The sequence below is a fragment of the Leucopleurus acutus genome, assembly GCF_964270905.1.
Source record: "Leucopleurus acutus genome assembly, chromosome: 4".
In the NCBI taxonomy this organism is placed as follows: domain Eukaryota; kingdom Metazoa; phylum Chordata; class Mammalia; order Artiodactyla; family Delphinidae; genus Leucopleurus; species Leucopleurus acutus.
Genome location: NC_139146.1, coordinates 26,004,847 through 26,076,935, shown reverse-complemented (window position 1 = coordinate 26,076,935; position 72,089 = coordinate 26,004,847). Strand labels below are relative to the sequence as shown.

At 37.9% G+C, this 72,089-nt stretch overlaps 2 pseudogenes across 2 annotated transcripts; both read left to right on the top strand.

The window, feature by feature from the left end:
* Positions 1 to 53,337: 53,337 nt before the first annotated feature.
* LOC309960711 (pterin-4-alpha-carbinolamine dehydratase-like) lies at positions 53,338 to 53,827 on the top strand (annotated as a pseudogene). The gene has a single exon. The product of its transcript is annotated as a pterin-4-alpha-carbinolamine dehydratase-like (transcript).
* A 2,381-nt stretch (positions 53,828 to 56,208) lies between these two features.
* LOC309960710 (lysosome-associated membrane glycoprotein 1-like) lies at positions 56,209 to 61,503 on the top strand (annotated as a pseudogene). Its single transcript has 2 exons — positions 56,209 to 56,217; positions 60,617 to 61,503. The product of its transcript is annotated as a lysosome-associated membrane glycoprotein 1-like (transcript).
* The last annotated feature ends 10,586 nt before the right edge of the window (positions 61,504 to 72,089 follow it).

Genomic DNA, 72,089 nt, shown 5'->3' with positions numbered 1-72,089 from the left:
TTTTCTCATAGGGAAAATCGAAAGATTGGAATAGACCGTAGCCCCAAGCTGTTTTGAAATGAGCTTATTCTAAATACAATTTTCAAGCACACAAACTACATGCCACATGTATAAGTGAATGCTAGTAGTTGCCTGGGGCAAGGTCAAGGTGTGGTTACTTACTTAGTCTCAATCCCTATCTTTGGAGCTACTGAGCAGGTGTCAATGAATGGATGAATGAGTAGAAGCTAGAATTGATGCCAATTCAGGGCAGCTCCAGTTTTTCATGTTGTGAGTTGCAGATAGGGAGATAAATTTGTAAACCCTTCCTGATTCTGTGAGAGAATGAGAATGATAAGGAGAGGAGTCGGATATCCAAAAACAATATTGCAGTAAAATATGTTCCAAAGAAGGTTTAATTTTACACAAACACACCAAAACATAAAAGTAAAATCGATATATTTTTTAAAATGTGCTGCACTGTTTTAGGCTAAATCTGACTGCCTTTTTCCCCCTCTGCATATTGGACACTGTTCCATTTTTACTGCTCAGGCTATCACTTTCCTAAAGCAGTTGAATAAGCCTGAGAGGACAAAGGTATCACCCTGAAGGGCGTGAGCTTTGCGGTAGGGAAGCTGTTGGAATTCTATTCTGTTGACTCAGTGTCTCCTCAGATCAGATGAGTGAGAGAAGCTGAGCCTGTCAGCAGATTTTCTCCGACTGTGCATGCTCAAGCCACATCAAGCAGGTCAATAGTATCTCCAGCCTTTCCTGTTCACGGACAATATCTCCAACTCGAAGGGTAAAACTGAAGACTGCATCCAGTGATCTGCAGCAAGCCTCTGACTTTTAAGTATGGATTGTTACAGAAGAGTGTGTGTGTGACCTAAGACAACTGTGGGATAGTTAATAGGGTTGATGCTCTGTAAGGGAACACAAAACATCTAACCCCATCATGTAAAAAGAATCATACCTAAGTGCACAATGCCTAAAAATACAAGGCTTTAAGTGTTAATAGACCTTATGCCCTGAAAGTTCTTGAAGCTTCTGTGAAAATGAAACTATGTTCAAATGCTATATCCTGTGAAATAGAAATGGATCTGGTAAGTTTCGGAAGAAATTTCAGCAGTGAAAAAAGGTGACATAACCTTCCATAAGACTTTCTGTTTAACCTTTAGTTAATCAAATAAGTAAATTGACACTGTTTTCCTAGCTTTCAAATTGTATAGGACTTCATTGTACTTTTCAAGTTCAATATTGGGTCTGAGACTGTGTGGAAAGGGTCAATAAAATAAAGAATATAAAGTTGATTGTGGCTGCACCTATTAAGTTGGTCTCTTATAGGGTCACTTCTCCTTTTTAGACAGAATTCATTTAAATGTTTCAAAAAATAGAATTCTATACTTACTAAAAATTTCTAAAGAGGAAGACACCAGGATTTCCTACCATTAATAAATAGTAACTGTTTAAAAGCCTTAATTCACAGGAAAATACTTCATTTTTCTACCTTCACTGGAGTAAAATGAATCATCATTTGTTGCACAATAACCTTTACATCTTTAAGAAACAGTTTCCTATTACCGTTTTTTTCCCCTCAGAGGTCCCCACTTCCATAATGTGTTTTGGGATTTTTTTGAGATATAATTGTTATATAACATTATATTAGTTTCAGGCATATAATATAATGATTTGATATTTGTTTATATTGTGAAATGATCACCACAGTAAGTCTAATTAAAATCCATTACCACACATAGTTACAAATTCTTTTTTCTTGTTATGAGAACTTTTAAGATCTACTCTCAACAACTTTAAAATATATAATACAGAATTATTAACTATAGTCGTGAAGCTGTACATTACTAAGATTTTTTAATAACTGAAAGTTTGTGCATTTTGACCCCCTTTATATACTGGGTGTTTCTTAATCAACTTCTCTGATTATAAGATAAAAAAGACACAACCAGATGTGAAAGCCTGGCTATTTTCCATTCATATTCACTGTCCCGTAATTATTTATTATTCTATGTGCTATATTCACTTCTTGGGTTTTTTCTCCTCACTGAATGGAGTACTTTGAATTTCACCTGTTGGGTTTCATTTCCAATAGGTACTTTAGTTTATTAAAGTAATTTTGAGTTCTGAAATGCTAACTACATTATAATACAACAGAATAAGACTCATGCCAAAAAAGTAGTGTCAAAGCACTGTGAAAATTCAAAGAAGGGAAAGTTAACTTCTATCTATGGGGATCAGGGTAAGCTTCACAGAAGAGTAAAATTTCGGCTAGAAGAGACCGAATTTGTTGGGCAACATAGATGTTGGGAGAAAACACTGTAATAAGAATGCAGGCACATATACAAAGGTATGAGAATGCTGGGTATTTAGAGGAAAAAGTAAATTGTTCAGTTTGCCATAAATATAAAATGCATAGGTTAAAGAGATTGGAATGGAAGATTATTGATATTTTATTATCAGAAATATAAAAATATATTTCCTCCAGTTCTCATTTACATAAAGAAAATATATAAAATACAATCCCTGTTTAGTTTTCTGAGACAAACACTCAGGAAAATTGTATTTGAAATAAGTTCTGATTATTTATAACAGGACAAACATTTTGGCACTACCTCTTTTAGAGTATGAGGAAAATTATGTAGAATTCTTCAGGACACTTAGGAAAGCAATAAAATATTTAACAATCCACTTGTGTTTGGGTACCTACAACATTCATATAACTTGCATCTCTTGCTGATAGTGGTCTATTCAGTTTAGGTATCTAGTTTAAGGATCAGAAGACAATTAACATTTAATAACAAGCTCAAATGGCTTACCTGATATTGCTTCTATGTTATTAGCTGCTTGTTTCAACTACTTTACATTAATACTGCTAAATCAAAACAAAGGTTACTAAACAAGTAAAAATTAGCACAAAGGTGCTTTAAAAAATCTGTAATATGATTTTTCCTTATGCAATTCTTTTCAAGGTTACAAAAGTGAGCAATTTTTCTTAAAATGTAACTGCTCTGTAATGATGTAAATACCTTTTGGATTAAGTCATTTTTAATAAATGTAAAGGGAAACTTCTATTAAGATGTACGGAAACTGTCTACCATATAGAGAAACCTATATCTAAAACCTATTTAGTTAGTTTTTTGTTCTCATTTTTACATGCTGGGATCCACTTTAAAATTAATTTTGTTTTGTAACCTTTTTTGCTCGTTCTAATAATAAGAAACACCCTGATGAATGAAAGACGGTATCAGTATGTTTAAAATAACCTAGAACTTCCTTATCTATGTCCCAAAAATGCCTTTTCTTCCATTTTCCTATGCAAGATTTATTGCCAAAAACAAAAATCAGCTTGCTTTCACTGAATTTTAAATCCCAAAAGGAAGCAAAACACATGCTAACTCGAAAATGAAAATGCCATCATATTAAGGTAGTGGATCTCTTAGACAAAAGGTGTATTCAAGTTCTGTTTCTATTTAAAGATGATGGAAAAAGAGCACATGCCAGCCTGTACTGTATGTGAGAGCTTTTCTATTGAACACCATTACTATTGGGTTGATATTATCTTGAAAATCCAAGAAGTAAAAGATACACTTTACTTGAGTATATGAATTTTGAATATAGCATGAATTAGAGATAATTTTTGCTTAACTAAAGAGATCTGGCCATAAGAGTGTTTTAGCTTGGTATATTGCCAACTTTTCTTCCTAGGTAATATAAAAATTTGAGCCAGCAAAAAGAAGCAGCTGCCTTCCTGAATGATTCTTTGTAATGAATGTTCTACTAAAAAGTAAGTGACCAGTTGTTGTTTTTTTAACATCTTTATTGGAGTATAATTGCTTTACAATGGTGTGTTAGTTTCTGCTTCATAACAAAGTGAATCAATTATACATATACATATGTTCCCATATCTCTTCCCTCTTGCGTCTCCCTCCCTCCCACCCTCCCTATCCCACCCCTCTAGGTAGTCACAAAGCACAGAGCTGATCTCCCTGTACTATGCAGCTGCTTCCCACTAGCTATCTATTATATGTTTGGTAGTGTATATATGTCCATGCCACTCTCTCACTTTCTCCCAGCTTATCCTTCCCCCTCCCCATATCCTCAAGTCCATTCTCTAGTAGGTCTGCGTCTTTATTCCCGTCTTGACCCTAGGTTCTTCATGACCATTTTTTTTAGATTCCATATAGATGTGTTAGCATACGGTATTTATTTTTCTCTTTCTGACTTACTTCACTCTGTATGACAGTCCCTAGGTCCATCCACCTCACTACAAATAACCCAATTTCGTTTCTTTTTATGGCTGAGTGATATTCCATTGTATATATGTGCCATATCTTCTTTATCCATTCATCCATTGATGGACACTTAAGTTGCTTCCATGTCCTGGCTATCGTAAATAGAGCTGCAATGAACATTGTGGTACATGACTCGTTTTGAATTATGGTTTTCTCAGGGTATATGCCCAGTAGTGGGATTGCTGGGTCATATGGTAGTTCTATTTTTAGTTTTTTAAGGAACCTCCATACTGTTCTCCATAGTGGCTGTATGAATTTACATTCCCACCAACAGTGCAAGAGGGTTCCCTTTTCTCCACACCCTATTCAGCATTTATTGTTTCTAGATTTTTGGGTGATGGCCATTCTGACCAGTGTGAGATGATATATCATTGTAGTTTTGATTTGCATTTCTCTAATGATTAATGATGTTGAGCATTCTTTCATGTGTTTGTTGGCAATCTGTATATCTTCTTTGGAGAAATGTCTATTTAGGTCTTCTGCCCATTTTTGGATTGGGTTGTTCGTTTTTTTGATGTTGAGCTGCATGAGCTGCTTGTAAATTTTGGAGATTAATCCTTTGTCAGTTGCTTCATTTGCAAATATTTTCTCCCATTCTGAGGGGTGTCTTTTGGTCTTGTTTATGGTTTCCTTTGCTGTGCAAAAGCTTTGAAGTTTCATTAGGTCCCATTTGTTTATTTTTGTTTTTATATTCATTTCTCTAGGAGGTGGGTCAAAAAGGATCTTGCTGTAATTTATGTCATAGAGTGTTCTGCCTATGTTTTCCTCTAAGAGTCTGATAGTGTCTGGCCTTACATTTAGAAGTGACCAGTTTTGATGCAACAATCTTAAGCAGAAACAGAATAACACCTGCTTCTTATCAAAATGAGAAAATGAAAATCATTATAAAATATCTGAGCCATTCATTTATTTACTTAAAAGTTATTGAACATCTGCTATGTGCCTGGCATTATTCTTAGCCATAAGCCGTGAATTTGAGAACATGACGACTTCGTTACATAATAGAGTAACTACTGTTACATTTTCACTTATAGGATGAAACATTTAAGAAAAGTAGCCTATAAGTAAAAATGGCCAATGATCTATAATCAATTTTCCCTTGAGTAATTACATTTATTAATTTTGTTAATATAGTTACAGTCAAACCATCACTTTCAGGTACATATTTGATCATCTCAAAGTACAAAGAAAGGTTGTTTAATGTCAGAGATACAGTTGTTAAAGTTATCATTAATACAATTCTGTCAACTGAACAATGCCTAAAATCTGACATTTCAGCTCACAGGTCTTACTAACTCTAAAAACATCAGTTATAGCTAATAGATCTAAAGGATAACTTTTCAAAGTTTCACTTTCCTCAGCATATTCAAGTTATCATTAAAAGCAAAATAGCTGTTTGTCTATACAGATGTATCTCTAATTTGTGACAAACAAGACTAGGAGTCACAGTAGTCATTAAAGCCAAATCAGAAGAACAATTATTGATCACCTAATCAAAAACAAGTGTATTTCTTTATAAAAGGATTAATGATGGCCTTTGAAACAAGTTAAATAGGTCTTACATAAATAAATGGTAATAAAGGTAGATGAATGAGTAAATATAATTTCAGAGATCCAATTAGGAGATTGGACTATGGGCAGTTTCAGGTTCGTACCCCAGTGCCTCAACTTAATTGCTGTCTGTCCTTGGAAAAACTATTTACCCCTTTGTACCTGAGTTTTATCAATGCTCTGTCATCCTGGATTTAAGAATTCTGAAGGAGAAAATAGCACTTATATACGGGTTGCTGGTTTAGGGCATATATTGCATCCTGTAGGAGGATATCTGAAATTTATAGGGATTATTCCTCCTCAGATGTCTAATACAGACCTTTTTCCAATATTTTAATCTTGGTTTTTCCATTTTGCTGTCTCCCAACTGGTACAACTGCTGAACATGAGTAGGCTATTCTACCAAATGAAGTAGATTAATACTAGGTATTGGGGAATTTAGTAAGTCTACCAAATTCCATGGGTGTGAGCCCATTGCTACACTTCTTCTGTAAAAGACTGGCTTGTTTATCTGACGTTGCTGAGATACCATGGCAAGTGGATGAGGCTTTCTATAAGTCCACAGATGGTATTGCTGGCAGGAGGACTATCGATGGAGATTGCCTATTGACAGCCAGAATCCATGACCATCTCAGTAAGGCCATTTCTCTGTCCCTTCTGTATTAGAAAAGATCCAGTACAATCAATCATTCACCCGAGGTCTAGCTGGTTCCCCTGGGGTATCGTTTCTGCTGTTTGCAGGCTGAGCACTTAGCCCTGACTACAGCCATATCAGTCTTCATGAACAAGTGTCTATGTTCTTGAGCCCATGAATAGCATATATCTCTGCCACCATAAGCACTTCTTCCCCAAACTTTAGGACTCACTAAGCAATACAAGGGTGGTTGGGGAAAAGGGATTAACATTTACAGGATGATTCATTTTGTCCATTTAATTTGAGATCTTCACACACATGCACTGATCAGAACTCAACTGAAGACTTTTGTGGGTTTCTCGCAGGTCTCGTGGCATGCTTTCTACGTCTATCTACTCTTCCGTCTCCTTCGGCGTGAATTCTAGACCTCTTGCTGCCTCTGCAGTTAGACTCCCAGTTTTATCTCTTAAACTCAGACTGCTGGAGTCTTCTCCTGGTTTCCCACTCTGCAGTATGGAAATTCTCTTCAGGCAGTAACCTAGAGTAATCATAAGGCTTACCTTATTTGTTGCCCCATTGTCAGGAATCAGTGTCCTGAAGTTTCTCATGTTCAATGTCTGAAAAGCATTATTATTTCTTTTAGAAGTTTCAGGTGGTATGGTAAATCCAGTCCCTGTTACTCTTTCTTTGGAAGCAGAAATTTCCCACCTTTCCCCCCACCCCATATTTGCATGTATATCATTGCCATCCTTTTATTTTTAACGCATCTGTCCAGAGTAATTTTTGTGTGTGAATAACAGTTATGTCTGGCACTTTCATTCAGTCTGAGACTCTCTGCTTTATAATTGTATTTAGACCATTTATATTTAATATAATTATTATTAGATTTAAATCTACTATCTGGCTATTGTCTTATTCTTTGCTCCTTTTTTATCTTTGCTTCACTTTTAGATTTAATATATTTTATAGTTCCATTTTATCATTACAAGTGGCTCCCTTTATCTTTTTTATTTTTCAGTGGTTGCTCAATAGCTGACATTATAATGACTGTACATTATCTATTTTCATGTAATATTACTTCACTTAGAAGTGATAAGAACCTCATAATAGTATATTTTTAATTTTCTCCTATATTGTGGTATCATTGTCATACTTTTTATTTCTACAAATGTTATAAAGCGCACAGTAAATTTTTAATATTTAATATTTGTGTGTATGTGTGTGTAGATTCCAGTTTCACTCTGGTAACATTTTCCTATTCCCTAAGTGTTACAGACTGAATTGTGTCCCTCCCTGCTCATTTCATATGTGAAGTCCTAGCCCCCAAAACATCTCAGAATGTGACTGTATTTGTGCACACACAGCGAAAAGGCCATGTTAGAACACAGTGAGAAAGTAACATCTGCAAGCAAAAGGGAGATGCGTCAGGAGAAAACAAACATACTGATACCTTGATCTAGGACTTCCAGCCTCCAAAACTGAAAAAATGAATTTCTGTTGATTAAGCCACCCAGTCTATGGTATTTTGTTATGGCAACCCTAGTAAACTCATATACTAAGGAACTTTCTATAATATGTTGTAGTGCATATGTGCTAGAGGTTAATTCTTACAACTTTTGTTTGTATGAAGAATGTTTTATTTCCACTTCATTTTTTTTTTACATCTTTATTGGAGTATAATTGCTTTACAATGGTGTGTTAGTTTCTGCTTTATAACAAAGTGAATCAGTTATACATATACATATGTTCCCATATCTCTTCCCTCTTGCGTCTCCCTCCCTCCTACCCTCCCTATCCCACCCCTCCAGGCGGTCACAAAGTCCACTTCATTTTTGAAATATATTTTTCTGGTTAAAGAATTCTGGGTGAAAATTTTCTATTTTCTTTTTTTCCTTAAATATTTTAAAATTATTTTTCATTTTCTTTTGGCTTGCATGGTTTTTGATTATCTGTGTTTTCTCTGTATGAAATGATTTTTCCCTCTGGCTGCTTTTAAGAATTTCTGTTCAATACTGGTTTTAAGCAATGTGTGATGGGCCTTGGTGGAGTTTTCTTTGTGTTAATACTACTTGGGGTGTGTTGAACTTCTTGAACCTATGGGTTTATATTTTGTTTCAAATTTAGAAAATTTTGAGCATTATTTCTTCAACTATCTTTCCCATGCATTCCTCCTTTAATAGAACTCCAATTATATTTACATTAGATTACTTGATATTGTCCACATGTCACTGATGCTCTGTTTAATCCCTGAAGTTACATTTTTTTTTCTTGCTTCACTTTGAAATGTTTCTATGCTATATCTTCAACATCATTAATATTTTCTTCTGCATTGTCTAATCTGCTATTAATATCTTCCTACTTTGGATCTTTTTACATCTTCCATTTATCTTCTTATTATAATTCTATTTCCCTTACTTTCTTGAACATATGGTGCATATTTATAACAGCAGCCTTAATATCCTTATGTTTTAATTGTATTGCCTAAGTTTTTATGGGTTTTCCATTGAGTTTTCTTCTCTGCAAGTTATTAATCATATATTCTTTCTTCTTTTAATACCTGTTAATTTTTTATTGGATGAATTACATTGTATATGGTGTGACTCTGCTGTCAGGTGAAAACTCCCAATATCCCCAGTCTGTTGTGCTCCAGAAATTAATTGCCTGTTGCTTCCTGGTGATTCTTTGGTCTTGGGTAGTTTCTTCTTGTGAATAGACAAATCAGTGCTTATGCACAGACTCAAGGAAACCCTTATGCAAAGCTCCAGAGCTCTCTTTGCAAGACGTATAAAATGTGCTTCTGGCCTTCAACAAATTTAGAATGTGGTGGGAGAAAGTTAAGAGATCTACTTGAATAACTATAATACCATGTGTGCAGTGTTTTTTTTATCAGTGTACAAGAAAATCAATTTATTATGTCCACCTAAAATCAATAATCCCTGGATGATAGTAATGATAAACACTAATTTAGTACTTACTCTATGCCAAGAGCTAAGTGTGTCACATTCAACTCCTATTCTTACAAGAATTCTATGATATGTACTGATTTTGCAGAAGAGGAACCTGAGGTCTGTGGGAGGGTAACAACTTGGCCAAGTCACATAGTAAGTGAGAGCCAAGATCTTAAACAGTCTGATTCCAGAGTCAATGTGCTTAATTAATAGTTTGCCTTCAAAGATACTTACTCATACAGACCAAATAGAAGATACAACCTAAGAGCCTTACCTTACTAACTAAAGAATTTGAATTTAAATGTTGTCTTCAAAAATGGCTTGCGGGCTTCCCTGGTGGTGCAGTGGTTGAGAGTCTGCCTGCCAATGCAGGGGATACGGGTTCGTGCCCTGGTCCGGGAGGATCCCACATGCCGCAGAGCAACTGGACCCGTGAGCCACAACTGCTGAGTCTGCGCGTCTGGAGCCTGTGCTCCACAACAAGAGAGGCCATGATAGTGAGAGGCCTGCGCACTGCGATGAAGAGCGGCCCCCCTGCTCGCAGCAACTAGAGAAAACCCTTGCACAGAAACGAAGACCCAACACAGCCAAAAATAAATATACATAAAAGAACAGCTTCTACTGCTTTAAAAAAAAAACAAAAAAACCAAAAAATGGCTTGCAAACTTTATCGTACCATACAGAGTGGTATTGGTATCCATTAAGATTGAGTTCAGTTGACAGTAATAGAAACTCTACCCAGAGTGGCTTAAACCAAAAATAGGATGATTTTTTAACATAACAAAGTCCAGAGGACAAAAGACCAGAGTTGATATTGTGGCTTAAGGATGTTAACAGGAACCCAGGCTCTTTGTGTGTCTCTTTTTAATTTTTGTGATATTTACCCTTGTGGTCTGAAGATAACTCTTGTATCTCAAAGCATGCTTCTGTGTATGCAAGGGAAGAACAACAGAGGGAAACAGACAAAAAATGAGGCCAAGAGAACTGGCTCACTTAACGGCTTTCCCTGCAGCTCCACAGTATGAATTCTGCTTGTATCTCTGCTTAGAAATCTATCACAGTAGACACTTCTAGCTTCAAGGGAAGCAGAGAAGTGCGTCTTTTTCTTTTTCTTTTTACTAGGTGCATTGCTTCCCTATTCAAGTAGGGAAGAAGGAAAGAAAATTGGGAGAAGGCAATTAGTAATACCTCTACACAATGATTCTATATTCAGCAACCTTATCCTGTATTCTTAAGTTTTGCCAAGCATTTTTGAGAGTGTGCAGTTATCTGTACCAGTTGATTGCTTTCTTTTTAAAATTGTGGTCCAAAGTAATACATTTTACTTTGCAACAGTTTGTATTTTATCTCCAAAGAATGAGGCCACTGATTTAATTGAGAGGGTGTGACTAAAGAGAAAATTTAGGTCTTAAACACACTTCACGGGCTTCCCTGGTGACACAGTGGTTGAGAGTCCGCCTGCCGATGCAGGGGACACGGGTTCGTGCCCTGGTCCGGGAAGATCCCACATGCCACGGAGCGGCTGGGCCCGTGAGTCATGGCCACTGAGCCTGCGCGTCTGGATCCTGTGCTCCACAACGGGAGAGGCCACGACAATGAGAGGCCCACGTACAGCAAAAAAAAAAAACCACACTTCACCCTAAGTGTACTTGGATAATCCCATTGGCAGCTAAAAACCAGAGTGGTTAAAAGGAAAAATCTGTTGCATTTGGCAAATTAACACTTAATTGAACATTTGGCTTGAAACTTTTGCATAAAAGAAGCAGTCATAATCATTAGAGCCACACAAGGAGTTAGTTTATCAGTCACTTATTCCCATCTATCCACTGTTAAATCACTTTTCCTGAGATGATGCTCCTGGCCCACCTGCTTTTAATATTTTGACAGCCAGTTTTTCTTCAGCTTTATATCTCCCTGCCCAACACAAGAGTTCATGCAGTGATGAGATTCACTTCAGTGTCATGGAACGAGCCATGTTTCATTACGCCATTTTCAGGAAGCTTATACAGTACTGACATAGTAGAAGGACTTATAGGTGATAGATTAAAGAATATAGTTCTTCACACACACAGTACTGCATATAAGATAGATAACCAACAAGGACCTTCTGTATAGCACAAGGAACTCTACTCAGTACTTTGTGATAACCTATATGAGAAAAGAATCTTAAAAAAAATGAATATATGTACATGTATAACTGCATCACTTTGCTGTACACCTGAAACTAACACAACATTGTAAATCAACTATACTCCAATAAAAAAAAGGAAAAAAAAATTTAGTTCTTGAACTAGTTGTAGATATTTGTTGCAGGTACAGTATTTATATAAGACCTTTTTTCTTAAACTTTGGACCTCATTAGAGAGCAAGGTATTTAAAACATTTTTAAATTCAGCTATAAGACTATTATGTGATTAGCTAATATGTATCAAGTAATTATTGACAGGTGCTGATCTAATTTAGAAGTGCTTTTTTTCATTATTAAAAGTTTAAACATTATTATAGAATGATAGAGTAGAAGTAGAAAGTAAACTTTTTTGTAGGTTGGGTTTTGGTAGTATACTCAATTAGCATGGGCTGATTGTTCCCTTCCCCAAGGTCAACCCTAACAGAATATAAAGACATGTCAAAAACCTATGAAAAATAAAACAGTGAGTAATTGATGCAGAGAGAGTGTACTACTTAAAATGGTATGTGTGTGGAGGGGAATGATAGTAGCTATGGCCTGGGGAAGAAGGAGGCTGCAGCTGGTAATGGGAGGATAATTTAGGAAGAAGAGTTTGAGTTCTGCTTTTGAACATTATATCCACCATGCTACTCGCTACCACCATCCTCATGGTGCCTTGGGCAGTTAAAATGTCTATGCCTCTCCTCAGGACTTAGTGGCAGAGGCTCAGTCATCTGATAACAGGAATACTTAGGGGTAAAATCTGACCAATGACACAGGCCCAGCTGGAGAGAGGAGTCAAAGACAGTGGGTACTGACTAGGCCAGAGCTAACTGTCCCACCTCTCCCCATCCAACTACCCAGCAGTGCTGCATCAAAAATTAAAAGAATGCCTCTGTTAGTGCTGCCTCTCCCTGGGAGCGATTGAAAGAGGCTGGGAGTAAAGCCCTGTCCCAAGGGTTGGTGGTGCATAGGACTGATGAACTGTGGTTTCCTGGTCCTGGGGCTCTCCACCCTGAGTCCTTCCCCCTATTCTCTCCTTCAGCCCATCTGGATTGTCATAGATTTAGGTCTTTCATGTTCCCCAAATATGCATTCTTGGACAGAGTAGCCAATATACCCAGAGGAACATGAGTTGACCATTCAAAATAAAGAGATGTCTAGGGAGTATATTTTTATTTCAAAATTTTAAAACATTAACTTTTTACAGTTATCAACAGAAACAGGTGTTTTTAAATAAAGAATTTTATTTATTTATTAGGCCATGCCCCATGGCTTGTGGGATCTTAGTTCCCTGACCAGGGATGGAACCCAGGCCCCCTGCAGTGGAAGCACAGAGTCCTAACCACTGGACTGCCAGAGAAGTTCCTAAATAGAGAATTTAAAGGAGGTATAATAAACACTCACGGTTTAGGGAGATAACAATATGAAAAGAATAGACACTATTAAGAAAATCAATTGGCAATATTAGATGTGAAAAATATTAGATATACAATATTAGATATGAAATGAAAAACATAGTAGATTTAAAAAAATAGAATGATGCAGACAAAAAAGAAATAAGAAAGCTGGAAGATCAAATTGAGAAATTCTCCCAGAAGACAGTAGATAAGGAGAAAGGAAATGTTAACAAATATGGAACCTATATGGAGAAATATTAATATCCATATAACAGGGATCACAGAAAGGAAAAAAATGGGAGAAGTTAAATTTTTTTTTTTAAATAACGAAGAGAAACTTCTCAGAACTAAAAAAAGATGAAAGGTCTCAGGTTAAAGAGATCCACTGTATACCAAAAGGAAATATAAAGAAAAGCTACATCTAGATATAGTAAAAATTAAGAGTATTGAAAAATTCTAAAGTTTTCTGTAGAAAAAGAGATCACATTTAAAGGAAAAAAAGGAGATGCAAGAAAACAATGGAGTAATACCTTTAAAGTATTAAAGAAAAAGAACTTTCAATCTAGAATTTATATCCAACCAAACTATCACTTGAAAGTGAGGGTACTGTTAAAACCTTGTTAAGCATAAAAGGACTAGGAAGATTTGCCTCACAAAAATTCACATTAAAAACACTTTTGAGGGCTTCCCTGGTGGTGCAGTGGTTGAGAGTCCGCCTGCCAATGCAGGGGACATGGGTTCGTGCCCCGGTCTAGGAAGATCCCACATGCCGTGGAGCGGCTGGGCCCCTGAGCCGTGGCCGCTGAGCCTGCGCGTCCGGAGCCTGTGTTCCGCAACGGGAGAGGCCACAACAGTGAGAAACCCGCATACCGCAAAAAAAAAAAAAAAAAAAAAAAAAAAAAACCACCACTTTTGAGGAAGTACTCAATATGAAGAGAAAAAAGTCTCAGAGATGCTCTAAGAAATATGCTAATTAAAATGATTAAATAGCTAGATAAAATTCATAATTAAAAAAATAAGACCAAAAAAGAGAAACAGTAAACCCATAAGAACTCATAAGAACCCAGAAACAAAATTCTGGACAACCATCAAGATGAGTGTTGGGAAATGAGAGACCAACATAATATAAACATAAACATAAGAGAATGTTTTTGTATTTTTAGAGAGAATATTTAGATTTTTTAATACAAAGAAAGCAGTAAGAAGAGTTTAAAAAGAAATGTAAGGTGTGAGACAAATTATAAACTAAGATTGGCAAAACCAATCTAAATATACCAAAATTCAAACTACATGTTAATAAACTAAACTTGCCAGTTAAAAGACAGTGATCACCCACTGGGAAAACTAATGCAGCTAAATGCAGGGTGTTGGGTTGCCTTGTGTCTTGCCATAACAAACAAAGTCCAAATCTCAGTGGCTTAATATTTTTTTCTTACTGACATTAAAATCCAAAGTAGATCTTTAGAGAGTGGAGGGAGAGTGTTGAGAAAGGAGCAACTGGAGGAAAGTTGTGTCCATACAGTTATTCTGGGCCCAGGTTCCATTCAGTTACGTGGAATTCTCCAGCGACTCTTCTGTTTCCGGCCAGCAGGCAGGCAGAAAACAGACAGCATGCAGGCTACCAAGGGAGATGTTAGGGCAGTTTGTAGTGGCTTACATTCTGCTTGCTCACATTCCATTGTCCTGAATTCATTTTCGCAGCCTTCTAACTTCAGGGGAGACTGAAATATGGTCAGTTTTTATGCTAAGGAGTAAAAGAAAATGTTTGAATTGTTCTCTATGCCTGATCTGCTCTTCTGGTCCTCAAATATGTTTCTCCCTTCCTTCCAGAGAACACCCAAAAAAGAATCCCAGGTTCCTTCCAGTTGCTGCAGCTATCATAAAGTCCGGGATATCTAGATGATAAACAGCTTTCTCCCTCAGATGCACCTGCAGTTCTTCTTGGTTCAGAAGTTATGAACTAAAATAACAGGTTACCTACTGCCACCAAAACACACACCTAATGTGTAGTGAAGAAAAATGGTCAGGAAATCACAATAAAATTCTTATTTGGCAAATGGGAAATATGTCAGACAAATTATCCTGAAAAAGCAGATATGGTTATATTAATATCAAACAAAAAACTAAGACAAAAAGCACCATGAGGAACAGAGACAGTTACTACATTTAGAGAAAATGTATAACATCTCTCACCAATATAACATCTCTAAACAGATATGCATCTAATAAAAATAGTCCCAAAACATATGAGGATTAATGGGTTAAACTAAAGGAAGTAATTGCAAATCTACTTTCATGTTGAAAGATTTCAGATACATCTCAATTATTGATAGGCTACACAGATGAAAACATTAACAAGGATTTAGAAAATCTCAACTACACAATAAGCTTGACCTAATAGACATATATCAAAATTTACATCTAGCAATGAGAATACATGTCCTTCTCGACCACACATGGAAATTTAAAAAAAATCATATACTAAGACATAAAATAAGCCTCAACAATTTTCAATGAATAGATAATGTGCAGACTGCTCTCTTTGACTGCAAAGGCAATTAAGCTAGAATTTAGTGACCAGATAAATTAAAAATCCCATACATTTAGAAATATAGAAACACTTGTAAATGATACATAGGTTAAATATGAAATCATTCTAGAATGAAATCATTCTAGAAACTAGAAAGTAGCTAAAACTGCAACAAAACAGCAAAAGCAGTACATTGAAGAAAATTTACTGGTTTATATTAAGAGAGAAAAGGTGAAAAGTCCAACTTAGGAAATTATAAAAAGAAAAATGTAAAACCAAAAACCTTAGGTGAGCCAGATATGCTTACTTTAGTATAGCTCTATATTATTGGACTATTGAAGTGTGAGAAAGCCATGAAATGCCTTTCAAGAGGCATTAAAGTACAACTAATTAACGTTAATAAATTATAGTTGAATCATTAACCTTGTGAACTGCAAGGTCAGACAATCCTCATGGAATTTCAGGACAAAAACCCTAAAGGGAAAGATTATTTTGTTATGCTGTTATGTAGAAATAAACTATGATAAAAACAAGAGAGAGAAGGGATTTTTCCATCAGATTTTTTTTGGACAGCCAAATAAAGGCATACTCTAAAAATTACCGTTATAAATTTCAACTAATGTTGAAGTTAGAAAAATTCCTGTATAGAGTGACTGCATTAATTCTCTCACTTCATCTTCACAAGTGCTGAGAAAGCAAAGGAAGCATGGACATACCGGATAATTTCTACTATTCCATCAGATCCACTCATTTAAAATTAAGTGGAAATACAGTAAGTCCCCTACATACGAACGAGTTCTGTTCCGAGAGCACATTCCTAAGTCCAATTTGTTCGTAAGTCCAACAAACACAGTCTTTATCGCTTGGCACTTCTTACCAGTACCAGCTACATCACTGTTGCTTTTATGCTTGCTTCCGGACATCCTGGGCTTGAAATAAAGATGCCATACTACTGTACTCTAGACAGTACTGTACAGTAGAGTACACAAAAGCACAACCACTTGTAGAGGATGCACACAGAACACAGCCACTTGTAGAGGGTGCAAGTGACAATGTACACCAAACACATGAACTAACTTGTGTGATTGGACATGTGAATGCACGTTCACATCTTTGAAAGTTCTCAACTTGAAGGTTCATATGTAGGGGACTTACTGTGCCCATATCTGTTATTTCTGTTTTTTTAGTTTTTTCCCCATATTTGTTGTAAATTCTCACTGAGTGATGAAGGATTCAAGAGACAGTGGGAAAAACATGGACACAGGCCACTCTCAAATAGGCTTCAAGTTTGATCCAAGCCCTGATATTTCCCAGACAGGAAACCTTATGCAAGTCATATAACTTTTCTTAGGCTCATATAATCTTACTTTTATAGGCTTCCTTTAAAGTGGATGAAAGTGTAACCTGAATCAGCATTCTCTTGTGAAGGTTAAGTCAATTAATGTTTATTAAAGTTCTATGTTGCAGACAAGATAGCATGCAACGAAATATTGAATATTCTTGGCACGTGGTAGTCATTTTATAAGTAGGAGTTATGAAATGATCATACTATTCTAATAATTCTCTGCATTTTAAGGAAACAATGTAAAGCCATGTTCCTAAGGGAAAAAATTCTAATTTTTTTCTAAATATTATTTGCCAATCCATTAAAATATGAATTTTTTTTACATCTTTATTGGAGTATAATTGCTTTACAATGGTCTGTTAATTTCTGCTTTATAACAAAGTGAATCAGTTATACATATACATATGTTCCCATATCTCTTCCCTCTTGCATCTCCCTCCCTCCCACCCTCCCTATCCCACCCCTCTAGGTGGTCACAAAGCACCGAGTTGATCTCCCTGTGCTATGTATCTGCTTCCCACTAGCTATCTGTTTTACGTTTGGTAGTGTATGTATGTCCATGCCACTCTCTCACTCTGTCACAGCCTACCCCTCCCCCTCCCCATATTCCCAAGTCCACTCTCCAATAGGTCTGTGTCTTTATTCCCGTCCCACCCTAGGTTCTTCATGACATTTTTTTTTCTTAAATTCCATATATATATATGTTAGCATATGGTATTTGTCTTTCTCTTTCTGACTTACTTCACTCTGTATGACAGACTCTAGGTCCATCCACCTCACTACAAATAGCTCAATTTCGTTTCTTTTTATGGCTGAGTGATATTCCATTGTATATATGTGCCACGTCTTCTTTATCCATTCATCCATTGATGGACACTTAGGTTGTTTCCATCTCCTGGCTATTGTAAATAGAGCTGCAATGAACATTGTGGTACATGACTCTTTTTGAATTATGGTTTTCTCAGGGTATATGCCCAGTAGTGGGATTGCTGGGTCATATGGTAGTTCTATTTTTAGGGGTTTTTTGTTTGGTTGGTTGGTTTTTGCCGTACGCGGGCTTCTCACTGCTGTGGCCTCTCCCTCTGCGGAGCCAGGCTCTGGAGGCGCAGGCTCAGTGGCCATGGCTCACGGGCCCAGCCGCTCCGTGGCATGTAGGATCCTCCCAGACATGGGCATGAACCCACGTCCCCTGCACCGGCAGGTGGACTCCCAAGCACTGCGCCACCAGGGAAACCCTATTTTTAGATTTTTAAGGGACCTCCATACTGTTCTCCATAGTGGCTGTACCAATTCACATTCCCACCAGCAGTGCAAGAGTGTTCCCTTTTCTCCACACCCTCTCCAGCATTTATTGTTTCTAGATATTTTGATGATGGCCATTCTGACTGGTGTGAGATGATACCTCATTGTAGTTTTGATTTGCATTTCTCTAATGATTAATGATGTTGAGCATTCTTTCATGTGTTTGTTGGCAATCTGTATATCTTCTTTGGAGAAATGTCTATTTAGGTCTTCTGCCCATTTTTGGATTGGGTTGCTTGTTTTTTTGTTATTGAGCTGCTTGTAAATTTTGGAGATTAATCCTTTGTCAGTTGCTTCATTTGCAAATATTTTCTCCCATTCTGAGGGTTGTCTTTTGGTCTTATTTATGGTTTCCTTTGCTGTGCAAAAAGCTTTGAAGTTTCATTAGGTCCCATTTGTTTATTTTTGTTTTTATTTCCATTCCTCTAGGAGGTGGGTCAAAAAGGATCTTGCTGTGATTTATGTCATAGAGTGTTCTGCCTATGTTTTCCTCTAAGAGTTTGATAGTTTCTGGCCTTACATTTAGGTCTTTAATCCATTTTGAGCTTATTTTTGTGTATGGTGTTAGGGAGTGATCTAATCACATATTTTTACATGTACCTGTCCACTTTTCCCAGCACTACTTATTGAAGAGGCTGTCCTTTCACCACTGTACATTCCTGCCTCCTTTATCAAAGGTAAGGTGGCCATACGAGTGTGGGTTTATATCTGGGCTTTCTATCCTGTCCCATTGATCTATATTTCTGTTTTTGTGCCAATACCATACTGTCTTCATTACTGTAGCTTTGTGGTATAGTCTGAAGTCAGGGAGCCTGATTCCTCCAGCTCCGTTTTTCGTTCTCAAGATTGCTTTGGCTATTCAGGGTCTTTTGTGTTTCCATACAAATTGTGAAATTTTTTTTTCTAGTTCTGTGAAAAATGCCAGTGGTATTTAATAGGGATTGCATTGAATCTGTAGATTGCTTTGGGTAGTAGAGTCATTTTCAAAATGTTGATTCTTCCAATCCAAGAACATGGTATATCTTTCCATCTATTTGTATCATCTTTAATTTCTTTCATCAGTGGCTTATACTTTTCTGCATACAGATCTTTTGTCTCCTTAGGTAGGTTTATTCCTAGGTATTTTATTCTTTTTGTTGCAATGGTAAATGGGAGTGTTTTCTTGTTTCACTTTCAGATTTTTCATCATTAGTGTATAGGGATGCCAGAGATTTCTGTACATTAATTTTGTATCCTGCTACTTTACCAAATTCATTGATTAGCTGTAGTAGTTTTCTGGTAGCATCTTTAGGATTCTCTATGTATAGTATCATGTCATCTGCAAACAGTGACAGGTTTACTTCTTCTTTTCCGATTTAGATTCCTTTTATTTCCTTTTCTTCTCTGATTGCTGTGGCTAAAACTTCCAAAACTATGTTGAATAAGAGTGGTGAGAGTGGGCAACCTTGACTTGTTCTTGATCTTAGTGGAAATGGTTTCAGTTTTTCACCATTGAGGACGATGTTGGCTGTGGGTTTGTCATATATGGCCTTTATTATGTTGAGGTAAGTTCCCTCTATGCCTACTTTCTGGAGGGTTTTTATCATAAATGGGTGTTGAATTTTGTTGAAAGCTTTCTCTGCATCTATTGAGATGATCATATGGTTTTTCTCCTTCAGTTTGTTAATATGGTGTATCACATTGATTGATTTGCATATATTGAAGAATCCTTGCATTCCTGGAATTAACCCCACTTGATGATGGTGTATGATCCTTTTAATGTGTTGTTGGATTCTGTTTGCTAGTATTTTGTTGAGGATTTTTGCATCTATGTTCATCAGTGATAGTGGCCTGTAGTTTTCCTTCTTTGTGACATCCCTGTCTGGTTTTGGTATCAGGGTGATGGTGGCCTCGTAGAATGAGTTTGGGAGTGTTCCTCCCTCTGCTATATTTTGGAAGAGTTTGAGAAGGATAGATGTTAGCTCTTCACTAAATGTTTGATAGAATTCGCCTGTGAAGCCATCTGGTCCTGGGCTTTTGTTTGTTGGAAGATTTCTAATCACAGTTTCAATTTCAGTGCTTGTGATTACTCAGTTCATATTTTCTATTTCTTCCTGATTCAGTCTTGGCAGGTGGTGCTTTTCTAAGAATTTGTCCATTTCTTCCAGGTTGTCCATTTTATTGGCATAGAGTTGCTTGTAGTAATCTCTCATGATCTTTTGTATTTCTGCAGTGTCACTTGTTACTTCTCCTTTTTCATTTCTAATTCTATTGATTTGAATCTTCTCCCTTTTTTTCTTGATGAGTCTGGCTAATGGTTTATCAATTTTGTTTATCTTCTCAAAGAACCAACTTTTAGTTTTATTGATCTTTGTTATTGTTTCCTTCATTTCTTTTTCATTTATTTCTGATCTGATCTTTATGATTTCTTTCATTCTGCTAACGTTGGGGTTTCTTTGTTCTTCTTTCTCTAATTGCTTTAGGTGCAAGGTTAGGTTGTTTATTCAACATGTTTCCTATTTCTTAAGGTAGGATTGTATTGCTGTAAACTTCCCTCTTAGAAGTGCTTTTGCTGCATCCCATAGGTTTTGGGTCGTCGTGTCTCCATTGTCATTTGTTTCTAGGTATTTTTTGATTTCCTCTTTGATTTCTTCAGTGATCACTTCGTTATTAAGTAATGTATTGTTTAGCCTCCATGTGTTTGTATTTTTTACAGAGCTTTTCCTGTAATTGATATCTAGTCTCATAGCATTGTGGTCGGAAAAGATACTTGATGCAATTTCAATTTTCTTAAATTTACCAAGGCTTGATTTGTGACCCAAGATATGATCTATCCTGGAGAATGTTCCATGAGCACTTGAGAAAATTGTGTATTCTGTTGTTTTTGGATGGAATGTCCTATAAGTGTCAATTAAGTCCATCTTTTTTAATGTATCATTTAAAGCTTGTGTTTCCTTATTTATTTTCATTTTGGATGATCTGTCCATTGGAGAAATTGGGGTGTTAAAGTTCCCTACTATGAATGTGTTACTGTCGATTTCCCATTTTATGGCTGTTGGTTTTTGCCCTATGTATTGAGGTGCTCTTATGTTGGGTGCATAAATATTTACAGTTGTTATATCTTCTTCTTGGATCGATCCCTTGATCATTATGTAGTGTCCTTCTTTGTCTCTTCTAATAGTCTTTATTTTAAAGTCTATTTTGTCTGATATGAGAATTGCTACTCCAGCTTTCTTTTGGTTTCCATTTGCATGGAATATCTTTTTCCATCCCCTCACTTTCAGTCTGTATGTGTCTCTAGGTCTGAAGTGGGTCTCTTGTAGACAGCATATATATGGGTCTTGTTTTTGTATCCGTTCAGCCAGTCTGTGTCCTTTGGTGGGAGCATTTAATCCATTTACATTTAAGGTAAGTATTGATATGTATGTTCCTTTTCCCATTTTCTTAATTGTTTTGGGTTTGTTACTATAGGTCTTTTCCTTCTCTTGTGTTTCTTGCCTAGGGAAGATCCTTTAGCATTTGCTGTAAAGCTGGTTTGGTGGTGCTGAACTCTCTCAGCTGTTGCTTGTCTGTAAAGTTTTAATTTCTCCCTCAAATCTGAATGAGATCCTTGCTGGATAGAGTAATCTTGGTTGTAGGTTTTTCTCCTTCATCACTTTAAATACGTTCTGCCAGTCCCTTCTGGCTTGCAGAGTTTCTGCTGAAAGATCAGCTGTTAACCTTATGGGGATTCCCTTGTGTGTTATTTGTTGTTTTTCCCTTGCTGCTTTTAATATGTTTTCTTTGTATTTAATTTTTGACAGTTTGATTAATATGTGTCTTGGCGTATTTCTCCTTGGATTTATCCTGTATGGGACTCTCTGTGCTTCCTGGACTTGATTAACTATTTCCTTTCCCATATTAGGGAAGTTTTCAACTATAATCTCTTCAAATATTTTCTCAGTCCCTTTCTTTTTTTTTTCTTCTTCTTCTGGAACCCCTATAATTTGAATGTTGGTGCGTTTAATGTTGTCCCAGAGGTCTCTGAGACTGTCCTCAGTTCTTTTCATTCTTTTTTCTTTATTCTGCTCTGCAGTAGTTATTTCCACTATTTTTTCTTCCAGGTCACTTATCCGTTTTTCTGCCTCAGTTATTCTGCTATTGCTCCCTTCTAGAGTATTTTTAATTTCATTTATTGTGTTGTTCATCATTGCTTTTTTCATCTTTAGTTCTTCTAGGTCTTTGTTAAATGTTTCTTGCATTTTGTCTAAATCTATTTCCAAGATTTTGGATCATCTTTACTATCATTACTCTGAATTCTTTTTCAGGTAGATTGCCTATTTCCTCTTCATTTGTTAGGTCTGGTGGGTTTTTATCTTGCTCCTTCATCTGCGGTGTGTTTTCCTGTCTTCTCATTTTGCTTATATTACTGTGTTTGGGGTCTTCTTTTTGCAGGCTGCTGGTTCATAGTTCCCGTTGTTTTTGGTGTCTGTCCCCAGTGGCTAAGGTTGGTTCAGTGGGTTGTGTAGGCTTCCTGGTGGAGGGGACTAGTGCCTGTGTTCTGGTGGATGAGGCTGGATCTTGTCTTTCTGGTGGGCAGGTCCACATCTGGTGGTGTGTTTTGGGGTGTCTGTGGACTTATTATGATTTTCGGGCACCTCTCTGCTAATGGGTGGGGTTGTGTTCCTGTCTTGCTAGTTGTTTGGCATAGGGTGTCCAGCACTGTAGCTTGCTGGTCGTTGAGTGAAGCTGGGTGTTGGTGTTGAGATGGAGATCTCTGGGAGATTTTCACCATTTGATATTACGTGGATCTGGGAGGTCTCTTGTGGACCAGTGTCCTGAAGTTGTTTCTCCCACCTCAGAGGCAGAGCAGTGAGTCCTGGCTGCAGCACCAAGAGCCTTTCATCCACACAGCTTTTGCGCTGCCCTAGTCTCGAAGCCCCTGCCTAAAATATGAATATTACCCAATTAGATTGTTATATCAATTATCTAATAAAAACCTAAATAACATATATAACTTGAAATATAAAATCCCAGCCCCATTTTTGTTTAATTAGTATCATATGGGTGATTATTTCTTGAGACACATGAAAGAAAACATTGCCATAATTTTGCCTAAATAACATTACCATGTTAATGCACTTAATTAGGAAATCTGTTATCATTAAAATGCCTAGCACAGAAAGTGGTACATAGTAATTGGTTAATTCTTAGTAGCTATTACCATTCAGGACTAAGCCCTTTCCATGTTGGTACCTCAGTCAGCTGGTTGGTTCTCTGCTTCTACATCCACTTCCATCTTCCTTAACATACCTCTCAGATTACTTTTCCTAAATTTTACTTTCATTTTTTCATTGTCCTGATTCATTTCCTGGAATAATTTACAGATACCTCCTGCCTCAAATTGAGAATTCTGGTCTTTGTTTTCTGGAGCTTCAGCTCTGTGTGGTGGAAGTAGTAAATGATTCAGAGCCAAGAAGAGCTGGCATCCGAATCAGGCTTAGCTGCCTGCTAGTTGTGGGCCCTTGGGGATTCCTAACGTTTCTAAGCATAAACTTCCTCACTTATAAAATAAAATTGAGATAACAATGCATTTCTTATAGTCTACTGTGATGTTTTAATCACAAAGTGCTCTGAGCATAGTAGGTGGTGAAATCCACTACATTCCCATAACGTGGCTCCTCTTTATTCAAACTCTTTATTCAAACTCAAACTTTATTCAAACCTCTTTATGCAAACATAGAATAGATTTGGATCTTCCTGAAACACATTTATGTAAGCATGATTAGGTTATCATGTTGTACTACAAGAGTTTGTGCATCTAACTTATTGGCTGAAAGTTACTCAAAAGGAACTGTATCATTTATCCCATTTTTTAAAGCCTTTGTACCTACCCTAGTGCCTATTAAAAAATCATATGTATCAATACATAAATGTTTGTTGAATGAATGAATGAACAAATTTTGCTTGCTAAAAGCACCATAAATATTTAATTCAACATTCTCATTCTCATTTTACTGAAATTAAAGTACTATACAGGGCTTCCCTGGTGGCGCAGTGTTTGAGAGTTCGCCTGCCGATGCAGGGGATATGGGTTTGTGCCCCGGTCCAGGAAGATCCCACATGCTGCGGAGCGGCTGGGCCCGTGAGCCATGGCCACTGAGCCTGCGCGTCTGAAGCCTGTGCTCCGCAACGGAAGAGGCCACAACAGTGAGAGGCCCGCGTACCACAAAAAAAAAAAAAGAATATATATATATATATATATATATATATATACAGCAATCAGTATCAAGTTGATTAAATTTAGCTTAAATATTTCTTCAATAAATTCTCAAAGTTAGACTATTTTAAGCATAGCTACACTCATTTTTATAGAAGATAAAGGAAAGGAGAAGAGATACGCAATTATTGGCAAATTATTTATCTAGAACTACCATACCTAGTGATTGGCTTTAACTTAGATATAATAAAAGCTTAGGTGATTTATTCTCATTTTTCAAATATTAGTGAATTAGGCCTGACCCATTGGTAAAGTGAAATTTTAATTTCAAAGTTCTTTCTCGGAGTTTTCAGGAGGAGATGTTTCTGTTTTTGACAAGGTACTCGGCTACAGTCTCCCTACTAGTAATGGTATAAACCAGGAAATCTCTTAGGCTGATCTAGAGATAAAATAGGGGATCAAGCTAATCTAGGTGTTAATGTGACTATCTTCATTGTGGTTAGGGAAAATCTTTAAAAATAGTATTACCTGAGAAAAAGTGGTTCTCTTCCTTTCTGAGTATCATAGCTATACCACCTCTGAAAATTAATGTTTGTTCTTAGGAGATGTAGATGTTTGTGTGTGTGTATGTTTGCTTACACCATTGGAAACACCACCAATCCACAAATTTGGATTGTCAACACCACACCTGGCATTTTCTGCCACTGTGAGTACTAAAGATCATCCTAGTGACTAAAAACAGCTATGTCAATATGACTTAGTTGTTTTCTTTGGGGGAAGGATGGGGAAGCAAAGGACAACACTAAACCAATAAATAATTTTACTACTGGCTTTAAGAAATTCCTACCAATTAGTTTATCAGAGATAACACTGCTCACCTGAGTAAAGAATTAGTTTATTAAGCAACAGTTTTACTTATCACTTCAGAACCCTCACCTCCCTGTGTGCAACAACCCTAAACTGTTGTATCACAAATGTTGTTCAGTCCTAATCACTTCCCTGCCTTCAAAGATCTGCCTACGGACTTCTCTGGCTGCCTAGGGACTTCCCTGGCAGTCCAGCAGTTAAGACTTCATGCTTCCACTGCAGGAGGTGTGAGTTCTATCCCTGGTCAGGGAACTAAGATCCTGCATGCCGCACGGTACGGCCAAAAAAAGGATCTGCCTAGACCTCAAACCTTCTAGATTTTCTCCTTCTGAGGTACTGCCAAGAAGACTCTGACTAGCTCACTACACTGAGTTGGAGTAAACTTAGTTTGTCTTTACTAACAGGCTTGTCTGATGGTACTTTTGAGAATTCAACATCAGGCATTTCTTACCCAAGCCCCAGCCAATGCTCTCTTCTTATTTAACCCTATGCATTTCCCTAATAAGGAAAAGCAGAAAAGACCCCAGATGTATCCCGTGTGTGTTGATACTGGTAATTATTTTTCTAAAGTAATAGGAAAATGTATTCTCTGAATATCTGATAAAGGGGTTCTCTCCTTGAGTGGTGGAACAAGATGAGAGCAGGTCTGTGAACTGGTCCGTGATGTCATGCTTTTCCTTGGACTCTGGAAGCAGTCATATTTACAGTTGGATTCTCCTCCCATATCAATTACCCACCTACTCTCTCTAGTAATGCCTGTAACCTCAGATCACAGCTACACATTGGCTTAATGGTGTCGTAGGGAATCAAGGGAGCAGGTAGTAAAGGGTAGCATTGTCTCCCCTACATGCTCTCCACTGAAGCTAAGGCAGCAATAATGCCACTGCTCCAAGGGAGCTGGTCAAAAATGCAGTGATCAGAGGCCCGTGGAGAGCTAACTGGTGTGAGAAGCTGTAGCAGCGTGGATAGGCTCAGAAGAGGACGGCAGAGGATTCCTTCCCCTTTCTCAAATATAGTAGGAGAGCAGTATTTTCACCAAAGGCAGAAATAGAAATTTGGAGTACAGTTATAGAGTGATAATTAGAGCATTTTGTTTGAAGTTTCTTGTTCCTTTTGTCTGGGAGAGAATAAACAGGGGACTACTGCAATCCCTGCTCTTAACCTCTGTCTCCCTGCAGGTCTGTAGATGCCTGGAGGAGACACAGCAGTCACTGCCAAGGTGAAGTTAGGGGAAGAAGGTAGGTGATCAGGGCGGGGATGTCGAAAGGCTGCTGGATCGTTCTAGAGTTGTAACTACTAATAAGAATTCACTAATCAGCTCCTCAGCCAGGGGCACATAGGCAGCTGCTATTTTGATCAAACAATTATTTATCCTGACACAGGTGGAATATGTGGGAAACATCTCAGCAGCAGAATTTATTTTTCTTCTTTTAAAAGCAAGATGATAAATGATCTCAGAGAATTGTTCTCATCTTCTTCTAAGAATATATGTGTATATAAAACTAACATGTTAAATGCAACACTACAGAGTAGACTATTAATGCAACTCTGCCTAACCAGAAAAAACATTGATTTTTAAAAAAATCCATTGGTTAGTGAAGGTATATATAATCTTTGCTACCAAATTAATTATGCATTGTGCAATAATCCTTGTTTCAGTAGTCATCTAAATGTTGATCTCCTATGTGGTGTCTTTTGTCACTAACATTGGAAATGCAGTAGACCTCAGGAAAAGTTGTATTTCCCCTCATTTTTCAGTTACAAGGTTAACTATATATTTTAAACAAGAGAGCTGCCTATGATACCATGAAGAGAGTGCCAGTCAAAGTTCCTGCCCTTTCTCAGAAATAAATTGTCATGACCTTGGGAAAATCATTTAACTTCTGTGAACAACAGTTCACATTTTGTAACACTCAGAGGTCTGATCTAGATCGGGGTTGGCAAACTTTTTCTATGCAATTAATATTTCAGGCTTTGTAGGCTATCTGGTTTCTATTGCAGGTTTTTACTCTGCTGTCGTAGTGCAAAAGCAGCCACAGACAAAATGTCAGAATGGCCATGGCTAGATTCCACTAGCACTTTATTTATGGACACTGAAATTTGAATTTCATACAGTTTTCATATGTCATGACTATTATTTTCTTTTGACTTCCTTTCCAACCATTTAAAGATATAAAAACTATTCCTAGCTCATGAGCTGTACAAAAACAGGATATGAACGGAATTCGACCCAAAGGCCCTGGTTTACTGACCCCTGAACCACATCCCTCTTGAGAACAAAATTCCCTTTGGCTTTCTTGGGGCTGAAATGGAAAAGGAGCAGGCCAGTCCTGAGGTAAAGAGTTAAAATGAGAATCAAGAAGCTTTTAGAGAAGTCGCAGAAGACAGCATAATGGAGTGATGTTTTTGGAAGGGGGCAACAAGCAACTAGCTGAGGAAAGGGATGACACAGAGAAAAGGAGTAACTCAAAAGAGTAGACTTGCCTGACTGATGGCTAGGATGTGTAAGTAAAATATCTCTGGCTTGAATTGAAACAGAAATAAAACTAGAAAAAAAAATAGGGATAGGTAGAGATGACAATAGATAGGATATTATGTTTTTGTGCATGTATGTTTGCATGTGTTGGCAATAATTAATACACAGAGCTACACAGAAAACATTGTGAGTGAGTGTGGGGAAGGTCAGACATGCCTAATATGTGCAAGAAAAGAGGAGCAAGGATGTGAACACAGGATGAATAAAAATCAAAACATTTTGAGTGAGCTTATAAATGAGTTGCCTTATTGTACTGCAGTTTAACTTGCTTGAGAAACAAGTTATATGGCAATAAGGCGTGTGCTAAGAGCAGGTTGGCATATTGGATAATGATTTCTGTATATGTCAACAAGAGGCAAGAATAAATATTAGTTAAACGGTTAATATCAAAGCAGACATTAATTTCATCTACTGGCTATAAAGGAGTTGACTCCTATTATCCCCATCTGGGCAATGTGCTAGGTTATGCTTTCAATATGTTTATTTTTAATAAACACTAGAGAGTCTTGGGTCTGTGACGTGCCTTATTCATTCTGGCCAATGACTTCAAGGGTTTCAGCTTGATAAGCATAGATATGGATAGATATTTATCAATTTTTCTATCCAGCAGCAATTATTTTTCCTTCTAAAAATTTTTTTTATTGGAGTATTATTGCTTTACAATGTGGTGTTAGTTTCTGCTGTACAATGAAGTGAATCAGCTACATGTATACATATATCCCTCCCTCTTGGACCTCCCTCCCACCCCCCATCCCACCCATCTAGGTCATCACAGAGCACCGAGCTGAGCTTCCTGTGCTTTATAGCATGTTCCCATTAGCTATCTATTTTATGCATGGTAGTCTATATATTTCAATCCTAATCTCCCAATTCATCCCACCCTCCCCTTCCCCCGCTGTGTCCACATGTCTGTTCTCTTCGTCTGTGTCTCTATTCCTGCCCTGGTAATAAGGACATTCCAAAGAGATGTCCTGCTCTGGCCACATATGAAGATAAATTATGTTGCAAAGGAGTGAAATAGTTCCTAACTGATTCAGGAAAACTGTATTCACTATGACATTATATTAAGGATGAAGAAAATGTAGACACAATGGAAATGTTCTTACAAATGTATTTCATAAATAAAAGTAATAAAGAGCACTAGAACGTGTACCCTGAAGGAAGTTGTTTAAAGTAATAAATAAGTAGGATTTTGCCAAGTGCTGATTCAATGAAGAAATAGTAGCAACCTTTGTAAGAATCATAAACATTAATTTAACTCCCTCTTTACTCATCAAATATACTCAGATGTGTAATAAGAGTTAATAAGATGTCATTAAGAAAAAAATTTTTACAACTTCACAGGGAAAAATTCCTGACAATAGATTTGTCTTAATGTAGGAATTCTTTTAATGTACTCTTAAAAGTATTCATCAAGGAGAAGAATTATCAACTAGACAATAACAGGTATTATATTAAATAAATGCATTTATTTTCCCATTTTAGAACTCTGCTAATGAGATTTAGTGGTATGATATACTGGGTCTCTAACTCATTCATATCTCAGCCTTATCTAGATTTAAAATGGATGCGAGCTCAATAATGGGAATGTTTGCCAAGGTACACCTTTGTTTTTTAGCATCTGCTGAGTGAAGGAGCACCTATTAGGTTGTTGAGTCGTTAATGTTCTTGGAATCCTATTACTATGTTAAGTTATGGTGTGTAATGAAATCATTTCGTTCTCTGCCTATGGTTTGTGTTACAACAACGCGACCATCCCTAGAATTCTTGCTTCCCTACAACTTAGTGTTAGTTATGTATGACTAACAGACAGAAACTTGTATTTCTCCTCTAAATTTTTCCTCATCCAGTGCATTAGGAATACCTACTCCTGGTATTGATCATTCCTGAGATATTTGATGAAAAATATTTCATAGGAGAATGATTTATAACATTCTAGTCCTTAAAACATTTGAATATTATAATGTGGTAAAGCTGGAAGTCACATTCTTCACCCTTCTCAGGGTACGTTTTCATTGTTTGCTGGGGGTTGTAGTTGGTTGCTTAATGACTTTTCTAAATTATTTTTGTAAAATATTTTTTGTAAACTAGCTTTTGTCATGTGTGGTGTCTGAAGTCTCTGTTCCTTAAGCTTGGGATCAGCTAGTGTTTTGACAGAAATTTCCTTGAATACTTGGGTTCCCACCCACCACCCCCATAAAAAAAGAAGGAAAGAACAAAAAGAAAGAAAAGGGGGAAAAAAGCAAAACAATTGCACCATTCTCTGCAGATTGGCTCTATGTTGTGGCACCCCCTCAGCGTTTGGCCAGACTATTTACAACTGCGCCTTAGCGTTAGTTCTTGCTTGCGCACACGGGGCAGCCAGAGGTAGAAGCTTAGGGTCTTGGAGTTTTCCAAGCGAGCATCTTACCGTGGGTATGTGTGTGGCTCTCTAAATTCCTCGTATATGCAAGTGCTTTTCAGTGCCCTCATTTCCAAAAGAAATTCTCTTCCCAGCTTTCCCTCCCATGCACGCCTATTGTTTGCCTCAACTATAATCTTTTGTCCCATGCAGCAGAAGCAGTGAGTTGTTCATTTGCCTTGCAATGTTTTCTAGGACTGCCTTCTCTGACACTTTTCTGCCCGGAGACAAGTCTGTGTTGGGAGAAACAAAGATAGGTGCCGTGCATCATTCCTTCAGTTAGCCCCAAGGCAGGTAGAAATAAAACACTGTTCTTTGAGAATAAGGTCTGCTCTGATCACTCCAGAGCCAGGGACAAAGGTCCCACACTGGGAACATAGGCTGTTATACTTAAGACTGCTAGTGAGCTGAGGAACAAGTGGGGCAAGGCCAAGGAAGAATGCCCAGAGCTTTCCTGCTATCTTAAAGTTGCCTTTTCTTGATCAACATTTGTTTTGTTGCTGTAAAACCCTTTACTATTTCCCAGAGTTCTTCCCTTTGATTCTGGAAGTTTTCACTAGTTTTTCAGTGTTTTTGTGGAGGAAAACTCAGAGCTACCATCTCTGGCATGTTTGCTGATGCCACTCTGTTTACACTGATTTTTTAAATTTTCTATCTTATATAATCATTTAAGGCTACAAATTTCCCTTTAAGCATTTCTTTCACTACACCCCACAAAATTTGTTGCATTGTATTTTCCTTGTCAATCAATTGGAAATGTTTTCTAATTTCTCTTGTGACTTATTATTTGACCCTTAGGTTATTTAGAAGTATGTTGTATAATTTCAATATATTTGGTGCTTTTCCAGAAATCTTTTTGTTATTGATTTTTCACTTAATAACTTTAGGGGTATGGGAACGTGCTATCTAAGGTTTCAGCCTTTTGAAATTTACTGAGATTAATTTACTAGCTTATTGCCTATATTGGTGAACATTTCATGTAGAAGCCAAAACGAATATGTATTTTTTTAAATCACATGCATATTTAATCAAGAAACTAAAAATGAAATATTACCCAAATAAAAAGTAAGCGCATGCTCAATTATCACGTTCCATATTTCAGAGAAGAGGCATTAAGACTTTATGCCATAAGTTTCTTTACAAGCATATCTAGTATGTTGAGTTCAGGAGTTTGATCTTTTTTTTGCAAAGAGATTGCACTTCTTAAAATGCCCCTCTCCATAACTGTTACATGGATTATAGAACGACATTCTATAAATTTTAGTTAGATCAAATTGATTGCTAATGTTGATCACATCTTCTATAACCTTATTCATAGTTTGTTTATTTATTCTATCAATCACTGAGAGAAGGGAGTTGAATTCTCCACATAAGTTTATGAGTTTGCACAGTTCTCCCTTTATCTCTGTCAGTTTTGGTTTCATGTATGTGTTTAAAGTTCTGGTATGATGGCTATTATATCTTTCTAACGAATTGGCCTTTTTTATCATTATGAAATGTCCTACTTTATCTCTGGTATCACTCTGTGTCCTACAGCCTACTCTTTTTGATGTTAATATGTCCACACCATCATCTTTATGAACAATGTTTATACTGGTATATCTTTTTCCAACCTTTTTACTTTTGAGGTGTCTATGTTTTCATAGGTAAACTGTATCTCTTGCACATAGCATATAGTGGGCTCTTACTTTCTTATCTAGTCTCTCCATCTGCCTTATATTTGGAGGTTTAAATCTTATACCCTAATGCATTTGTCAATAGTTGGTAAGAGCTTCCTGCTGGTTTTGCACAGCTGTGGCTGACTTGCCTCCCAGGTGTCTTCTGTGTCTGCCAGTCCTTGTTCCTTCCTTTTCTTTGAAGGTTATTGATCCCTAATAAATACCTTATACCTTCATCTGTATCACAATGTGTGCCATATAAAACTTTCTAGTCTTGTTTTAATGCCCCCTTAATTACTGTATCCACAGACTAAAAGTGATGGTATATGTTTTTCTTCTTTAAAATCTGAATGCATAAAGCAAGATGTGATCAAATGAAACTAGTATTTACTAAATATCTATTAATTTTAACTTGTAATTTTTGGATTTGTTCCTTAAGGAAGTTGGATTTGTTCCTTAAGGAAGCTTTCTTTTGAACTTTACTTCGACCATTTTTTAGATTACATACTGGGAAACATATCATACAAAAGTAAGTTCGAGTAAACGGTTGAGTGTTATGCATTATAATAGACCAAGCTTATTTTAAATGCAGATATTGCTTTAATGGAGTTGATTATTTTAAGCTGAAGAGAGTTTGAGAAAATGGCAGAAACAGGAAGAACACTCTGACCTTCTCCTGCCCTTCTCCCTGAAACAGGTTATAAGACACTCAAGGTAGAGTTGCCCTCCCTACACTCAGAGGAAAGGAGCATCCTTATCTCCAAGATGGAGGGATACCAAGAAGAATCAGAATAAACAGGCCTTGCTAAGCTTCCCCCAGTTTCCTTAGCGCTTACTCTTGGTCCTATCATATTTTTCCATGACTTTCCACCATCTGTCAAAACTAGCATAAAAACACTCATGCTTAACCATTTCTTTAGGACTTCATTTTCTTATGAAGACTCCTCCCGTGTCATGTAAAACTTATTAAATGAATTTGTATGCCTTTCTCCTGTTAATATGTCTTTATCAGTTTAACTTTCAGACCTAGGCAGGGACGCTACAAGGGTCTTGGAAAACTTATTTTCTCTCCTACAGCTTATTAGAGAACAGATGATGTAACAGAGACCACCTGAAATCTATTCTCACCTATGCATTTATCCTTTCTGATCTGCAGTTTTTCATCTATAACAAAGACAAGACTAAAGAACAATAGCATCTATCTAACTTTACAGAATTGTTGTTCACATTTGATAAGATAATATTTGTGAAAGCATTTTAACAAAGTAAAAACACCATAGAGGGCTTCCCTGGTGGTCAGTGGTTGAGAGTCTGCCTGCCACTGCAGGGCACACGGGTTCGTGCCCTGGTCCGGGAAGATCCCACATGCCGCAGAGCGGCTGGGCCCGTGAGCCATGGCCGCTGAGCCTGCGCGTCCGGAGCCTGTGCTCCGCAACGGGAGAGGCCACAACAGTGAGAGGCCCGTGTACCGCAAAAAAAAACAAAAAACAAAAAATCACCATAGAAATGGTTATAATTTTTAATGTTTTTTTAATTTAGAACAAGAAAGAAAATTAAAGGCAGCTATATCTCCACTGATCCTTAATTATACATTACTTGAGGGAAGACTAAATTTTAAAAATATTTCTATCTTCTAGTACCTAGTAGAGAGTGCTTAGGAACATTTAGGGGAAAATGATCTTACCCACTTGAAATTATCTATTTCATAAATGAGATAATATCTGAGACAAACCTTAAACACTGAGCAGAATTTTGACAGAGTTGTTAGGCAGGTCTTTCCAGAGTGAGGGAATAGCATAATAGAAGCAGGATAAGAGAGAATACATGGGTACAGCAGCAAACTTAATGAGGAATTCACCATAGATATTCTGAGATATTTCCTAACCACTTTTTCATTATTTCTAGAGTCAATATAAAGTGGGCCTAGGGTTATATGGGGATCTTCACGCTAGATCACCACAGAGCACTTAGCTCTTGCCCCATTAAGGTCCCTTTATACAGGACTCAGCTCTCTCTCTCTCTCTCTCTCTCTCTCTCTCTCTCTCTCTCTCTCTCTCTCTCTCACTCTCACTCTCACTCTCACTCTCACTCTCACTCTCACTCTCACTCATTCTCTCTCTCTCCCTCTCTCATCTGTCATTCCCTGTTAAGTCAGTTGAACCAGAACTCCCCACCCTCAATACCTGATCATCCTGTCCTGTCTTAAGCAGGAATCATGTTAGGTAGGCTTAGATAGAGGCCCCCTTACTCCTGATATTTCCTCATAGTAATTTTCCATCCACTGACCTCCATCCAGCTCCTTGTCTAAAAATTCCCACTTGTCCGTGCTGTATTCAGAGTTGAGCCCATCTCTCTCTCCAGCTGTAAAACCCCATCACAATGTTCCCTATATCTACCATGATGGTCCTGAATAAGGTCTGTCTTACTATCTTTAAAAGTGTCATGGAATATTTTTTTCTTTAACATAGGTTATTCTTCTCTTTTCTTCCCAATCTCCCATTTATGCCTCATCTATTCATAGGCAAGGTCAGGAAGTTGAGAGATCACAGTTTGGCTAAAGAATGAGATTCTTGAGGAAGATCAATAGTGATAGGGTAGAAAAATAGGTGAAGGAGTCTTAAAAAAAATAGGCAAGTTAGGGTAGACCAGCTATATTGATTGGTAAGTGGGAAATTGTCTTCAACTGAAATGGTTACATTTTATCCTAAGAACCAGAAGAAGATGGAGAGCATTGAATTCTGCATCTTAATGGCTTTTCACATATTTCCCCTGTCTGACTTTACAGAGAGTAAGCAGTCACGTGTCTCAGGTCTCTCCAGATGGGATCCTGTTAACACTCAGCTGCTATCAACCAGAGTTGGATGAAGTGTAAGGCCAGTCAAACCACTGCGCGGTGTGCCAGTCAGTCTATGAGGAGTGTTAAAACAACAAGAAAGCAGTAACAGCGCAGCTAGGGCTCCACAGAGAATTCTAGTTAGAACATGGAAACGTAATCCAATCCTTCATCTACCAAAGCGGAAGTGGTAATAATAGTTCTTATTAGTATTATGGTTTTGATTTATAAAACCTATTTGTCGGCACCAATGTTCTTCTTATTAAATAAGTATGGAAGAAGTATTTACAGATTATCAGTTTGAAATAATGTCGAATGATTTTGCTGTCTAAGGGCAATCATAGGTTCTGGTCCATCCCTTCATCCAATTACAGGTCAGAAAAGGGGCTTTGACATGTTTCCAGTCGAAAGAGAGCAGGGAAGTTCAAATTCATGATCCTTTTGAAAAATACCAGGTCTAAATATGAGAAAATGACCAAATGTCTAGACTTATAACAATTTTTATAGAACAAGATAAAGGGAGTATCAAACAACACTCTTGAAGCAATGCAGACCCCTAAAAAGACCTATCACAGAAACCAAACTAAATTTTTAGAAACTGTTCAGCAGATGTTTCTTAAAAAGTCATGTTCTCTATGAAGAAAGGACAGTAAGTGAAAAAAGAATGAGATTCAAAGGGATCTATTTAAGGGGCTGGTGATGAGGGAAATCAGTTACATTATCATCACCTCTGGATTAAGCCTGATGTCTTAGTCTTCTTGCTGTCCTCCCATTCCCAACTAAACACATTATAAAAATATAGTGGATATCCATCTATTTGAATTAAACAATAATAAGTGAAAAGGAAGACAATTATGCCAGAGAAGAAACCCAACTTTATATGATCTCATAGCAAATCCTTTCAGCTTGTAGCATCTAATCTTTTCTTTATTCAGCATCAGAAATAATGTCAAGCTCACTCTCCTGGGGGAAAGTAAGACTCTGTTTTCACTATTTAATATTAAGAATGCTCATTATTTTGCATAAATTTTAGTTCAAATGAATGTTAATTAAACATTTAGGTGATGGTGAAATTGCAGGGCTTCCTTCATTCTGAGACTTCTAAAACTTGTATAATGGTTTCTGAAACAAGAGAGCAGCTAGATTTAAAGTTCTCAAATAAGCTCAGTGATAGTTTGTATCAAAGAACACAAAATATTAGTAAAATTTTGGCTCCCTTAGTTAAAAACAGCAGATGGCACTCTTGAAGAGATATATGTGGGGACATTGAGCAGGTGAGTGTATTAAGGATAAAAGAATGAAAAACAAAGCATAAAAAGTTTTAACCTTTACTTCTATCCATGTCTCTGTGTAATCCTCTTCTACTAGAAAATTAAGATGTCAGTAAAGTATCATCTAACAAGTTACATATTAGCAACAAGGGCGATTGTTACTTTGCAAAGTAGTTAATAAAAAAGTAGGGTACTTAATTTTGATGATATTTTCTGAATTCATGCTACTAATATCTGTACAACTATGAACAGTTGAATAGTGAGCTTAAATATTTAAGCTGCCTTACTTTGATTAAAAAATAATGGTGTGAGGGAGGGATAGTAAAGAAAGCAATTTTAGGAGATAGCCAGCCAAACCTGTATTTAAATATGCAGACACTGACTCTGTATTTTAGTCTCTAGTCTTTCATTCAAGTTAATTTCATTGCACTCACAGTGCTACTGCAATTTCTCTAGTAGACTGGATTTTTCATCATTTAGATATTTCTCAAATATAGATTCTGATGGATACTTCAGATGTAAAAAGCATTAAGAGCTGTCATTGATCCCCTCTGGGTATATGTAGCCTATAGCAAGTGGTTCATTCACTAATTAGTTGGAAAATGTAGATACAACTACATCTTGAAAAGGATATATATATATACATATATATATGCATATATATATACATGTATGTGTGTATATATATACATGTATACACACACATACATGTGTATTACACACATAAATAGATATACATGATAAAAGAATTATAGAGCAATAAAATATAAAAATATTCAGCTAACCAAAATAAACATAAAAGGTATTTATAGCTGTTTTAAAATTAAAAAGTATTACCACTGCCCTGCCCAAACTGTAACTTTTCCTATCTTCAATGCATCTAAAGGGCATAAAGTGAGAATGTGTTTGGTGCAGCAAAGCCACTCCTATGAAAGGAAAAACAAGCCACGTAAGCATCCTGGTACAGCAGGTACTCAAATGCCTAGTGAATTAGGACATCCAGCTGTTCAGTGGCAGTGGTAGAAGCATCATGGACAACGCTGGGTGTTCACACAGAATGTGTTCTGTTAATAGGGAAATCCCAGGAATTATATGTTGCTAACTCTAAAAAGGAAAAAGCAAGTGAGGGACATAGCTATCTATCTCTTCCTCCTCTCTGTGCTTTTCTCTCCTCCCCTCCTCTTCTCATGGAGGATGAATAAAAATTGGGTGGCAGTTAGACTAACTTGGAGAAAGAGACCCAGGTAAGCACTAAAACTAGCTGACTTCCATACCTCTCCTGAAAGCTCCCAGGCATTTTCCAGAGTGCAAGACCTGTGAATTTGGCAAGTCGGCTAAATTGTCTAGTTTGTTTTGTTGTGTCCCTTTTCCTATTCTGAGTCCTTCTCTGACTTCCCATTTTGAGCCCATTTATACTTTTTTTCTTTCTCTTTCACGCAAAGATCAAAACCTGCTGACTCATAAAGTCCACCTTTTCCCTGTTAAATTCCCTTACTTTCAGCAAACAAAGTCACAACTAATGTGACTATAGGGATTATCATTAAGGTTAAATTGATAAAAACTCACTTTAGGGAACAATCGTCCATCCCTGTCATCCTACAGGCACATTATTTCTACTCATCTCCTTCTATTTCTTTTCACTTTCCTAGTTAACAAGAGACAAAATGAACATCAAAGTCAAATGCTTTCATTGCTTGCTGATCTTTCTCACTCTCGATAGTGCTTTTTTTTTTGTAGCAGAAGACTCTAAAAACTATGAATTCATGATGGGAGTGAGTGGTGGTGGTAGGGGAATTTGTAGGAGTGGGCACAATAAACAGGGAAAGTTGAAATCTTGAAATTTGTGACAGAGTGAATAAATGTGCGTAGGGATTTTGCTCTGCTAGAGTTTAGAAAGTGTAAGCTCTGTTTTATAGCCATCTACTCTGAGCAGGAGATAAAGCCAAAAAATACGTCCTAAGCATTGTGCAGTTGAAATCAAAGGGAACTCACTATATTAAAGCACAGAGCGATCTATTATTCAAGGTGCAAAAATAAAATAAAATCGTCAGACACAAAGAAGTACCAGACAGGTCTTGGGGTATCAGAATTTTATATGATGTTGATAATGAAAGCAACACAGAAGGGGTTATACAAAGAATTAATTTACATTTCCTTTTTTCCTCAATAAAACAAGGAATTTTCAGGACATCAAAGGAGAAACCCGTTTATTCCCTAATTCACTTGTTTATTCATTATAACATAATGTTTATGAGTACCTATTATATTATTGGTAGCACCTGATAGTTGGGATAGCCTTGGGGCCCATCCCAAGCTACCTTCTCACCCATTCACCTTGTAAACAAAATTTCTCTATGTAAATCAACATAAAATGAAAATATACAAAATAATATCAAGGAGACAAGTTCTTCTTCATGCTTGTTATATTTTTGTTGAAAGTCTAACAGATTTAAAGAAATAGTGTCTGTCAAAGAAAAGTTGGTTTCAGTCATGGCATTATAGAAGACATGATCACAGAGGCAAACATTAGTCATTCACATCTAAGAACTGTCCAAAGAAAGGGGATCCCTAGTCCAAGAATTTGAGTTACTCAGTCTAGTGGCAGATATGTATTTTGTGGGAAAAGATACATTGGCCTGATGCTTTTAAATATTCATTTCAAATAATCAACTTTCCCTGTTGTAATTTTTCTTTCAACATGCAGAAATTCTCTGTAATGCTACTTTTCCTATAACTTACTTACAGGGGGGGAATCCACTGTTTGAAAAATTTTAAGTGTTTAATTCTGTTAGCACTTATACTTAGCATTGTCCATTGATGAAATTCACATTCTGATTTCTCTATATTTGTCTCATGAGTCTTATTTGAACTACTGATACTTCTAAAGTCTGATCAAGTCCAGAACACCTAAAGTGATATTTTTAGACTGTTCTGGGGAACACAACTGTCCCAAGAATTATAAAGAGGTGTTTCTGAAATTAGTATTCCATGCTCAGATAAGTTTAGAACTTGATTCAAATCCATACTCTCTGCCCACTCACTAGCTATATGACCTGCATCAAATACTTAACCCTTTCATAATTAGAAAAAAATCTCCATTTTAATCATTATATACATGTGAGAATTGTGAAAACTAAATAATAATAATAAAAGGTAAAGTACTTAGCTAGTATGTAGCACTAAGTGCTCAGTAAATGGTAGCTAGTAGCCATAACAGCAGTAGCAGAAACAGCCCTTAAGTTTCTCTACTTATGTCATTATAAGCCATTAATATTATCATCACTAATACAGTTTTGTGTGATATTTTATTAATTTGTACTTACAGTCCCTTATGTAAGCTGGAAAATAATATTAAGCTTATTTCTAGAAAATTCTTCTAACGGATTTCAATTCACCATCAAAAAACCTTCTGGTAGGGCTTCCCTGGTGGCGCAGTGGTTGAGAGTCCGCCTGCTGATGCAGGGAACACGGGTTCGTGCCATGGTCCGGGAAGATCCCACATGCCGCGGAGTGGCTGGGCCCGTGAGCCATGGCCGCTGAGCCTGCGCGTCCGGAGCCTGTGCTGCGCAACGGGAGAGGCCACAGCAGTGAGAGGCCCGCGTACTGTAAAAAAAAAAACCTTCTGGTAATTAATCAGAGACATGAATGGTAGTGTTAGCTTATAAGGCATATTAATAAATGTATGAAGGAAACATGACTCATGAGAAAAGTAAATAGCTCCATTGACTAAATTATAATGATAAAACCAAATGCTAAAACATTATATGGAGTCATATGATAGCATTTATTGGGGGCAAATGTACATACAACCACTGATGATAAAAGCAAAATATTAACAGGAAATATGGGCAAGGATTATAGTTTCTGAAGGTTGGGATTAGAAAACTCTAAAACATCCCATCAAAACATTCACTTCAAATTAGAATGATGTTTAAAAAGCCAATTTGCATTTCAAACAATTACTGATCAATCAAGATTCTCCATTAGTAGGTTCTTTGATTCATTATATGAATCATAAATACAGTTACATCGTCAAAACAAGAGTGCTGAGTACGAAAGAAACATCCTCACACCTTGTAAGACTGCCTCTTTTTCCTTAATGCCCTTGTTTTTTTCACATCAATAAATATAAAGTACAATGTGTTAAATTAATCTGAATTTGTAACTCATAACTAAAGTTTAAAAGCAAACCATAAAAATTTAAAATTTGCATTAAGCAAATATTACCAAAAACTAATAATTTTTCTATACCTTGATCTACAGATTCTGTAGGTTACTAAGAAAATCATCAAAATAACAGTAGTTACAAATGACTAAAGCACAAGAGCAAACAATTGTCACATGAATACAATTAGTAAAGAGAAAAAATTTTTCAATCTCGTTCTATATTAAAAACTGAAGGTAAACATAGCAAGGTATGAAATTTACTCATTAAATCAGCAAAAATAATAGAAACTTCTAGAGTAATAGTACTCAATAATGGCCAGGTTGGCTAAAAAGAACATAGGCTTTGGTGTCTGACTTGTTTAGATTTGAATCCTAGAGCCCTAGAGCTTTCAACTACTGTGTGATTTTTAATAAATTTTTAGCCTGTCTGAGCTTCTTTTTTCTTTTCTTCAAACCTGGGGATAAAAATATTTTCTTCCTAGGATTGTGACAGGAAGTTAAGAAGACAAGGATCATTTCTGATATTTTCTCACCGTGAATATCAGTATCTGACATATAGTTGATATTCATTCAATATTTGTTAAAAGAATAAATGGATAAACAAGCAAAGAAACATGAAAATTAAGACTGGTAGGCAAAGAGATCCCATAAATATTTATTGCTATATATATGTATATACTTTTTTGCAAATGTTGCAATAAAACTTTATATTGCTGATAGCAATGTAAGCTGATTCAACACTTCTGGAAATTAATTTGAAAACTTGTGATAAGTGACACACAATTTTTCAAATGCAATAATCATTCCTCTGGGAATTTACACTCCCAATTTATCAAAATAAGACAAATGCTTTATGTAAAAACATCTTCAATATAGTGCTAAATAGAATAATGAAAAGAATTTAAGCAACTTGTATGTTCATCAGCTAAGAACTTATTGATGAAAATCTAGTATATTCAACCACTTGAATATTTTATAGATCATTTAAAAGATTTGCATGAAGTTCTTATGTCAAGGTGGAGCATATATGTTTAGTTCTCGTTTGTTTTTCTGGTTAGCACTGTTCACAGCTTACTGTGCTGTATCTTATTTTTTTATTAGAAAAATATAGGAAATATAAAATAAAGAAGTAAACATAACCCCTAATCCACTAATTTATAAAATTATCATGTAGAGTATAAAGCAAATGACTTTTCCACCATCAGACATCCAGTGAGACTTCTGCAGAGATGATCACAATTAGCAGTTTGTGATGTTTCTCTAGAAGTTAAAGGTCATAGGATATGTGTTGGTTGGAATCATCAGGGAACAAAATTGTGTATTTTCCAACCATATGACTATGGATAAAGCTTTATGCATGTAGATATAGGCATATGAAAAAGTGAATGAGTAAAATACCTGCAATGAGTACTGGGATTACATTGATTTCTAAACTTCCTTCAGTGTAGTTATAATGATTCTGTGAAACCGAATTCTGTACAATGAAACAATTGCCTCCAGTAGACATAGGCAAAAATTGATATAAGAAGTAAAACAATATTATCCAGCTAATTAGAATTTGGGGGCTATTTTTGTTATATAATACAAACAGGAAAAAGAAGATTAAAACACTTTTAAGGGTCTGGTAGATGAAGAATGGTGCCAATATGGCCTTAATCTCTAAAGCAAATTTATGTTATCCAGGGGAGTGCTTGTGTTCAAACTGTACACAACATTCTGAGCATTATCAGTTATTAGTGACTGCTAAGTCATTCTCAATATGAATGTTAAGACAGGCACACCAACAGTGAATCATAATACTGTCAAGGTATTATTATATAATAATATACTAAGCTTGTATGACATCAGAATGCCATTATTACTTGAATAAATTTGAGTCAGTATAGCTAAGAAGAAATGTTTTCCAAGATAGGTGAAGTCTCGGTGTGTAATGCTGGAAAACAACAACAGATGGACAAACTATGATATAATTTTAAGTGGTTTATTTATTCAGACCATTTATAGGTGTCTGACCATTTATAAAATTAAAAAATGGGGTCAACCGAATAGCCAAAGCAATCTTGAGATAAAAGAACAAAGCTGGAGGTCTCACACTCCCTGACTTCAGACTATTCTACAAAGCTACAGTAATCAAAACAGTATGTTGGGCTTCCCTGGTGGTGCAGTGGTTGTGAGTCCGCCTGCCAATGCAGGGGACGCGGGTTCGTGCCCCGGTCCGGGAGGATCCCACATGCCGCAGAGCAGCTGGGCCTGTGAGCTATGGCTGCTAAACCTGCGCGTCCAGAGCCTGTGCTCCGCAACGGGAGAGGCCACAACAGTGAGAGGCCTGCGTACCGCAAAAACGAACAAACAAACAAACAACAAAAAAAAAAACAGTATGTTACTGGCACAAAACCAGACACATAGATCAATGGAACAGAATAAAGAGCCCACTAATAAACCCATGCACTTATGGCCAGTTAATCTATAACGAAACATTGCAAGAATGTTTTGCAAGAATATTGCAAGAATATATAATGGGGAAAGAACAGTCTCTTCAATAAGTGGTGCTTGGAAAACTGCACAGCTGCATGTAAAATAATGCAATTAGAATATTTTCTCACACCATATACAAAAACTCAAAATGGACTAGAGACCTAAATCTAAGACTGGAAACCATGAAACCTCCTAGAAGAAAACATAGGCAGAACACTCTTTGACATAAATCATAGCAATATTTTTATGGGTCTGTGTCCTAAGGCAAAGAAAACAAAAGCAAACATAAACAAATGAGACCTAATTAAACTTAAAAGCTTTTGCACAGCAAAGGGAACCATCAGCAGAAGGAAAGGACAATCTAGTAAATGGGAGAAAATATTTGCAAATGAAATGACCATCAAGGGGTTAGTATCCAAAATATATAAACAGGTCATACAACTCAATACCAAAAACCAACAACCCAATCAAAAAATGAACAGGAGATCTGAATAGAAATTTTTCCAAAGAAGGCATATAGATGGCTAACAGGCACATGAAAAAGATGCTTAGAATGGCTAATCATCAGAAATGCAAATCAAAACCACAATGAGTGACCACCTCACACCTGTCAGAATGGCTACCACCAAAAAGACCACAAATAAGAAATGTTGGTGAAGATATGGAGAAAATGGAACCCTGGTACATTGTTGGTGGGAATGTAAATTGGTATAGCCACTATGGCAAACAGTATGGAGTTTCCTCAAACAAGTAAAAAACAGAACTACCATATGATCTAGAAATTACATTCCTGGGTAATTTCAGAAGAAAATGAAGACATTAATTCAAAAAGATCATGCACCCTAACGTTCATTATTATTTATAATAATAACATGCAGGATTATTTATAATAGCTAAGATATGAAGCAGCTTAAGTGTTCATCAACAGATGAATGGATAAAGAAGCTGTGGTATATATAAAAACAATGGAATATTACTCAACCATAAAGAAGAATGAAATTTTGCCATTTGCAACAACATGGAAGGACCTGGAGGGTATTATGCTTAGTGAAATAAGTCAAACAAAGAAAGACAAATACTGTATGTTATCACTTATACATGGAATCTAAAATATGAAATGAGTGAATATAATAAAACAGAAGCAGACTTACAGATATAGAGAACAAGCTAGTGGTTACCAGTGGAGAGAGGGAAGGGGGGAGGAAGAAGATAGAGGCAGGGGATTAAGAAACTACTATGTATAAAATACATAAATAAGCTACGAGGATACATTATAAAGCACAGAAAATATAGCCAATATTTTATAACTTTAAATGGAGTATAAATCTATAAAACTATTGAATCACTATCTTCTATATCTGAAACTAACATCATAAATCAACTATACTTAAATAAGGGTCAAAATTGTTGATGGGTCCAACCAGCAAACATTATTGACTCAACAGCAAGAGTATTTCTTATGTATCCCAGTTTGGAAAAGTTTGCTGGTCACATGTTGCACACCGCAGCCAGGCTTACACAGTATATTTTATGACCATATATGTCATCTAAGATGATTTGGGAGTAATTAAATAAAAAAAAAATGTAAACGGAAAACCAGTTGAGGCTGGATTACATGGTAGGAGAAGGTGTTAACTAATGCAACTGAAAATCCAAAGAGAGGCAGGCTTTGAGTTTGATAGATCTAGCACTCTAAGAAGGTTCTCAAGCCTCAGTGTCCTTCTGTCTCTCTGCCATGACCCCCATTGTCATGTTCCTTCTAATATCAATCCCTAGAATGGCTGACAATTGCAATGGAAGACACATGCCTATTTGTTCATAGCAAATGTAAGAGAGAGTGGCTTCCTGAAAGTCTTCCAGAATAGTGAAGAGGATCTTTTCTACAAACTCCCTGCAAATCACTGTAAGAATCTCAGGATTCTGAATGTTGTGCATGCCTGTCTCTGAGCCAAAAACTAAAAATGGGAGTGGGATTAGCTTTAGAACTACCAGGTCCACTTTCTAAGAGGCACTTACGCTACATGGCTGAGATGCAGGTAACTAAATAATATTAGGATTCACTGTGGAAGGTGAAGGAGGTAATGGATTCTAACTACTGAAGTGCGTGTCCACTATAACATCCCCCAAAAGAAAATGTTCCCATATTTTTAATGTCAGTACAAGTATGAGGAAAAAATTATTAGTCAAAGGATACTTTCCAATACATAAATTGTTGTCAGAAGTTGTTGCCAAGCAATAGGATTTAGGAAGGTCAAAGATGTGCTTGTAAATGGAGATTTCCTGCCCTGCACACCTCAGTGGAACAATCAGAACTTCATTAGCTGTCCTTCAAGCTATGCCTCCTTTGCTGCCTTGTTCTTGGGGAGCCTGTCTGTTTTCTCTGAGCAGAGATTGCTCTCTAATGGCATGGCCCCGACACTTTCCAACTTTTTTGTTGTTGTTTGACTGTAGTATTTAAAACCAGATTTATTTTATTTTACTTGTTTTTGGTGTTTCAGTCTTTTATGTTTTCATTTCTTTTATTCCATCTTTCTTAACTGGCTATTTTTATTCTTATCAATTCAGCTCTAGTATTTTTTTCTTTTTAACATCTTTATTGGAGTATAATTGCTTTACAATGGTGTATTAGTTTCTGCTTTATAACAAAGTGAATCAGCTATATATATACATATATCCCCATATCTCCTCCCTCTTGCGTCTCCCTCTCACTCTCCCTATCCAGGGGCAGGACAGGAGTAAAGACACAGATGTAGAGAATGGACTTGAGGCCACAGGAAGTGGGAAGGATAAGCTGGGACAAAGTAAGAGAGTGGCATGGACATATGTACACCACCAGATGTAAAATAGATAGCTAGTGGGAAGCAGCTGCATAGCACAGGGAGACCAGCTTGGTGCTTTGTGACTTTCAAACTTTTAAATGACTAAGTCATTTGAACCAGAAAGCATGATGTTGCTGTCAGCTGAGCTCAAAATTTGCCCCACCAAAAAGTACTCCCTTAGCCTTATGTAGCAGGAGTACTTTGTGCTCTTCAACTTTTTGACACTGACCTAGTGCTTATTAGACAAGAACTTTCTCCCGCTTCCTATAAATTTTGGCCAGAATCAAATGGACATTGGTTTCCAAATCATTCAATAATTTTAATAAAGTTTTTCATTAGTCTGTTCTGCTACAATGAAATAGTTGAAGAACTAAGAACCTCCATATTATTAAAGACTAACTTTAAAAAATTGTTCTAATGGGCAGGAAGGTGTTAAGTTCTGAAGAATTTAAGAATAAATACAATAAATTTATTTACCCTATAGAAAATTTCTATTTTAAAGCAGTTTTATTGCTCTTAGAACATAATTGTAAAGTTCAAACATCGTTGATCAAGACCAATTCAGTTACATTGCTTCTTATACATATCACTCTTATAACATAGTGTCACATTAAACAAAGCAGAAAACCCTCAAGTTAAACAACTGTATTGTCTACCCAACTTTATTTTTGAATACCAATGCAATGCCTTTTCCTAATCTCTACTAATTGTTTCTCTTTCTTGTTTATAACCAACAACGTTAGCATGAACTAATAAATAAATATACAAAGGGTAGAGCTCCCTTCACTTAATCACTTGAATCATATCCAATTCTAGTAACGAAATGTCCCACTTAGGGGAAAAAAAATGTCTCAAGTGGATTTATATTAGATCTCCATTGGTATTAGTTTATGGTGAAGGCTACATAGAAAAGAGGTGCAAATACGCAATGGCTCCAATGGAGATAGTTTATTTCTCTCTTACATGTAAAAGTCCAGGAAGGGTAGTGGGACTTTATGACGTCACCCAGAGATGCTGATGAGTAGGGCTTGCTCTACCATCCTCCAGGGCATTGTCCTCATCTGCATATTGAAGTCTGATTGCCATTATGTCCAGTTCCCCCAGTGGGAAGGGAGGAGGTACAAAGTAGCACTCATGGTGTGGTAAGACCCAGCCTGGAGGTGGCACAGTGCCTTCTGCTAGCATTCCACTGGTGAGAACTCAGTCACATGTTTCCTCTGACTGGTGAGAAAGAGTAGCTCTGAGTGACCAACTATGGTGTTAACTCTTTTTTCCTATGGAAGGAGAACAGAACAGATTCTAGGGGATCAATGGTCTCTAACACTCTTTATAAACATTGATATTTTGCATTTATTTTGTCATATATCTGAATGTGAGAAATAAGACCTTGGATTTTGTAAGTTTGAAAGAAAAAAATGAATTTAATATTGGATTATTTTTGTTAACTTATTGATCATTTCTTTTTAGCTGTGATAGTATTCTTTGATGAATGTGAGTTCTGAGGAAGAAAACTACTAGTATTTATTGAGAACTCACTCAAAATTTCCTTTAAGTTTAAAAATGGAAGCACTCTTAATTTATAAGCAGAGCTGAATGAATAAGTTGTCTAACTACTCAAAATACACCCACTGCTACTCCTGTCATGAGTGTGGATCTAGTCAGGTGTGGTGATAGCTTCAAGGCAAATACTTTGGAGGCACAAACCATTTCAATTTCCCTGTTTCTCCCAACTCACTGCTTTATAATCCCTGTTCCTCAGATATAATTTAGTTTAGAAATATATTTATTTAATTTTTTAAGCATTTTTAAAATTAATTTTTATTGGCTGATTTTATTGTATAGCTGATTTACAATGTTGTGTTAGTTTCTGCTGTACAGCAAAGTGAATCAGTTATACACATACATATCTCCACTCTTTTTTAGATTCTATTTCCATATATGTCATTACAGAGTATTGAGTAGAATTCCCTGTGCTATACAGTAGGGTCTTACTAGTTATCTATTTTATATATAGTAGTGTGCATATGTCAATCCCAATCTCCCAATTTATCCCTCCCCTCCTTTCCCCCCTGGTAACCATAAGTTTGTTTTCTACATTTGTGACTCTATTTCTGTTTTGTGAATAGGTTCATTTGTACCATTTTTTTAGATTCCACATATAATATGATATGATATTTGTCTTTTTCTGTCTGACTTACTTCACTCAGTATGACAATCTCTAGGTCCATCCATGTCACTGCAAATGGCATTATTTCATTCGCTTTTATGGCTGAATAATATCCATTGTATATATGTACCACATCTCCTTTATCCATTCCTCTGATGAGGGACATTTAGGTTGCTTCCATGTCCTGGCTACTGTAAATAGTGCTGCGATGAACTTTGGGGTGCATGTATCTTTTCGAATTATGGTTTTCTCCAGGTATATGCCCAGTAGTGGGATTGCTGGGTCATATGGTAGTTCTATTTTTAGATTTAAGGAACCTCCATACTGTTCTCCATAGTGGCGTGTATCAATTTACATTTTCACCAACAGTGCAAGAGTGTTTCTTTTTCTCCAGCATTTATTGTTTGTAGATTTTTTTTTTTTTTTTTTTGTGGTACGTGGGCCTCTCACTGTTGTGGCCTCTCCCATTGTGGAGCACAGGCTGTGGACGTGCAGGCTCAGCGGCCATGGCTCACGGGTCTAGCCGCTCTGCGGCACGTGGGATCTTCGCGGCACGTGGGATCTTCCCGGACCGGGGCACGAACCCGTGTCCCCTGCATCGGCAGGCAGACTCTCAGCCACCGCGCCACCAGGGAAGCCCATGTTTGTAGATTTTTTGATGATGGCCATTCTGACTAGTGTGAGGTGATACCTCATTATAGTTTTGATTTGCATTTCTCTAATAATTAATGATGTTGAGTGATGTTTAGTGATGTTCAATTTCCCTGTTTCTCGCAGCTCACTGCTTTATAATTCCCTGCTCCTCAGATATAATTTGGTTTAGAAATTTAAATTATTACATCTGTGAAAAACTGGATTTTATTGCATTTTTAGTTCAAAAGTAGACTAGAGCAAATGCTTTTCTACCATAAAAAGGTGAAATCGAGAAAAAGGGTAAAATAATAAGCAAAATATATTGAATGGACAATTCTGAAGAAGCATTTCATTTGAATTAAAATTTGATTGGGAGAACAGATATGTGTGTAGAGGAGGGGGTTGGGAGAGTCAGGGAGGATAACCCCCAGATCCCTGGGCCAGTAAGAATAGATATCCTTCTAAGCAACAGTGAATTGAGGTTCAAACACCATTCTCGTTAGCTGGAACCCTTTTAAACCTAGAACAAAACTATGTAAAATTAGAAGGAAGAGTGATAGGGATTCTAGCATAGAATTTCTAGAATTCTGTAGCTCCAGAAATCATCTAAGGGAATATACTGGACCTCTATCAGCAACTCTGCTTTTATATATTTAGCTTGAAGATGTGCAAAAATTAAACACACATACACTACATTTTTTTTTAAATAATCTTTTACCTCACTGTACTTTGCTAATATCACTTCATTGACAAAATAGTTTACCTTATTACAAAATACTAGGAAACAGTTCTTATCTTTGCAGTTTAGAAGGTTAGGGACTTCCCTGGTGGCGCAGTGGTTGAGAGTCAGTCTGCCGATGCAGGGGACACGGGTTCGTGCCCCGGTCCGGGAAGATCCCACATGCCGCGGAGCGGCTGGGCCCGTGAGCCATGGCCACTGAGCCTGCGCGTCTGGAGCCTGTGCTCTGTAGCGGGAGGGGCCACAACAGTGAGAGGCCCGCGTACTGCCAAAAAAAAAAAAAAAAAAATGAATGTTAATAATGATTAAAATAAAAGTTAGTGAACTACCTTTCCAAGTTACTCAGTATCATCCTTTGGCATAACGTTGGCGAATCACAACAAGGAAAGGGATCTGCAGTTAGGCGCTACCACTAGTGAAATGTTCTCCTTTACATTTCACATACTTCCTATACTGTGAATCTACTTCTTTCTGTTATAACTACAGCACAGAGAGTGATCAGTTTGGCAGTTTTCACCTTTGTAATGAACCATCTATGTACCAAGCCATTGTTATTAAGCTGCTCAGCTTTGCTCAGGCTGAACATTTTCCTTCTGTTGAGAGATGTTCCTTTGGCGCGCTCATTTGAACTACGTATGTGAGCAATGTGAAGTCTGTAAGAACCCACAGTATCTTAACTGCACATATTTCTTTTAATAATCTTTTTAGAAGAAAACCATGTTACAGCTTCTTTGGACTGAGTCCCTGGAAAAAGGGCAAGAGGGGAGTTTTTCCTGGTCTGGCATGAATTCTGAAAATTCAGGATCTTCCTGACTGGAGACCCATATTGTTTGCCCAAGGACGTGCCCATAGCTAAGTTTCAGGTTCTGCGGGGAACACCTATGTCTTGGTTGTACTCCAAGATGTTCTAGAAACCTTGGGAAACGCAGCTAGTCCTAAGCAAAGTTTCAAACTGAGAATTGTCTGACAATTTTCCATTTCCCACTTTTTTTTTCACTCCTCCATCATATTTTATACCCAGAAACCCCAGGCTCTCATCATAGTTCTCATTTATCCCCACTTGTACTATGTCAACCTGTTGGAGGCTAGTTTTAATTATTATATTGGAAAAGGAGTGACAAAAGATAGCTAATTTTAATGACTGCATCATTTGCTATCACATATTCTAAAGGCAAACGTGATGAGCACAGATCTATTGCTTCAAAATAATCGAAATTAGAGGTTAGATTTCAGACAGAATACAAGCTGGTGAAGACACATCCTAGAGAGAGAGTCCTTTGCCTTATCTTTTAAGCCCAACCACATGGGCTCTGACTTCATCTAAGCATGCATTTGGATCTGCTCGGAAAGTGGAAAGCGAAGTAACTTACTTAAGGTGGGGCTGGTATTTCATGTTATCACTATGTTAATCTAATTCAAGCAAATTGCAGGGATGCAGGAACCCTATTAATCTCTGAAACATCCTCCTGAAGCTCTAGCGAGAGAAAGGATCCTGTTGTTCAAGAGAAAGGGTTCTGTTCTTTCGGTAAGTCTGTGAGAATACTGAATTTGGATCATGTTGAAATAGGCAGTTGCCAAAGTTGCCAAAACAATTACTTATTTATGGCTTTCTTTTTAAGATGTATATTTAGGCAAGTGTCTGATTCTAAGGTACACATTCAGGTACCACGCTGGGCATAGGGGAATGTGATAGATGCCTCCTTGGGAAGAAAATGGAAGGGTGTTTCACAGATTAAATTCAGAAACAACCAACAAAAAGGCTTAGGGAGACATGGCTTGTCCAAGGAAAAGTGATTTATTAAAAAAGTGATTTCATAAAACTGGACACCAAATCACTAAGGGGAGGTTTACATAAAATAGTAGATATGGTCAGTATCTGTAAGATAGAAGTTTGGTAAGCTAGGACATATAATGTGATACAAAGACATGTAAAACTGACTCAAATCTAAACTGACTCAAAACTGACTCAAATCTAAACTGTGAAGTTCTCACGGGTGGCTTCTAAAAGGGTATTCACTGAAGTTACATGAGTTGGGAAGTCTCACTGTAAGAAGTTATGTGATGGATAACAGGTTATTGATATATGAGAGAGAGTACTATGTTTTAAAAAATGCCACAGTGCCATCTGACGATTCAAGTGGCTGAGACTCTGTGTTAACTCTTGTCACTATTTAACTTTTTGAGTTGTGAGAATTCCAAGACAATGAGGTATAATGGAAAGGACATGGAAATTGGAACTGGGAGGCCTTTACATCGTAAGCTGTTTAGTCTCTCCGAATCAGGGACAGGACTAGAGTGTGTAAGAGCCTTTCAGTTGTATAATTCTGTGATTTTGTGAATATGATGTACATGAAAGCACTGCCAAGATATGCTGGCATAAAGTCATAGAATTTTAAAGGAGCGTTTTATCATGTTATGGTGAGTGGGTAAATTTTAAAATGTACTTTATTTGTGAGTTTATTCTCAACAAGTTTCTAGTGATGATTAAATATTTCTCCTCATACTTTGTCTATCCTTTGTCAAAAGAAAACCATATATGTGTTGCTACAGAGCTAAAAAAAAAAAAAAGAAGTGGTGAATGGATAATTGGGGCAGTCTGAGTCTTAACCCCATTCTGAGATTTGAGTTGCCTGCCAGGGACCTAAATCTCTGACATCAGAGAGAGTAACATCTTCGTCTGTGTGAGCATAATAAGTTCCGTGTCAGAGTCTTAGGGAACGTGAACAAACACAGAGATACCGTCCACTTTATTTTTCTGTGTAGAGATGCCCATCCAGTTGGGCCTCATCTGGCTTGCCCTTACTAGGGTAGAGAGAGCTTTCAGGCTGGAGGGCGTGAGCATCTCAAGAGGACCGCTGCAGCCCACAGGATGGAAGTGGGTGGAGGGGAAGATGGCTGTCTCCAGAGCAAACCCTGCCTCCCCCTTAGCAGATTAGGACAACAGATGCTTATTAGCAACAACAGGAAGAACTGGCAGACACCTTGGGGATGAAGTACAATAACTTCCACATGCTTCACATCATTCCAAGAACATCGCTTTTAAAAACACTGTTGAGGTTTTACTTTTTTTTTTGGTTTAGAATTTGTTTTTAGTTTTTATTAGAGTATAGTTCCTTTACAATGTTGTGTTAGTTTCTACCGTAGAGCAAAGTGAATCAGCTCTACGTATACATATATACCCTCTTTTTTGGGTTTCCTTCCCATTTAGGTCACCACAGAGCATTGAGTAGAGTTCCCTGTGCTGTACAGTAGGTTCTCATTAGTTATCTATTTTATACACGGTATCAATAGTGTATATGTGTCAGGCCCAGTCTCCCAGTTCATGCCCCCCCTTCCCCCTTGGTATCATGCATTTGTTCTCTACATCTGTGTCTCTATTTCTGCTTTGTAAATAAGATCATCTATACCAGTTTTAACACTGTTGAGTTTTGAAAGAACTCTTTTTGGATCTACTTTAAGATAATTTTTAGTCAATGTATTATAGCTTAATGGATAAGAGTTCAACTCTGATTTGGAATCAGACTCCTTGGCCTCAAAACGCACTTTACCATTTACTTTGAGCAAATGATTTAACCTTCTTGTGTGTCAGTTTCCTTATTGGTAAAATGCTGATAAAAAGGATATATACCTTATAGGATGGCGGAGAGGATAAAAGGAGTACTTAGCAAGTGCTTATCAGTAGAATGACCGATATTTATTAGTTATTATTATTTTTATGTAAAACAGATTTCTGTAACTAAAACCTCAGGCAGCTGATAAATGTGTTAAGTCCAAACTCCACTAGCATTTCATTTTCTTTTATTTCTTTTATAGTCAAGGTCAGATGTACTATTCCAGAAATCTTTCAAGCTTCTAATTATTCTCAGGGCCATCCACCGTTGTGCCTGTCATTCAATTTTTTTTGGTAATTCCCCATTTTCTCTCTTACTAGCTTTAAACAAACTTGTAAAATGTGTGAAACCAGTAGACACTAACCCTAACCCCATTATCTCATACTCTGAATTATTAGCTTTAAGCGTTTTTCCTTGCCTATCTTGTTCTAAGGATCCCACCCAGGGAGGGATAAATTGGGAGACTGGGATTGACATATGCAGACTGCTATATACAAAATAGGTAATAAGAACCTACTGTATAGCACAGGGAACTCTACTCAATACTCTGTAAATGACTTATATGGGAAAAGAATCTAAAAAAGAGTGGATATATGTATATGTATAACTAATTCACTTTGCTGTACACCTGAAACTAACACAACATTGTAAATCAACTATACTCCAATAAAAATTAATTAAAAAAAAACAAAAGGTTGAGAGTTACCAAAAAAAAAAAGCATCCCACCCAAGAGCCTTCTAATGATATGGAATGAACCTTTCATTTTATTCTCTCAGTTATTATAAAAATTTAGATGGTAAGTATCTCTTAGAAATATGGAACTATATAGGACACGCTCGTCTCCTCCGCTGCCACCTGCTGCGGCCGGCGTCCACGCTGCACACAGCACGGCTGGCAAAACCCACAGGCTAAGTGCTGAGGAGAAGTACCAGCTGCTGTCAGACCTGCGGGCCATGGGGTGGAACGAGCCAGAAGGCCAGGATGTCACCTTCTAGCAGTTCCATTTCAAAGACTTCCGTAGGGCTTTTGGCTTCGTGATGAGAGTGGCCCTGCAGGCTGAGAAACTGGACCACCATCCTGAATGGTTTAACGTTTACGACAAGGCCCACATCACCCTGAGCACTCACGCGTGTGCGGGCCTTTCAGAACTGGACATAAATCTGGCCAGCTTCATCGAGCAGGTAGCAGTGTCCGTGACATAGACCCTGCCCTTCCTCTCTGAGTTCTTCAGGGGAAAGGGGGGACTGAACTGGGGATCCAGAGAGGGAACTGGGGAGCCCCGAAATGTTGCTGCAGTCAAAACTGACAAGTCAATCCTGTTGCCTGCGTTTAGAGGCAAGTCTCTGCCATCGAAAAAGGCCAGCATCACCGCCAACACCAGAACTTAGACCACTTTTCCCCACACCACTCTCTTCCTCCTTGGGGCTCTTTTACGTGTACACTGATTTGAATCAGTTCTTCTCTTGCTTTACAACTTTCCAGCGACAGCAACGATTTCTTTCCAGGCGGTGTCTTGCTCCCTTCCTGATTCATTTCCCAAGAAGCTGTGATGGAAAAGTGTGTCTAAGATAAATTAGAAGCCAGAACCTTAAAGTCATCCTCATCCTATGTGACAGACATGCATGTGCTATTATGCCTCCAATAAAAACACTGTTTCACTTGGAAAAAAAGAAATATGGAAGTATAAAGTTCAAAATTTCCACTCCTTTATTCTGCTCCCACATCTGCCTGTGCCTCAGTTCTCTCCATCTCCAGGAGATGATCAATAAAAGATGATCAATAAAATAGATGATCAATGAAAGCCCCCAAAGAATTGATACTGTCTTACAAAGTCCCACAAATATCTTCTAGCTAGTGCTGTTATAAGATAAACTTCAGATTCTGTGGTTTTGCACATTTCTCTTCTTAATGCACAACCTGTCTTCTGCTCCTATTCTTGCAAACAGTTCTTAGAAAGCAGTGAGTAGAAAGCTCTCACTGGTGTTAACAAGTGAGAAATGACAACTTTCTAGCGTTATCTCTCCTAGTAGATACAACATTAGCCTAAAGTAATTCATGATGATCTCAACATGATGGTGGGCAGAGGAAATGACCAGTATGGATGCTGGCAGCTTCTCAGGACCATATCAGTGATTATATGCAGGCACTACTTATTCTATCAATGATGTCTCTAAGCAAATTATCTCTGAAGACAAAACACGTTCCTTGTTTAGGTCAATTCTGCCTGAGATGATATTTTGCACAAGCTTTACAAAAGACCCTGTTAAGACAAGCTAGTTTTACCTGCAATAGCTTTTCACTGTAACTAACTTTTATGGGTGACATTGGGAACATATACTATGTGTTGATAAACGCAACGAATCACTTTTTATCATTTTAAAATCACTTCCACTTTTACAAAAGCTCCTATAAAGCCATAGTACCTGGAATTTTATTTCTCTTTCACCTAGAACATCTTTCTAACAGTTAAAAAGTTACCTGGAAGGGGCAAAAAAAAAAAAAAATGGAATGAGAAATATCACTCTTCTGTTCTTCAGAAAGAAGAAGAATAAGCATTTCTAGAGTGCCTATCACTCTCCAGGAAGTATGTTTGGCACTAGAGATATATATGCATTTCAATCAGATTTTCCTTGTTGTCAAGTATTTTATAATTTTTAAGAGAAACTTAGAAAAATATAAAAGGATACAATCATATGTTAAAAGTACATGTAATCAAAAAAAACACATATAATCATGTAAGAATGCAAGTGTGCTCAAGATACTATGAGTTCAAATGAGGGACATTTAATTCAGACTGTAGATACCAGAAAAGTTTTTTCAGAGCAGGTGACTTTCACTGAGCATGTGTGTGTGTGTGTGTGTGTGTGTGTGTGTGTGTGTGTAAAATTACCTAGATACAAAAAGTGGGATCTCATTCCAGGAAAACAGAACATAAGCATTGTCCATGAGAAAATAATTAGGCCCAATGGTTCCAGTATCCCATTAGTTGCTCTAACATGGGTTGGAAGATAAAGATAGCAGAATGGAGACCAGAGACTCCTTAGGTGTCCATGAAGCCATGGGTTGACCATAACACAGTGTAAGATGAATGAGTAGTGTCATGAACCCTTCTTACTGTCATTGCTGCTCACTGATCCCACTTCTGCCTGTGCCTCACTTCTCTCCATCTCCAGGAGACTGACAGTCTCCACTACTCTACGCAAATGCCATCCCTGCTAAAATGTCCCCATTTAGCACCATCAGTGGCATTTTGGAATTATCTCAAGCTATGAAAAGAACCAGAATCAACTTACTCCCCCCAATTATTATCATGTCGCTTCCATTCTCTGCTATGTACATTCTTTATAACTACAACGTTCTTTCCTGTCGTGTTGGAAATGTGAGCCCACTGTGACTAAGGTCATATTTAATACAGACCCAACATCTTGTTGGCACTCCCTAAATGTTAAATAGCAATGAGAGGAGATGAAGTAGTACAAGAACAAGAAAGTGATTAAAATAGATCCCAATCGATTCCAGCCGCATTAGAAACATAAGGGGAAAAACTGAACACTTATTATCAAATTATAAAACCGAAAATATGTCTAGGAAAGTGTGGGCTATTTAAAATCATTAGATAGTTTTGAACTGAAATCCCTTAAAACTATACAACAAAAAAGTATTTTCCAGATGTCCCTTATACCGATATGGAGAACGTAAAATATACTTCCCTTACAATTTGGATTTTTAAACATTTATTTATAATCATATTAAAATGTGAAGTTTTACTCATTGTTTTAGATATTTAGTCAGGTGAATATCTGACTAATGAATAACACATGGTACAGGAAAAATATATATACATTTTAATTTTAGGTCTTCTGAAGCCCATTGTTCATTTCAGGCTGCCTTACTGAGAGTCCTTGCACCAAACGCCTCTGGTTGCATTCCATTCAAGACAAAGGCATATTTTAGGGATGTACCTCTCACAAAGAGGTATTGATGGACCAGGAATCAGTTTGGACAAATGAACGTTTCATTATAACACAGCCTAATTGTTAAAGCTCTTCTTATTGAAAAGAATAAAAATTTCATTAGTCATCACAGTAGCTCAGCATGAACTCCTCCTCTTTTTCCCCACAATGCACAGTAAGAATGGCAGTTTTAAGCTTATCATTGAACATTTTGGAAATGTTGGTTCTTCCTTCCTTTTGCTCTAAATATGCTAAGAAGTATTTTAGTAACAATTATGAAAAAAGTTGGTCATAATTTTAAGCTAAACTTTATACGTGGAATTGTGAGAAAAAATATCAGCGATCACAAGAAAATGCAATTTAAGAGCTGCCTGGAAGGCCTGCTTTTTTCATTTTAGGGCCCTGGGATCGTTTTATGGGATAATAAGGATTCATAGGACCACCCTAAAACTCAAATAAGATGAAGACATAAGTACTTTAGAAACTATAAAGGTTTTATAGAGCTAAGGGAATAAAATTTGCATTGGTAATTCTTATCTCTATACAGCTTTTAAGTTTAGTATCTTTTCAGCTTCTCCAGGAAAGATATCTATTGATCACTGCCCTAAGTGTAAAAACTGAAACAGGGAAGGACCAAGATACAGTGAAGATCACTAATCTGGCACTCAGAATTCCTTTTATTAATTAGATGATAATGTTGAGTATGTCATGTAAACAGCTGACAGCTTAGTGTGTCCCAGTGGTGAAAATGCGGTGGGTAGACTAGATGAAGAACACAAATGCATGGCAACCAATAGCCCTCACACCTGAGTGTGCATTGCTAATTGATCATAGAAGTGGTCTGGCTAAGTCAGTGTGGTCTCAGAATCTTTGTTGACAGTACGCCAATCAAAGCTGGCTCTCCAGGAGCTAGACAGTCTCTAAGAGTTCCCTTTTCCAGGTCTAAGAACCTATCGTTGTCACCTGTGAATGTAGATCAATCGCATTATCCATTCTCACCTTTATTGCTGCTCCGCCCTCATCTCCTACCTCTCTCTCTCACTCTGCCTGCGCCACCCACACTGGAGGTGTGTCTTTATCTCACAAACTTTGCAATGACTATACCCTCTGCCTAGAATACTCTACTCCCACGTGTCCACGTGCTCACTCTGTTATCTTCCCCAAGTCTTCACTAATCTCAGCCTTTCAATGGTGTTCACAGGAGTTGGTAAACTATAAGCCATGGGCTGAATCTGGCCCCTGTCTGTGTTTGTATGGCCCACAAAGTAAGAATGGCGTTTACATTTTCAGTTGAGAAATACATAAGTCAGAAGAATTATATTCTGTGGCACATGGAAATTACATGAAATTCAAATTTCAGTGTTCATAAATAAAGTTTTATTGAGACACAGGCTGCGTTTGTGCTAAAATGGTCGAGTTGAATGGTTATGGCAGAGACCACATGGTCCACAAAGTGTAAAGTATTTACTATCTGGTCATTTACAGAATAAGTTTGCCTACCCCTAGGATACACTTAACATTTTGTTAATTACTGGAAGTACTCACCGGCAATCCTGATGCCCTCTCTTTCCCTCTCAATTTTTAAAAATAACATTTATCACATTGTACCATACACTGTCCTTGTATATTATGTATACTGTCTCTCCATAAGAGCACAAATTCCATGAAGTCAGAGGATTTTGTCCACTTTATTATCTGATATATTCCCAGTGCCCTGAACAGTATCTGGTACATAGTAAATATTCAATAAATATAATTCTGGAACGAATGAATTATATGGAAGATACCTGCATTACGTAGAAATATATTAGATGGAGTAGTCACAGGAGACTTCAGGAGAAGATGATATTTTAGTGTTAAAGGGTACAAAAGACTTAGGGAACATTTTTCCTAGAAAGGGGTACTGAATGAAAGAACATGTGTGTAGGGTAGCCTAGATGTAATGCAGAGCCCGGGAGGTAGAGAGGAGGTGGAAAGTAGGCTGAGCCCAGGTTATGGAAGACTTGGAATGTCTGATTAAGATGCTTGGGTATAATCTTATAAAAAATAGATATTTCAGGAAGATCTGTCTGATAATGATATGATATATACAGTATGAGTTGGAGCGGGTAAATTCATGTGAGAATTGTAATAGCCTGGGTTCAGGCTTCTAAGATTGGACAGTGGCAGATGAAGTGAAAGAGAAAGGACACAGGGAGAAAGGAAGGAGTAACCAATGGTACTTCATTATTGTGACCTCTGGTGAAAAAACATTTTTGTCAAAAATTGAAAGGCAGCAGAAAAGAGAAAGCATTAAAAAATAAAAACCAGTCTGCTTCAGTTCTTTGTAGTTTATCAAATAAATATGCATACAGTTCCCAGTTTAAGACTTCTGTAGATTTTTTGCCTCAGAGAAGGCATATATGATGATAAACCTGACAATATAAACTAAACCAATTAGATTTTAGTAGAGTTAGATTAGTTGAACTACTTCAGAATGAAGTCAGAATGGGTTTCACTCAGGTAGCTTTTACTTGTGCCATTTGTGTTAAACAGATAAAAATCCAAATATACATGATAGTGCCTAGATTTTTTTTGTAAAAGTAATAGCATGACATAATTCTAAGTGAAAGACAAGAAAATATCACATACAATTTGATTCAGTTTATGTAAAATTTTATATATACTTTAGATGGAATTTTAGGCTGTATTCTCCTCCATATTTTCTGTATTATTTGAGCTTTTTTATCTGCAATGACTATATTATTTTTTTTTACAATCACAAAAGAGCTATTTTTATATTAAACTATTAAAAATGACAGGTTGGATGTATAGCAAAAACCTCCATAGATTTGTTTAGATATTAAGAACAGATTCATGCTACAAACTATTTATTTGCTATGAAGAGAATTAGGAAGTATTTAGCAAAGTTTGAGATAATAATTAATGTTCAAATAAGCTGACTGTCAAGTACATTTGAAATGTTTTTAGTCTAGTAAGAACAGGCAATTGACTGATTAAACTAAGATTATGAATTTTGGAAACTAGACCTCGGTCCAACGGCAAAAAATCACTTGTTGCTTGAGTCATCTTTAAAATGGATTATGGTAATCTTTCCTTAAAGGGTTATTTAAAAGAATTAATATAAAGGATATAAAACACCTGTCTAGTGAGTAGCTGTTCCAAAAATGATAGCTATTATTATTAAGAATTGGATAAGTAATAAATAAAATAAATCAGAGTTTGAGAGTCAAGCTACATTTACTTAATCCTTTACTTAATTTGTTCCACTTAATGCCATGAAGTCCTGTGCTAAGTGCAGGTGAATACATGTATTATCAAGGGCCTGCCCTGTCTTTAAGATATAAACAATACGTTTAATAAGGTGTTACAGACGCTATGACTCAAGTTCCTATACGACAGAGAATTTAAACCAGGCCACCTCCCCAGGGAAAGTTCAGCATCTAAAACTATGTGCTTTGGTGTGCCCTGATGCTTTTCACTAAAAATATACGTAAAAGCACTTCTATTTGGAAGCTGTTCTTTTATTCATCCATTCATTGAACAGTTATATATTGAGCATCTTCCATTTTCAAACATTCTTCTTGTAGCTGGCCCTATACCAACAAAGACAAACAAGATTTCTTCTCCCACAGAAGTTTCAATGTAATGACGGCAGAAAAATAAACTAGGAAAAAACCAGAGAAGATAAATTCAGTCAATACTATAAAGAAAATCAAACACGGTGGTATGATGGACTAGGCTAATTTAGCTTAGTTAAGTAAGGCTTTTCTGAGCAAGGAGTATCTGACCTGAAACCTGAATGATGAAGCTTCTGTCATGTAGAGAGAGAAAATTTGACAGGAGGGAATTCCAGACTCAGGAAATAGCTAGTACAAATCAACTAAGGCGGGACCAAACTTAACCAGTTCAATAAACAGAACTGTTTAAAACTATGGTTGAAGAAACAGGGGAAAGAGAAGGAAGCTGTGAGGTCAGAGAAGTTCTCAACTATAAGCTTGAATATGAACTCCCCTATGTAGCAGAAAGTTACAAAGAATCCTGACATTTCAAAATCAAGGATTTAATTCAATATTCTAGAACACTTGAGGTCATCTACTCTACCTAAGCGTGTAATTCATTTATTTATTCGATCAACAAGTATTTGGGGACTTCCCTGGTGGTGCAGTGGTTAAGAATCCGCCTGCCCAAAGGGAATGCTTCTGTCTCCAGTCTCCTGATGGCTTTTGGAAGAGGCCATATGCTGACCCTCCCAAGTTTCACAAGAAATGCAACACGTTAGTGTCCAGCTGATGCGTTTTGTTTATGTGACGCCACCCTCCGTGACGCCACCCTCCAGGCCTACCTCTCCAACAACAGCTTCTGCAGGGAGGAGATGCGCTGTAAGACTGGCCCTCCCCGCCCACCCCGGCGGCGCCGCCCCAGTCCTCGCCCAAGAGACCCTCGGGGTCCAAGTACAACGTGAGCGTCACCAGCGGAACCTGCCTGCTGGCCAGCATGGGGCTGCAGCTGAACGTCACCTGCAGGACGAGGGACAACACAACGGTGACCAGAGAGTTCAGCATCAACCCCAACAAGACCACCTTTGGGGGGAGCTGCACAGCTCAGCTGGTGACCCTGGAGCTCCGCAGCAGGAACCAGCTCCTGGCGCTCCAGTTTGCGATTAACGCAAGTTGCAGCCGGGTTTTCTTGCACGGAGTTCAGCAGACGCTGACTCCGCCCGATGCCGGAGACCCCGCCTTCAAGGCCGCCCACCGCCCGCTGAGCGCGCTGCAGGCAGCCGCCGGGAACTCCTACGAGGGCAACGCTGAGGAGCGCGTGCAGGTCACCTAGACCTATTCAGGGTGTGGGTCGGCGTTCCGCGTGGACGGGGACAAGTTTGGGCCTGTGGAGGAGTGTCAGCTGCGTGAGAACAGCATGCTGATCCCCATCGCCGTGGGCGGCGCCCTAGCAGGGCTGGTCCTCAGCGTCCTCATCGCCTACCTTATTGGCCGTAAAAGGAGCCACGCGGGCTGCCAGACTGTCTAGCCGGCCGCCCCCACCCGCCTCGGATCAGCAGCAGCTGCAGGGCCTCGGGCCGGTTCCCTGGGCTTAGATTGTTGTTGAGGGAGGCACCCTTTCTTGCAAACTGGTTTTCACATCTGCTTTATCCAATGTGAAGTTCATCGGCCACAGTTACTATTCACAAAAGAGCAACTATGGAAATGACGGTGTTAATTTTGCTAACTGGGTTAAATGTTTTGCTAACTGGTTAAACATTAATATTTACCAAAGTAGGACTGGAAGGGGGTGGAGGGTCAGAGAGCTTTTCTAAATGGGCACTGGCTCCACTGTCATTTGGCTTTTTAAGATTCTGGTGTTTGATCGCTTCACTCTTTACTCAGGTGTAAGCCTTGCAAAGGGAGAGTCTCTGGTCTTAATGCTTTGATGGAGGCTGGTAGCTGTGAGCCTGACGCGCTGAAGAAATCAGTAGGAACGAGAATCGTAGAGCAAGCAGTAGTACGAAGAAGCAGATCTGAGAGGCTGGCCCCTCGAGCATCGGTACTCCAGGACGCCGGGTCCTCGGGCTTTCCACTCTCTGCCACTCGAGAGCTTGCACCTTTTAAAATAGAAAAACGGGCGTTGTTTTTATTTACTTTTTTGTAAAGTAGTTTTCCTTCTGTTGGAGGTTTGGGGTGATCCTTTGTCTGCACTGTGTACAATAATCGTTTCACTCTGATTCATCACTTGCAGCTGGGTGGCCTGTGTGCTGAGGAGCATCCCCTCCTGCGACGCGTTGCCCTAAGGATGCTGATAAAAAGTCTTTTTGTTAAAAAGGAAAGGAAGAAATCCGCTTGCCAATGCAGGTGACACGGGTTCGAGCCCTGGTCGGGAAAGAAGTTGCCGTGGAGCAACTAAGCCCGTGTGCCACAACTACTGAGCCTGTGTTATAGAGCCCGCGAGCCACAACTACTGAAGCCCTTGTGCCTAGAACCCATGCTCTGCAACAAGAGAAGCCACCACAATCAGAAGCCTGCACACCGCAAGGAAGAGTAGCCCCCACTTGCGGCAACAGAGAAAGCCCGCAGGCAGCAACGAAGACCCAATGCAGCCATAAATAAGTTTATTTATTTATTTATTTATTTGCGGTACGCGGGCCTCTCACTGTTGTGGCCTCTCCCGTTGCGGAGCACAGGCTCCGGGCGCGCAGGCTCAGCGGCCATGACTCACGGGCCCAGCCGCTCCGTGGCATGTGGGATCTTCCCGGACCGGGGCACGAACCCACGTCCCCTGCATCGGCAGGCAGACTCTCAACCACTGCGCCACCAGGGAAGCCCATAAATTTATTTTTTTAAATAAAGAAATATTTGTAAACACCTACCAAATACAAAGCCTTCAAGAAATTTAACCCATAGGAAAGCTCAGGTGTATACACTTTGTGTCAGAAGTTAAGGTCTCATACAGACAGGGAGAGATCACTTCTTGCTGGGCAAATCTGAGATTTTGTGGTTGAGTTGGCATTTGAGCTAGGGTAGGTGGGTAGGATTTAAACATAAAATACGATGATGCTGAGGGACACAAGAAGGCATTCTAGGAAACAACATGAGTAAAAGCATAGAGATAAGTTGTTTAGGTAATAATAGCATGCTGTTTGAAATTCCTCTTATAAAACATCTTTGAGTTTTAAAATTCAACAGATCATTTTGAAACCTAAACTTGACCTTTTCACATTTCTGTCTCCCGCTTTTCTTTGCAAGAAATTATGTGTGTGTGTCAATCAGAATTCTGTGAGCTACATCACAGGTGTTCTACATGCATTGAGCAGTAGAGTGAGATGAGATGGATAGGCCTTTCCTCCTAACTTTAAAATATAGTCATGCTGGGTCTTCTGCTAAACAGTGAAGTGCAGGAGGAAAGGCCCAAAGTGTGAGGGTCATGAACTACAGAATTCCACAAGGTCTGGTGATCACCAAGGCTATGAGTCACTGGCCAGCCCAGTGCCCACCAGGCCTGGTAAACCAAGAAGTGATGTTAAGGAAGTGGAAACTGGCTGATTTGTATGAATTTGTTTAATCTGTTCTCAACCAATAACATGATTTACATCAGGTGATGTGTTTATGACACCTGGATTCAGAAAGGCAGTCATTTGGTTATGAACTCATTGTTTCCTTTTCAGAAAAATTGACCTCACCCATTAGCCCTTTTATGTAGTCTTCCTAAAGCTTACCACTATCTCCATAATGCCTCCTCAACTGTTCACAAATGTTATTTCACAAGTACCGATGCTTCTCTAATGTCAGGTTTGCAGGGGTTTTATTGCCACATTTCAGGTTGATTAATGTAAGAACAAATAAATAAGGGCTTAAACTGTTGATGCCTCATGGACAGGTAGGGCTGAAGATGGCTGCCAGTAGATAAAATAGTTGGCAATAGAACAAGATTATATTTATAATAAAGACACAGGTCTTAGGTCCTAAGTAGTAACTCCTTTACACCTATCCATTTATACAACTTGCAATCTTCTCCCCTCTTGCAGTTGTCAGGCACCTGACATATATCAAACAATTAATACAAATAGGGTTGATGTTTGGGCAAATTGGACAAGGGAAAGATTTTAAGATTTAATTCTAGGGGTCAGTGGTAAAAGGCAGAGTTTTCATGAACATGAATTCCCTAGAATTTCTTCAGCTCTGTCAGTGTCAGCAGTACTTCCATGTATTGATTCAGGGAATGTTTATTGAGGGCTTACTCTGTAACAGTCACTGTGCTAGAAGGTAAAGATCCAGTGTGACAAAAGAGAGTCCCTGCATCGCAGAATTACAGAAAAGGAAACTAAAAGGACAATACAACTGATGAGGAAACTTCAGAGGACAGAGAAGTAGCAAACCTAGGCTTTGAGTCTCAGGGCTGTCTCCTTGGAAGAAGTACCATATAGGCTGAGACATAGATGAGCAGGTGTTAGTGGGTTGATGGACAAGAGGGTCGCAGAGGTGTGAAGACATAGCTCTTTCAGGAAAGCTACGGCTGGAATGTCAGGATTGGGGTCCCTGCGTAACGTCACGTAATATAAATTACGTTACTCTCTAATACTCTCTCAGTGTGCCCTCTACTTTTCCTACATAATACTTAACATGACGTGCAATTCTATATTTATATAATTTTAAAAAATGTCTATCATTCCTCTGCTTGTTTTGTTACCCCACTTTTGGGCACGTAGTAAGGCACTCATTTGTTGAATCAACAAGTAGCTGAGAGGTGAGGGAGGGAATAGCAGAAAAGATGCTCGAGAGACAACCAGGAGACAAATTAAGCAGGGCTTTCTTGACCGTATTAAGGAGTCCTGAACCTAAGAGAAGTAAGAGATAAAGAGCTTTGAGCTACTCTTTGCATTTCAGAAAGATCACTTTGACTGCAATGTAAAAAAACAGATTGGAAAAGAGCCAGGACTCAGTCTGTCAGTTACCTGAGCCAGCTGAAATTATATCACTGGGAGTGGACTTAAAAGAGAGTTAGGATGAGAAATTGAAGAGGTTTTGTGATTGGTTAGATAAGGAAGGGGAGAAGAATGGAGTTCTCCAAAATGACTCATAGGTTTCTGGATGGGGCAGCTAAGTGAATCATGAAGTAAAGCAGTGTTTTGTTTTTGTTTTCGGTGATGGAGAAATGAGATTCAGTTGTGAGCATATTAAGTTTAAAATGCCTGTAATGTCATCTAAGAGATGTTCAGGAGGGAGTTGGATGGATATCGGTCTCTGAAGCTCATGAGAGAAATTTTGGCTGGGGTTAGAGATTTGTGAGCCATCAGAAAATAAAAACATGAAAGTTGTCCTTTGCTGATGCAGCTGAAAGGATTCTTGCAAGTCCTGCTTCCATAGACACTCTCTTAAGGGTCCTCTTCTAGGCTGACTCCAGCCAGTCCACGCACAGAGAAATAAATCACAGAAGAAGATATATAACTTTGGGAAAAATCACATGGTCTTTCTCAGACACTGTAGAGGCCATTATGATGGCAGAGCCAACAAAGTGACAGCTGGACTCTATAGGTCTCTACATCGCAGTTCAAAGTCCATCCTTTCATCTCCTTGCTAAGTAGTGATCCTGTGTCGCTAGTTTTCTTTGAGCCTCTTTGAGTAAGAGACACATACATCAGGAAATCTGTCGGGGCATTGTTATCCTACAATGCCACGCTGAATTAATCATGTCATTCTATTTACACATGTAATTCCCTTTGACCAGAAATTGAAATTGCTTTTCTTATTTGCTACTTCTCAACGTGGACCTCTCCTTTCATAACTGCTGTGACCTGTGTAGTGAAAGACTCTATGTGCCTTGGATGTGTTTTGTTTGATTTGTTACACCAACAATGTTTAAAAGAGCAGTTTAACTTGTAGGTGTTATACTTAGGTACAATACAAGTACCATGAAGTAGCATGAAGTTGTTTCATCCTACCTATCTCTGGCATTTATTTTAAATGCACACCTTCTGCAGATATTTGGTTTGTGACCCTTACCCTAAAGTGTTAAGATCAACAATGAAAGCACATACGTAATACAAAAGTAGGCTAACAAAGGAAAAGATGAGCTAACGTGTGGTGGGCATGGGAAGGAGGAATAGTTTATCAAAACCTCCCTACATTTTACAGAACAAAAATGAATTTGCCATTTTTCCAGGTAGACCTGGCAGAGGAAAGTACACGATAAAAGGCATAACATGAATGAATGAAGCATTTTCAAGGATGTATAGGTAGTAGGTGTTAATGGTATAAAATGTTTGCAGGCAGTAAAGAAGCACCCTGAATGCCATGGTAAGGGTTTTGGGATTTCCTTAGACAGAAGGGAGTGAGGAAAGTATTTGATGCCACAGAAGAAAATGATCATTCCTTTTAAAAAGAGCTCCTTGGCAGCATTATAGATCATGGATTTGAAGGAAGTAAAGCCAGAAGAACTATTAGGTCATTTTCCATGGCATTCATGTTGACACAAATTCGAAATCTACGCTACTAGTGAAACCTTGATCTCTGAAATCATACTATATATATATATACTATATACATACTATATATATATATAATATATATATTACTATAACTGCCTGCTCTTTAAGTCTCCCAGTAAACACACCCTCATTATTTTTTAGGACTAATAGCCCCTTAATCTTTCTTCCTTGTCCAAGCCTATTCTCCCTCCTTGGCTTCACTCCTATCCCTATTCAGCCTGCAATGTAGGGATCAACGTTTTTGTCTGCACTCTCACCAACGCTTCTGATTCCTTTCACCCCTCGACCTGAGCCCAACCTTTATCTTCCAATCCTCTTACTCACTCTTAGTTAACTTCCTCTCTCTGTGGTTTCTAGTTTCCCACAGCTGGAAGCTAGAAAAATCTCTCTAGAGACCTGTTAAAAATTTTAGAACCTCAACCCAGGCCCAGAGAAACAATCTCCAATGAAAACTGGCTTTTAAAATAATATTCTAGTTGATTCTTTTAATCTGGTAAGTTTAGAAAACAATGCATAGATAAGTCCATAATTCCCCAATAGCAACTCCTCTGAATTTATTCCAGAGCCTTAAAGCTGCAGCTCAGCTCTCCTCCCTAATTTGCCTAAATTTAATGCCGAAAGAATGAAACAACTTAATTATTCTTTATTCTCTTGCAAGGATTCTTTACCCTTCCTGTCCCTCTTATTTCACAGCCTAACCCATCTGTTATAAACTGAACGTTTGTGTTCCTCCCCCCACGTCCCATCCCCCAAACCATATGTTGAAGCCCTAGCTACCAATGTGACTGTATTTGGAGACACGACCTTCATAAATGTAATTAAGGTTAAATGAGGTCATAAGGCTGAGGCCCTGATCTGTTAAAATTAATGTTTTCCTAAGAAGAGACATCAGAGAGGGATCTCTGAATCTCTGAGAGACTCCCCTCACCCCGACCCTGGCTTCTGTCTCTTTCCAAAGAAAGGCCAAGTGAGCACACAGCAAGATGGCAACCGCCTACAAGCCTGAAAAAGAGCTCTTACCAGAACCTGACCATACTGGCACCCTGAGCTCAGACTTCCAGCCTCCAGAACTGTGAGAAAGTCAATTTCTGCTGTCTAAGGCCTCCAGTCTTTGTACTCTGTTATGGCAACCTGAGCAGTCTCATAGACCATCCTTTCCTTATTTATGACCCAGGCCCCTCTTATCTCCTCTGAGACAAGCATCTATTTAATTCCTACTAAGTGCACAGCAAGATAAATTTGGTTCTTGTCCTCATGAAGCTGAGCCTGGGTGGAGAGGATAAGATATTACAAGGTTAACTCTTCCTTTTAGTACTTCTCTTTCTCTCTCTCTCTTTCCTATATTTAATCTCTCTCCCTCCATCTGTCTTCCTTCTCCTCTCTCTCTCTCTCACTCCTCCATGCACAACTCCCTCTTTTTTGGTAGTACTCCCTTCTCCTTGATCCCTGGGCCTTCTCTGTCTCTCCCTTTGAACTCATTCTCAAAAAAAAAAAAAAAAGAATAAAAAAGAAAAAGAATCTCTCCCTCTTTTTAACCTCTCAAGTTACTTGTCGATTCCCTTCTTTCTACAATATTCAGGATACTGAAAGAATTAGTGATCCTATCTTAATATAATCATGTATTTATATTGTAATTTTGCAAATATTTTCAGTAAAATAAACATTTATCTGAGCTGCACACACACACAGAAAGAATAGTCTTCAAAATACATTCACCTTCCTCACTGGCTCTGTCATAAAGAAAGATCTTCTACTCTTATTGTTTTTGTCTTGTTTTATAACCTATTGAAATGTTGACCTCTCCCCACTTGGGTTCATTTCCCTCAGTTCTGATCACTACTCTCCACTCCCTACCAGATAAAGTCTCAAGTCGGACTCCAATTGGCACCTTCCACCATTTCTATCTCAAACCAAGGAATTCACTGTCATCTTTCATACTGTCTGCTTTCCTTTGACCTGACATGCTTTTCCCACCTCTGTTTCCACATGAAAAAGAAACTCTTGCTAACCTATAAGACCAAGCTGACAAAGCACCTTTTTGGAGAAGCCTTACTTGGCCCTTCCATGGCTTATCTCCTCTTGGGTTCCCAAAACACTGGAAATAATTGTAATGACATGTTTATAGGTTTAGTAGACAGGCAGTCCCCTGGTTTTTATATTCCTAGTTCCGGGTACTTATTTAATATTTACTAAATATCTAATGAATGAATAAATTAAAACAAGCTACCTTTTCAGTTCTATCTTGTACCATATAATCCTGTGTTCCATTCAAATCAAACTAGCATTAACATTTGTTTCTTAATACTTTCCCAAATTCATCTCGGAACATACTGACCCCCTCCCCGACCCTGAGACTTGCTTGCCTAACTCCAAAGGCAGCACCTTCTTTACCCATTAAATGAAATTTAAAATGAATATTTTTGCTGTGACAGATAATGCTGTTTTACTGAACCTAAATCACCAGTGCTGGATTTAAAGGTAGAAATGGTAGAAAGATGTAAGATCAGAATTAAAATGTTTCTACATTTCAACTTGAACACTACTGTTGAACAACAACAATTTTTTTGAACAATTAGTATAACACCAAACACTAGTATAACTGTTTTTCATGTGTCACTAATTTCATGTTCAATAAAACTCTATGAAGTAGAAATTATTATCATTTTACAGATCAGGAAATTAGAGACAGATGGTCAATAACTTGTGTAGTAAAATGATCTAGGCTCTAGAAAACTAAGATTTGGATCCAGACATCCTAATTCTAGAGCCTGAGTTTTTGACCAGGAAGATTTATTCCATCACCATTTGCTCAGTCTGTATAATCAAATTTCATACATAATCAAACTGCCCTCAAGCAATATAAAATGTTAATTTAATAAGATGTCATCTGATAACTGTAAGACAGGACTGTCTTATTCACTTAAAGATCAGTATTATGGCAAATATGAAATGCATTGAAATATAGTATCTTATCTGATGATTGCTGGGATAGAGAACATAAAAATTATTTTTTGCCACATTACTTATAGGTGAAGTAATTCTGCAAGATGTTTACAGAGCATGATGGAGGAAAACTATAGATGTTTTCCTGAAATGAGTTGTCTTGCACAAAGAAGTGGCTACAAACCAACAAATTACCAATTACAATAAAAATAGAGTCTGATTGCCATGGAGTCTGTCCTACCATGTGTTCTGTAATGACTCAATTATCCTCCCACTTTTCTTTACTTGAACTACAGTAAGTCCCCTACATACGAACCTTCAAGGTGCAAACTTTCAAAGATGCGAACGTGAGTTCACATGTCCAATCACGTAAGTTAGTTCACGTGTCTGGCATACATTGTCACGTTCGTGCATCCTCTACAAGTGGTTGTACTTTTGTGTACTTTACTGTGCAGTACTGCATAGAGTACAATATCTTTATTTCGAGCCCAGGATATCCGGAAGCAAGCATAAAAGCAGCAGTGATGTATTTGGTACTGCTAAGGAGTGCCAAGCAACAACAACGGAAACAAAAGCGAAGATAATTGAGAGGGTAGAACGAGGTGAAAAAGAGGTAGATGTCACTCGTTCAGATAACATGAATCATTCAACCATCGGCATAGTACTAAAGAACAAGGACAAGCTCATGGAACATGTGAAGTCTGCTGTGCCAATGATGTCGACAATAAAACTGAAGAAGCGTGGAAAAGTGATGAAGGAGATGGAGAAACTTCTCAGTGTGTGGATGCAAGATCAGCATCAGCGTCAGGTTCCGCTCAACTTAATGCTGATTCAAGAGAAAGGTAAAAGGCTTTATGAAGACCTGAAGTAGAAACACGGTGAAGAATCAGAGGGCGCATCTTTTAATGCCAGCCATGGCTGGTTTCATCAGATCAAGGCTAGAGCCAACCTTCACAATGTAAAAGTAAGTGGTGAGGCAGTGAGTACAAATAAGGTAGCTGCCTGGGAATTTCCTGAAATGCATTGAGAAATTATTGATGCAGGTGCCTATTTACCCTAGCAGGGTTTTAATGTGGATGAGACAGGATTGTACTGGAAGAGGATGCCAGACTGAAGTTATATCAGTAAAGAGGAAAAGTTGATGCCAGGCTATAAAGCAACAAATGATAGGCTAACTCTGTTGTTTTGTGGCAATGCTTCCAGCGATATGAAGCTGAAGCCTCTCTATCATCCAGAGAACCCAAGAACCCTTATAAATGTAGCCAAGGGCTCTTCCTGTTGTGTGGAAGAGTAACCCCAAAGCCTGGGTTACACAGGCCATTTTCCAGGACTGGTTTTTCCACCACTTTATCCCTGAGGTAGAGAAATACTGCTTAGAGAAGGATGTCCCATTCAACATTCTTTTGCTCCTCGACAGTGCTCTGGGCCACCCTCCATTCATGGACAACTTTCATCCCAATGTCAAAGTACTGCATCTACCACCGAATACTAATGTCGCTCATCCAACCTATGGACCAGGGAGTTACAGTGATTTTCAAGAAATATTATTTATGTCACACTTTTCATCAGGCAGTAAAGGTGAGTGACGAATCTGGAACAACCTTGTGACAATTTTGGAAGCACTATAACATCTACAAGGCCATAAAAAACATTGACTTTGCTTGGCGTGAAGTTACGGCCATCGTCATGAATAGGGTTTGGAAGAACTTTTGCCCGCAGTTTGTTCACGATTTTCATGGATTTGAGAAGGTGGATGAGGAGTCCAAAGAGGTCTTCAGCAACTTAGTGACCCTCAGCGAGAAGCTGAAGCTGGACCTGCAAGAAGACGACTTCATTGGACTTCTTGCTGTGCAACACGAGGAGCTGACTAATGAAGACCTGATAGAATTGGAGGCCCAGAGACAGGATGAAGAGAGACAAGAGGAAGAAGAAGTAACTGAAGAAGTGAAGAGATTCATGATGTAGGAAATGACAAGGGGATTTTCTTTATTTGAGGAGACACTGTTAGTTTTTGAGGCAAAGGACCTGAAGGTAGAACCATACACGAGGGTTGCAGCAGCCATTCAGAATGCAATCCAGTGCTACCATGTCATCTATGATGAGAAAAAAGAGCTACTACCCAGACATCACTGGATCGCTTTTTTAAGAGGGTAGACAGAATTGAATCAAGGGACCAGAACCTGTGCCATCCACATCAGGCGTGAGTGAAATTGCAGCTTGCCCTCCATCTCCTACTGCTGACGATCCTTCAGCTCTACCATCTCCCACCTCCTCTCCCCCCCTCCAGTCAGTAACTCTTCTTGCCTGTTCACTCGATGCCAGCCCCTGTATGCCAGCTGTTGTACTGTCCTTCTATACTTTTCAAGGTACTGTACTGTAAGATTAAACATGTTCTCTTTATTTTTCGTGTTTGTTTTTTATGTATTATTTGTGTGAAAAATATTATAAACCTATTACAGTACAGTACTATATAGCCAATTATGTTAGTTGGGTACCTAGGCTAACTTTGTTGTACTTACAAACAAATTGGACTTACGAACGTGCTCTTGGAACAGAACTCATTTGTATGTAGGGGACTTACTGTACTGCAAAACTTTCCTTCCTATAGCATCCTGTGCTGTTATTTGGGCTTTATTTGATGAGAACACACCTCTGAACACAACAGAAATGTGAGCACTAGGATAAAAGCTTCCAA